This window comes from Rosa rugosa, chromosome 5 (assembly GCF_958449725.1).
Source record: "Rosa rugosa chromosome 5, drRosRugo1.1, whole genome shotgun sequence".
NCBI lineage: Eukaryota > Viridiplantae > Streptophyta > Magnoliopsida > Rosales > Rosaceae > Rosa > Rosa rugosa.
Genome location: NC_084824.1, coordinates 19,844,455 through 19,914,658, shown reverse-complemented (window position 1 = coordinate 19,914,658; position 70,204 = coordinate 19,844,455). Strand labels below are relative to the sequence as shown.

Sequence of the window (70,204 nt, the reverse complement as noted above, 5' to 3'; positions counted from 1 at the left end):
ATGTGGTTGTCCTACTGCGCAGGAAATCCTTGCAGCTCCTCCTTTCTCTTTTCAGGTTCCCATTAGTCCTTCTTTTATTTTCAAGGAATGGTTACTGGAACAGGCATCCAGTCTCTCTTCTGAAACTTTTTCTAAGCTGTTAATGATCCTATGGGGGCTTTGGAAGGATAGAAATGATAAATTGTGGAATGATAATGCTAAACAAGCACCAGTAATTGTTGCTTGTACTATGGCTTGGTATGAAGAGTTTCTTCAAGCTAATAGAAGCATGACACCGGTAACCTACAAGAGGACGAAAGCTAATGCATCCTGGTCCCCTCCCATGGTTGGTATGTTGTGTTTGAATGTTGATGGTGCTTATGTTCCTTCATTACAGCATGGAGGCATTGGAGGTGTTCTACGTAATGAGAAGGGTGAGTTTATTGCTGGCTTTGCTTATAGGGTGCCTAATGTGTCTTCTGCTTATCATACTAAGTTGTTTGCTATTAAATCTGGGTTGGAGATCATCCAGGCACTTGGTATAACAAATGTTGCTTTAATGAGTGATTGTTTAGAGGCTGTAAAGGCTGTGACAGCAGACGACTAAGATTTTTCTCCTTTGGGAATTATTGTTGAAGAAATTAGAGGTTTGTTGGGTGAATTGCATTCTATAGGTGTTCATCATACTTATAGAACTGCTAACCATGTTGCTCATAGATTAGCAGGTTTTGGTTTTGATTCTGACATTCATATGGACTGGTTTTTTCAAGCTCCAGAGTCTGTTCTGGATGCCCTACAGTACGATTGTAATCGTATAAATTATTAATACAATTTCATCTTTACTTCAAAAAAATATATCTTTAATATGTTCGAAATTAGGTTTTAAATTCCAATATTGACTAAAATATATCAAATTCATAAATGTCAGATTCTTGACAAAATTGAAGTTTCGAAACAATTAATAATTGAAATTTCTAACAACAAGTTGACCTACAAATTATATCCCTCATTCAAATACCTTACACCTATATCCAGTCCAGGTAAAGGTTTATAGCTTTACAAAATTTAATGAATCAATATAGACTATGATTTTGTAATATGAAGTTATTTAATTGATATAATTTACTACATGAATGCTTTTGTTTACTATATTGATGGCTTGGCTAAGGGTAATCCTGGGCCTGCAGCTTGTGGTGGTGTGTTTAGAGATAGTGATGGTCATTACATTGGTGGTTTCTGTCGTGGGCTAGGTAACCAAACTGCCTTATTAATTGGAGTTATTCTTGGGATTGACTATGCTTTTAAGTTTGGTTGGCGCTATATTTGGCTTGAGAGTGATTCTACTAGTGTTCTTGCATGCATTACCTCTTCTTCCTTCTGTCCACCATGGCCTCTTCGTATTGCATGGTTAAATTGCTTATCACGCATATGATCGATGTCCTTTTATTGCTCTCATGTTCTTCGTGAAGGGAATATTGTTGCAGCTAGACAGGATGGCGAACTTGGGTTTGGCTTCTTCTTCGTTGGTATGGTATAAGGTTCCACCACCTGCCCTCTCTCTTTTTCTTTGAATGGATGATTTGGGTTTTCCCTATCAGCGTGATACCTAAAAGTTGGTGGACTTACGGTTCCATTGAAGTAAGGATTTACTCTTAGAGTAGCAGATGGAATTAAGTTTTTCCATCTTTTTTTTTTTTTTATGCATTGTACTTGGGGGTACATTTTTGTCCCATGGTTTTGTAATTTTAGCTTTTTCATTAATAAAATTTTACGATAAGGGGACGGGCGTTGAGTTCTCAGAGTGTGGTAGACCCTTCTCCTTTGGGATTGAGGGTGGGCCTTGTTCCCTACATCGTCTACTTCCAAGGAACTAATATCGTCTAATCCCTTATCGGTTAAAAAAAATAATAATTCATGTTGTGGACTTGGTCTTGTCTCATCCTAGTTGTGAGGATACTGGTCTTGTCTCAAGGGTTATTCCTTCACTAGTTACAGAGGCCGATAATGCTAGCTTTCCTTCTTTGGAGGAGATTTTCATGGTAGTGAAGGATATGGACCCGAATAGTTCGACAAGTCCAGATGGTTTTAATGGACATTTTTTTGTCTCTTGTTGGGACATTGTCGGTAAGGATGTTTCTGCAGCGGTTCAATATTTTTTCAGATTTGGTATATTACCAGCTTCTTTTAACTCTAGCCTGATCAACAGCATGAGTTTGTGCCTGGGCGCTAGATTTCAGATTGTATTTTAGCTACTTCTAAGTGCTTCAATCTCCTTGATAATAAATGTTATGGCGGGAATGTGGCTATATATAAAGGCAGACGTCACAAAAGCTTTTGACACTATCTCTTGGGATTTTCTTCTCCGTGTTCTACAAGCTTTTGACTTTGATCCACTTTTCATCAATTGGGTTCGTGCACTTCTTCATTCTGCAAAGCTCTCATTATTAGTGAATGGTAGATCAGTTGGATAGTTGATTCATCCCTTGTTCTCACTTTCCTTCGCTCTCCTCATATGGTACCTTGGCAACTCCAAGTAGAACGGGGGAATTGTCTTCATTGGATTTCTCAAATGCACTTTCGTTCTTCACATATTTATAGAGAAGGAAATCAGGTGGCTGATGCTTTAGCGAATCTTGGTGCTTCATTGTCTGATTTGATTTGGTGGGATTCGATACCACACTCTGCTACTTCTTTTTGTGTTAAAGACCATTTAGGTCTTCCTAATTTTTGATTCAGCTAGCTTATAGTTTTATTGTTCTTGAAGAGGCAAGTCTCTTCAATTTTCGAGGGACCTTGCCGGTTGTGATGTACTCTTTTTTCTTTTCATTTCAATAAATTATCCTCGTTTTGTCGAGGTTTGCCAAAAATAGAAATAAAAAATAAAAAACTCAATTTTGTTTTTCTTTTTGTCTCTGGTCACCAGGCTGGTTGAAGAGACAGCTAAATTGGTTTCCTTATTGAAATGCTGAAGCTGTATTGTCCATTGCTCAATGTGGAGGCCTAACATCTAATTATGGAATGGAAAGAACTTCAATACATCTGTTTTATTTCGATCGGTTTTTACATTGTTCTTCTAAGAACCAGGTTTATGCTGATGAATGGTTCAGAATTTTTCTTTATATGGTTCAGCAAAAAGAAATGCAACTTGCTATTTGGTACTCTACTTTTAAAATTCAAGCCTGTTAATGACCAACCTTGGGTCATAATGGGATATGTATTTGCATTCTCTCCTTTCAAGAGAAATTGGGAGGCATTACAAAGTATCATGTGAAACAGGAGATCACAGAACAGGAAACAAATCCTAAAAGAATTAAGAACATGTTTTGGGTATCTTCTAATATCAGCATTGACCCCCCTTTTGATTTTTACTTTTTGGGTGGAATACTGATTTGATATTAGTTGCAAATTGGTTTATCAAATCAATAAAACAAAAAAATTTGGCTAACATTTGTTTTTTCTCTAGATATACTCATGTACTAGTTTCCATTTCTTCAATGAACAGGAGAAGATCTGTAATATGCTGGTACTGTGGCAGGAAAGAACATCTGTCTAACTCCTTCGCCCTTTATAATGGGGAATATGATGCCTGATGCACTCTGAAAATAGAAAACCAGAAAGATTTGTATAAGCATCCAGTTATGTGTACATGGAAATGTGTAATTGATAAAAATGTTGATAAGAAAGTAGTGAAAAATATTTTCGTTGCCATATATACCAAGATCAATCGAAACCCGATCCACATGCGTTTAGGTGAAGGGAACGGAAGCAATAAGCGGCTGACACCATAGATATATAGCAACAGCAAAGAAATGGAGAAACAAGTGCAGTGGCTGAGGGTTTAGACCAGAGAGAAGAGATACTGGTCCATATGAACAGATACCTCCAAAGCTCAAATAGCCAAAACATGCTTCACGCATTTCCTGTCTTGCTGGATCCGGTGATGCACAAAACACCTTGTACAAAGCACCTGCCAATGTGTTTATGGTAGATGACACAGGCTGCAAAACCAAGCACACTATCAGCAAAGAAGAAACCAAAAACAATGTCACATTGTAACAAACAAAGGCATAAAAAAGATATTTTAGTTACCTTGCGCAGTGTGTAGAATGATTCAAGGTAATTGCACAAAGCAGGTGCATCATTGAGATCACATAGCGGTCTAAGAAGATCGCGGAGAAGAACAATGTCAGAAAGAGCAACAGTCATTCCTCCTCCTGTTAAAGGATGCCTCATGTTGAATGCATCCCCTAATAAAATTGCACCAGGAGTAGGGACAGGATTAGCAGCCATGCTTTTGTTTTGCATTGTTCTGATGTTTCCCTTCTCTACTGCGGCCATAAAAGCATTGTGCAGCTGTGGGGGAATCTGAAATACAAGTAGTCCTCAGATTAGTTCTGTTCAAGTGGGTATGTGTATCAACTATCAAGTGTAAACTACTCAAGTCAAGAAAGTTATTGAAAGATACCTGAGGAGCCACCACGGTTTTCAAGTAGTTTGCCATTTCACCACTAGCTACTGAAGGTACTTTTGTTCCAGGTACATCCACCAAACAACGAACCTCGTTGCTACTGATAGGATAAAAGAGGATGGGTGAAGGGTCTCCCAGAATCACATGTCCATGATTTGCGTGTGGAAGGTCACAGTTTTCCAAGATTAAACCAACAAAACAAGAGGGACTTTCAATCTGCAACAGTAACAATTAACGCTGTTGGTCTCACGAAAGAACAGACACTCCTGTACATGATAAATTTGAGTTCAAAATTGTTGATTTTTCCCAAGGTTGGTACCCCATTGTTACCTTTGGTGCACTGAGAGACTTGCGCAGATTTGAAAAGCAGCCATCACACACGATTGTTAGAGGAGCATATGTTCTCATCTCCTCTCCAGCCTTGTTCTTGTAAATCACCCCTTTGACAATGCCCTTTTCCTCGATTAGTGTTGTCACTGATCCTTGTTCCAATTTTACACTGCAATGGAAATTCCATGGCACATGACTACAAGAGTAAACTATTGAAACTTGAAACAGGTTCCGCAAAAGTAATCACATACAACAATCACTAAGAATAAAAGGCTTGTAATATAGTTAGAGGGAATGAGGGTTACTTTGAAAGAGTCATGGCTTTTTCACGCATTCTTTGGATGAAACGCCCATTGTGGAAACTTCTTCCAGCCACATCTGAACTGTATTTCTCCAAGGGATAAGTCAGTTTGGTATCCTTGCCATCTTTGTAAAGAGCATAACCAAACACCTTCTGAGCATCAATTGACTCATTTGCACACTCTGCAGCCACAAATAGATATTGATTAAAACCGAATGTCTCACCACTTCATACTAAACATACAATAAAAAAGGAGTTCTAAATTGGCTAGGACAGATTGCTCACCGTCGAGACCCAACTCAATCAACTTGAGATAACCCCCAGGCTGCAACAGCTCACCAACAATTCTGTCTGGCTCAGTCAAGTCTCTTTCGATGACATGTACACGACGACCTTCCTGTAACAAGACGCACACATATGCTCAACTCAAAATCCCAAATTAATGATGGATGGAGCTAATAGCTCAACCGCTACAGCAACACCTGAAATCTGAATTTGTCCACTTCAGTCAATGCATATGTGATTCACACATTCTACGTACTCCTTAAACCTTCTCAAATATTACTTACAATCAGGTCCAAAATCTTAAGTTCTTAACAAAAGCTAAAAACTCTGGTTCTGTCTTACTTTTGATTGTCAAGAATGAAAGTTCAAGTACATTTGGACTACACTAAAATTATTACCCAGCAGACACAAATCCAAAGGTGCATAAGTATCCCATATCATATATTGAAAGAAGCCTCATCTGTACCCAAAAAAAGAAAGAAGCCTCATCTATTGAGAATCAATTATAAACTGACCTTGGCAAGAGTGTAAGCAAGAGCTGCACCGGCAACTCCGGCACCGACAATGACGACATCGGTACTTTTCATCTCCATATCCGGCTGAATAGCACTGTTCCCAAACCCATCATTACTTTTTACACCTCCATTTAAAGCCTTGCATGGTTTCTTTCCACCCAAAGTAGTGCTGATGATCATGAAGAAAACAGAGCCCAGCAATGAAACCAAGACCCCACCTAGAACATACTCGTAAGACACCATCTTCAACAAAAAATGATGACGTTTGAAGAATGAAATGCAGTTTGCTTGGTCTGTAAGTTGCTTTGTGATTTCAGTTTTCAGGTTTTGGGATGTGAAGGACTTATGGTTGTGGAGAGGTATGGAACTTGAATGGGTTTATATAGATAGAGAAACCCAACTTCCACGATGCTGTCGATCACTCCCAATTAAGTCCAAGCCATCCCAGTAGTCAGTCTATGTCTCTATGATATTGCCCTTGGGATTAAACTATGATTGGGGTTTCGTTGTAATCTTATAATATGGTTAATTGACTACGTACGTACGTATACGCATTTGTATGAAAGCTCAACAAGAAGACGACGAAAATATATAAAATAAAATGTAGCTGCTTGCTTGGAAATGGAAACCAGATGTACGTACCAATGGTTTCTTTGACTAGATTTGGTCTCAATTGGAGAGCTGAACTAATAGTGAGTAGTGACCACTGACAGTGCAATTCCTTGACTAAATCGCATGTTTTTTATATTGAACCTTTGAACACATTAATCATCTCGGTATGAATTGAAATTAAAAAATATATCAAAATGTTTTATTAAATTTGTTTTGAAGTATTCATGCTCTCTTTAACTGTAAGCATGCAAAAATGATGTGGGCTTTATCTCCTTTCAGTAGTATAATTTCTACTTGGAAGGAAAATTCTGTCATGGAATTCTTTGACCATGCCAGCTGGGTACTTGTACAAGAGGAGCTTGATCTGTTTGCTTTTATTATGTGGAGAATTTGGCATGATAGAAATAAATGGGTCTTTGAGAATAAAAGATTTGATGCGCTCTATTCGTACAAAATGGCAAAGAGTAGTCATGATGAGTATAGAGCAGTGATGATATCCAAAGGTAGGGGAGCAAAAGAGAAACAAAAACGCTGGAAACCTCCTTCACAAGGGTTTGTTAAGGTGAATACTGATGGTGCATTTGTACCCAATAACAGAGTGGGTGGTGCCGGGGTTGTTATTAGAAACAATAGAGGGGAAATCGCGGTGGCAAGAACCATTCCTCTCTTTGGTGTCACTACTCCTAGACATGCAGAGATTTTGGCAATCTCATGTCGGTTACAATTGGCGTTGGAGCAAGGGTATAGTGCTTTGGAACTTGAATCGGATGCTCAGGCAATAATACAAGCAATTCAAACATATGAGGAGAATCTTGCAATTGACGGGCACCTAGTGGAAAGTGATCAAACTACTGATGTGGCGTTTTAGTACAATCTTTTGTGGCTATATCCCAAGGGAATGTAATAGAGTTGCCAATGAACTTGCAAGTTATGCTATTAGGCAGCGTAACACTTGTACTTGGTCTGATCAGTTGCCATTATGGCTGCTGGAATGTAACCAGGCTGATATAAGGGCCTAGTTTTAGAATTAAGGATGGCTGTTCCGTCCCCAATCACAAGCCTGCAGCTTTCATGTTTAATTATTATATAGCAGCATTGCTTCATTTGCATGTCTTGATTTAGAGTTTGTGGCTGAAATTTTTATGTCTGCATATGATGAAAACCCTCCAATGGAGCTCCAGCCATCATTAAGCCACGAAAAAGGTTTTCTTGGCCAGTTTGCCCATCAGATGTTCCCTCACTAGCATGTTCATTCTTCTTCGGGTGGAGTACATATGCAAGGCATGCCTTACTATCTGAAATTTCTAGGAATTAGCCCATTTTTCCAGCCACATATATACCTTATCTTTCGGGTGAAGAATGAAGGATTCGCTGTGGAGTTTATCATCATGAATTTTTTTGAGAGAAAATAGATAATTTCATTAACTTATCCATGGCCAGAAGGCACATACATCACAAGTTGCCTCATACCAACAGTTCTAGCTGGCATGAGCTGCCAAGCAAATGACATGGGACCCTCACTGTAGACAAATGCGCTCACTTATTACAGTACCTAGCTAAATGCCCAAACCCCAAAACTATCTAAGCTTCTTGTTATAACAACCCTATAATCGCCTAGAGACCTCAATTGGTGTACAATTAGAGAAGCTAACTTACATAGCACTAGACTCTAGAAAGCAAATACTAGGCACAGAAGAGGACCGGGAAAAAAAGCGATTCCGGGTTTTGTGGAGCACTAGGGGTTTTTTTCGTGATTATTGTTTATCATCATGAATGATTTAGGTTTTGCTGGGTTTAATTGAAAATAAGGGTATTATTGGAAACTATGGGGGCAGGAGTGAAACCCTTTGATCCTCTTTTTTATAAAAAAAAAAAAAAAGGGTATTATTGGAAACTTGCTGGGTGTAGTTAGAGATTCTATGATTTAGCTGGGTGTAAAAAATTTGCTGGGTATACTTAGATATTTGCTAGGTACATTTAGAAAAACCCCCAAAAAAAGTGAAATTAAATAAGATTGTTTTTTTTTTTTTTTTTTTTGAAAAAATGCTGGGGCAGCTACCCTCAAGTTTTGATTAATGAAACCATAGAATACTAAAGGGGGACATAGAGCCTAGATCCCATATTACAATAAGCATCACGGGAATGTCCCGAAATAATATAAGGAGTCTCCACTAAATCTACGTATTCTAACTTGCACAAATTAGCAAAGAGTACTCTACTAGCTACTTCATTTGCTTTAACAGAGCTATGACATAATGAAAAGATAACTCTTACATGAAGAAGCATAATTACAAATAGCACAACTTTCATACTATGTTGCCGCACGGAACCAAATCCGGCGACACTGTGTTTCATCTTGTCACCAGAAGGTTGAATCCATTTTAAAATGGATAGCTGCCTCATTAGGCTAGACAAGGTACACTGAGTGTGCAGACCGGGACAAAGCCCACATAGCCCTACAATACATTGATAGGGGATTCTTGAAAACAAAAAACAATCTAGAAGTAGAAAAACATAAAAATAAATAAAATTTAGCCCAAAATCTGAATCAAAGCGTTCCATAAAAAATGACAGAGAGACCTAGCCCACTTGCCCATCCTCGTAGCCAACCAATCCTCCCACCCTCACTAGCCAGCAAAATCCCCGTTGACACCATCTTAGAGCAAAACTAGTACTCAGATTAACAAAAACCCAACCCCACCTTCCAACCTGTGCGGTTGAACCCGATCTTCCCACCACCACCATCAAGCCAACCCATCCTCGCAGCGAACCAATCCTCCCACCCTCACTAGCAAGCAAAATTCCCCTTGACACCATGTTAGAGCAAAAATATTACTCAGATTAACAAAAACCCAACCCCACAGAAGTGGAGAATCAACGATCTAGAAAAGGGCCCGTACAGTGCCCTGGGGACGTGTCGTCAGACTGGGTGAGAATTTGCGGCGAGGTGCTCAAGCATCTAGGATTTGGTCGCGAGGTAAAAAAAAATCTAATAAGACTGTTTCGTGGAATGTAATAAGTAAATTTTTCAAAATCATTTAATAAATAAAGCTAATGAACTTCTTACCAAACTTCATTAGTCCTATACTCGCTTTTTATATTTTACCACTTTTAGATCTTCATTCTTAACTCTTCTTATCTTGTAGTAAAGTCTGTATTTTTATCAACAGGGCCAATCTTTTATATTCAAGGACTCTAGCCTAACTTTTTCTGATCTACTTTGTGAAAGGGTGGACGAGGTCACTCAGAGTCTTCCTCAACCTTGTGTCGGTTCTTCTAACTGGTTCATTGATCAATGTGGCTAACAAAGGCAACTTATGGTGATGGTCTAGATCCTATCACCTAATTCAATGTATTAATGCTATTTGGAAAGAAAATTTATAGGAAATAATTTAATTAAATGAAGAAAAATATCGGTCAAAGAATCTGTAGATCAACATATCCCTTAAATTGATACATAATTAATGGCTGCTATTAACACGCAATATTTTTTGTTACCTAATTAAATTTATTAATATCATTGATTCACTCCTTAAAATATAAAACGAAAACTATATAATAAGGTAAGTTATTATATTACGTGTTGCAAGATTTGGCAAGTTATATTACGTGGAATTGAAAATAAAAATTTGTATTTGCTTACATGGCATGAGACCTAGAATTGAGGCCACAAATCTTAGGCCTCAATGAGGTCCCTATCATTGCCCTTATCCTTAATTATCAACCCATTTTAAAGTGTTTGATTAACCAAAACGCGTTAAAAGATGGACCCAAAAACATAAACAGTGGCTGAAGAGATAAACAGTGCTTGAAGAGAATCATTTACTTAGAAATCATCAGATTGTCGCCACAAAACAAAGCAAACTAATCACAAAGAGAGAAAATGAACTCATGGGAAAGAAAAAAAGAAAGTTGACGGCCTAAGAATTGTCGAAGACCTGAGCTGGAAGAAGAAAATTATCGACGATGAAGACTGAAAACGGAGTAGAGTTGAGTACTGTGTCGGCGACGTACTCTGGACGAGTCGATTATGATGTGGAGTGTGACCTAATCCTTGAAAGTGGTCATGGTCGGGTCGTATTTTCCAGCAATATTGGTGGCAGGAGTGCTGATTGGACCCTTGTTGGTCTTAAGAGCTCCGATTGGAGTGTATTTAGCGACGACGTGTCAAGAACACCGCCGCTGATCATGTCTTCAACATGTTTTCCATTGTCCACAAAAAAATAGAGACATTGAGTTTGTTATCTTCACTGACAGATTATCCCCATAATTTTAGTTGGGAGGTAATCTGATGCATAGCGGAATTGAAAATTAGTGACAGAGTTAAAGTTCTGAAGGCGCAAAATGCGTCCATTCATATCGTGCTCTAGGTAGAACAATAGTTTTCTGGTGAGTAAATCAATTAGCCAATGCTTGCCAAATCTCAAGTGGGTTTTTCACCGTAAGGCACTCATCTTTTAGGCTCTTGTCAAGATGATGACGCAAGAAAATCATAGCCTTGGAGTGATCTTGCACATATGACTTTTTGTCAACTTTGATGGCATTTCCAAAGTTTTTAGCCATAAGGTGAATTTCAGCATCAAATAGTTCTTGCCAGAAATTTTAAGAGGATCAAAGTCCAATTTTGTTAGATGCGTCATCTTTCTACAAAGAGAAAAGACGAGATATATCAAGATCCATAATTATTAGAACAGTATGTTATATGAAAAATGATAGAAACATTCATATACGAAACAAAGGTTTCGAAGAGTTCATAAATATGAACAATGGATCCCATAGGGAACACACGAGAAAAACATTTGTGTGATGTCTATAGAACTATAGGTTCTAAGACTACTCGGTCAGAGGCTCGAATCTTGAGCAATGGAACATGTAGTTCTCATTGTCGTATATGAAATATAAATCTCAACAATTACTCATATATAAGATACATAAAATATATGTAAATGATCGCATAAAAATAATTGATGTTCATCTAGGAGAGAAAGAAGAAAAACTCATAGATCATTAGTCTTGGTCATGAGCAACTATGTTGCACCATAAGGCTTGCGGATCATCATGGAGTTCAAAGAAGAAGAAGGAGAAAAATAAGAGCAAATTCGTGCTGATAACGTGTTATAAACTAGAGAATAAGAGAGAGATAGAATATAGGAGGAGGTAGAAGTGTGTGTTTCATTCTCATTAGACCCCTTTATATAGGAGTAGTGTTTACATCATAAGGACATAACTAATGAGTATTTACAGTGGACAACCACATATATATAATATTTACAACATTATCTACAATCTAAACAAAAGAAAGAAACCAAAGAAAAAAGGGAGGTTCTATTCATACCTCCTAAATTGGTATTTGGACCTCCCCTTCTAAAATTTGCACAAAACTTTCAATCTTGCACTTTTTTTGTATCCACACAATTTTTTCGAATACAAATCTACTAGTAATATCTTTTTTTTCGACACTTACAACTCAGTTCATAGCCATGACTTAACACCATTCACCTTGTAAGCTTGGATACTCTTATGAACCTCCTTCTATTTCTTAATAAATCGTGCAATTTACAATACAACAGGAGGACTATTATCAGAATCAATTTCCCTGAACTCAATCAAGCTAGCAATATAGTCTATTGTAACAAAACAAAAACAAAAAACCATAAAAAGAGACCAAGATAACAATTGACGTCAACTCTATGAAGTGAAGCAACTAAGCTAAACTAGAAAGAAACAAAAAGTTCTCTCTCTAGGGTTTTCTATCCCAAATCTTCTCTTCAGTCGTCATTCGTTCCTCGTCCGGCGGCCTGCCTCGTTGGCGCTGGCCTCTGGCCTGGTCGGCGAGTAGAGGGTGCAGCCGGACGGGACATCTGCTCCTTTGGTGCAATGGGTCCTTGATGGACAACACCGGGATTTCCCTAAATACATCAAGTCGGATTGGAGGAGGCCGAGTGGTTGTCGGCGCCAGATTTCTCTCGTCTGAGATCTTAGGGTCTTGCGGGGAGTCACGGTGGAGGGTCAGAGGATGGTGGATGGGGCTGGGCGTCCTTGATTGGATGCGCGAATTCCTTTTCTGGCGGCTGGATCGAATCAGATGGGGATCTTCCTCTGATTTGTGTGCAGATCGGAGTAAAGGGTCTTGGCGGACGGGATTTGGAGGTGACAGATCGGTGAGCTCTTCTTGCCGTGTTGGATCTGAGCACGATCTGTTGGACGGCGCTCAGGTGACAGTGGACAGTGGCAGGTGTGATAACGGTGGTGTGGTAACGGCGGTGATTCAGGCGGGAGGATGGTGTTGGGCTCCTTGCAGCTTTCTTCATGGGCTTGGTGATTGGGCCTGGGCCTTTACCCTAGGCTCTTTTTGTTTTAAGCTTAATTGCTTTTATTTTTGTATTTTAATTTTAGGTGTTTTCATGTTGTTAATAAGTTGCTACCCTTTTTGGGTAGAACGAGGTGGGTTTTATCCCGGTTTGCACACCTTGAGTGCCGTGTCTGGCCTAGGACGGAAGCGAGTTTCTTGCATGGTCAAATGGTCGCAGCCTCCTAGTGGCAGGATGAAACTAAGTGTCACCGACATTAGTTTTCGGTGGCAACATAGTGGGAAAGCTTATTTTATTTGGGTATTATGGCTCCGCGTGAGCATTATCTTTCCGGTATGTCGCCAAAATTGTAAAGCAATTGGAGTAGCCATTCGTGCACTATTTGCTAATTGGTGCGTGTTAGAATACACAGGATTAGTGGAGGCTCCTGATATTATTTTGGGGTGTTCTCTTCAGACTTATTGTCAAATGGGGTTTAGGCACTATGTCCCCCCCCTTGTATTCTATGGTTTCATTAATGGTTATGGCGCAAGGGCAGCCGTTTTGGCCCTACCTCAAAAAAAAAAAAAAAAAAAAAAAAAGAATAGGCAATAGAAATTGCTTTTCAATCAATATTTTCTCGATTCTTCTTCTCAATATTTTTTGTCCTTCATTCCATTTTTGCAATCTTTAACATTCTACCTTAATCAAAGTTACCCAATAATCCTCATGTATGGCTGTAAGAGAATGGGGGAGGGAGAAGGAGGAAGAAGAGAAGTGCAGATTTTATTTAATTTTTTTTATCTTTCATTTTGTTCATTTTTTTAGAAGGGCAAAGTTGGATTTAAAAACTTCCAAAAATTGTTGGAGGTCCAAATACCATTTTAGGAGGTATGAATAAAACTTCTCAAGAAAAAATAATAAAGAGATTTTGTTTTGTCAAGTCTAATGTCTAAACTTCAAATACGAAGATGGAGTGTGAATTGTTATCTGAGGAGTGTGGATTTCACTCCCCTTGATATATGTATGTGCAAATTTATTGATTGGATTCTACTAATCGAATTAATGTGTATTGCTTTGCTTTTGTTGAGAAATTTTTAAGAATTGGCATTCAATATGATATGTTGTTGGGCAACAATCGATAGTAATCTAAGTATGTATAGAATGCAAAAAAAAAAAAAAAAAATATTGATTGAAGAAAAAATATTTGTTGCTTAAATCTAAGCATGAGGGTAATATAAAGAAGAAAAGAAAAAAATAAAATAATTTAGAGGCATCATATTTTGGAAGAATAAGATAGTATTTTTCTTAAGAATTACATAGCATGATGTGATAAATAAGTGATGTGTGTATGTGACATAACATGACACCTAAAATTGATGCCTCAATAATAATTCTTCTTTTGACTTTTTACCTTTTATTATTTAACGACATCTTCTTCCGTCATGTTTTTCAAGAAGTTAATTTTTTTGTTGAGGTCATCATCTCTGTTGGACACAACAAATTAATCTAATCTCCAAATCTTGACCAAACAACTCACTCTCCATGCTCTTTCGTTTGTAATCTTTTCATTCGATTAAACTAAACAGAGAGAGAGAGAGAGAGAGAGAGAGAGAGAGAGGGAAGAATGTTCCAAATACAAAATTCAAATCTTTCTGAACTATCAATTGAAAAAACGTTTCTTAGTTTTCTTGACGGTGAAACACTGAAACCTCCAAAGCAGTCCTTGATTAGCAAATCGTCCCCAAGCGGATGTGACCCAATTTTTGTCTCTTCCATTGGGCTCGTACAAACCGTAACACAACGTCACAGCCCCATTTTTGGCAGGCGCCTTCATTTTTTTAATCCCAAAGTTAACAGAGACTGACCAAAGAAAAAGTTCGAAGAAGAAATCACCCACCTTCTCGACTCCTTCCAACACAGCTCTATATAAACCCATCCAAGTTCCCCACCTGTCCATAACCACAAGTCCTTCACTTCCCAAACAAATCCCAGAAACTAAAACACAGAACTACACAGAACTAAATTCCCATTCTTCATTCCTTTTCACTTTTCTTAAAGATGGTGTCTTATGAGTATATTCTGGGTGTGTTGTTAGCTTCTTTGCTGGGCTCTGTTTTTTTCATGATCATCAGTACTACTCTTGGTGGAAACAAAAAGTTCAAGGCTTTAAATGGAGGAGTTAAGAGCAATGGGTTTGGAAACAGGGAGTTTCAGCCGGAAATGGAGGAGGAGAAAAGTACTGACGTAGTCATTGTCGGTGCCGGAGTTGCCGGTGCAGCTCTTGCTTACACTCTTGCCAAGGTCAGATTATACTTGATTAGTTGATTCTCAATAGATGAGGCTTTTCTTTGGTACAGATGAGGCTTCTTTCAATATATGATATGGGGGAAAGTTGCACACTTTTTTATGTTGGGTAATAATTTGAGTTGTGTAGTCCAAAATGTACTTGAAGTTTCATACATTTGAGAAGGCTTAAGGTGTATTTTAGCTCTTGCTAAGATTTTGTCAGTTGTAAGACAGAACCAAAGTATTTTGGCTCTTGACATCGTCAGTTGCAAGACAGAACCAAAGTATTTTAGCTCTTGCTAAGATTTTGTACCTGATTGTAAGTAACATTTGAGAAGGCTTAAGGTGTAGAATGTGTGAATTACATAGGCATCGACTAAAGTGGCCACATTCAGATTTCAGATGTTGCTGTAGTGGCTGAGCTATTAGCTCCGTCTTTAATTTGGGATTTTGAGTTGAGCATATGTTTGCTTCTTGTTACAGGAAGGTCGTCGTGTGCATGTCATCGAAAGAGACTTGACCGAGCCAGACAGAATTGTTGGTGAGCTGTTGCAGCCTGGGGGTTATCTCAAGTTGATTGAGTTGGGTCTCGAGGGTGAGCAATCTCTCCTAGCTAATTTAGAACTCCTTTGTTTATTTATTGAATGTTTAGTACTAAGTCACTGAACATATTTGTGGCTGCAGACTGTGCAATTGAGTCAATTGATGCTCAGAAGGTGTTTGGTTATGCTCTTTACAAAGAAGGCAAGGATACAAAACTGACTTATCCCTTAGAGAAATACAGTTCAGATGTGGCTGGGAGAAGTTTCCACAATGGGCGTTTCATCCAAAGAATGCGTGAAAAAACCATGACTCTTTCAAAGTAATCCTCATTTCCCTCTAACTATATTATAAGTCTTTTATTCTTAGTGATTGTTGTATGTGATTACTCTGGTAGAACCTGTTTCAAGTTTCAATTGTTTACTCATGTCCCATGGAATTTCCATTGCAGTGTAAAATTGGAACAAGGATCAGTGACAACACTAATCGAGGAAAAGGGCATTGTTAAAGGGGTGATTTACAAGAACAAGGCTGGAGAGGAGATGAGAGCATATGCTCCACTAACAATCGTGTGTGATGGCTGCTTTTCAAATCTGCGCAAGTCTCTCAGTGCACCAAAGGTAACAATGGGGTACCAACCTTGGCAAAATCAACCATTTGAACTCAATTTTACCACCGGAGTGTTTATTCTTTCGTGAGGCCAATAGAGTTATTTGTTACTGTTGCAGGTTGAAAGTCCCTCATGTTTTGTTGGTTTGATCTTGGAGAACTGTGAACTTCCACATGCAAATCATGGACATGTGATTTTGGGAGACCCTTCACCCATCCTGTTTTATCCTATCAGTAGCGCCGAGGTTCGTTGTTTGGTGGATGTACCCGGAACAAAAGTACCTTCAGTAGCTAGTGGTGAAATGGCTAACTATTTGAAAACTGTGGTGGCTCCTCAGGTATCTTTCAATAACTTGTTTCAAGTATCATTCACTAATATTTGTATGTCAGTCATGATCCCAGCATTAGTGGACCTTTCCTTTTTGTTGTCTATTGGGTTTGTTATATTCTTTCTGTATCATGGTAACGTTTGGTTCAGTTGGTTATCTGATGAAACAGGGTTCTTGGATTTAACTTGTTCTTTTTACAAGATCAAAGAAATAAGAAACATGTTGCTACATAGTTATATATGGTTTTTACAAGATCAAAGTAATAAGATGTTGCGACGTAGTAATGGTTGTACTCTTTTCCATCTGCAATTGTATTGATACCTATCCTTTTATAAATAAATTGTTTTATATTGATTTCAAGCTTTGTGTGCACACATATTTCATTACGTACGAGCTAAGCCTTTAAATTCTACTGATTTCAACTTTTATGATCCTTCAACTGTTTTCAACTTTGACTTGATTAGTTTACACTTGATAGTTGATACACATACCCACCTGAACTGAACTAATCTGAGGACTACTTGTATTACAGATTCCCCCACAGCTGCACAGTGCTTTTATGGCCGCAGTAGAGAAGGGAAACATCAGAACAATGCAAAACAAAAGCATGGCTGCTAATCCTGTTCCCACTCCTGGTGCAATTTTGTTGGGGGATTCATTCAACATGAGGCATCCTTTAACAGGAGGAGGAATGACCGTGGCTCTTTCAGACATTGTTCTTCTCCGCGATCTCCTTAGACCCCTACATGATCTCAATAATGCATCTGCTTTGTGCAGTTACCTTGAATCATTCTACACATTGCGTAAGGTAAAGCTGCCATTAGGATAACTCATAACTGAAATGTCTTTTTTATGCCATTGTATGTTCCAATGTGGCATTGTTTTTGGTTTCTTCTTTGCTGATAGTGTGCTTGGTTTTCATTGCAGCCTGTGTCATCTACCATCAACACATTGGCAGGTGCTTTGTACAAGGTGTTTTGTGCATCACCGGATCCAGCAAGACAGGAAATGTGTGAAGCATGTTTTGGCTATTTGAGCCTTGGAGGTATCTGTTCATATGGACCTGTATCTCTACTCTCTGGTCTTAACCCTCGTCCACTGCACTTGTTTCTCCATTTCTTTGCTGTTGCCATCTATGGTGTCGGCCGCTTAATGCTTCCCTTCCCATCACCTAAACGCATGTGGCTTGGGATTCGATTGATCTTGGTATGGCAAGAAAAATATTTCCACTACTTTCTTGTCAACATTTTTGTTAATTACACATTCCCATGTACACATAACTGGCTGCTTATACAAGTCTTTCTGGTTTTCTATTTCAGAGTGCATCAGGCATCATATTCCCCATTATAAAGGGTGAAGGAGTTAGACAGATGTTCTTTCCTGCCACAGTGCCAGCATATTACAGATCTCCTCCTGTCCATTGAAGAAATGGCAAGTGCACTTAGAGAAGAATATTGTTACGAAGATTTTATATATAATTGATATGATAATCCAATTTGTATCAAAATAGCAGCATTTGTTCCACCCAGAAAGTAAAGATCAAGATGGGGGTCAATGCTAAAATTAGGAAGAGGAAATTATTCTTTATGAATTGTTGTTCTGCCTCGGTAACAAGTGAAAACCCATGAACTGAAACTTGTACAAAGCTTAATTAGTGGTAAATTACCCACATGATTTTTTGGATACTGGCTTATTTTCTTTCAAGTGCATGCGGCTGCGAGTAAACTCATTTGACATTTTATAATGGTAGTCATTATTCATACTTCGAGAATGTAATTTGGTTAAGGCATATATATAAAACATTATTGTATCCGGCAGTAATGCTTCCATTTCATTTTGATATGCAACTTCAAAAGCATGTCTGCCTTCCTTTTCATTTTTAGCAGGAGGTTATGGCAAGCAGATCTAATTTGACTTTATGAGCGCGGAAGCATGTCTGCCTCTGAGGTGGATTACATGCTCTAGTTCTTCGCTTTCTTCACTCTCCAAGTTTGGTTTCTTGGTATTTGAGAGTGACACTATCATATGATGGAGTGTATCCACTTCTGCTTATGTAGGTATATTCAACTCATATTTGCCGGTCAGCTGTAACAGAGGCCTTGATATACTTGAATTGGGATTTGGTTTTATGTTCACCAAATGGTCTAAGAATTTCTAATCTTGTGTTAAAACAGTTGACTCAGCCTTCTGGTCAAAGGACCAATCAATTATAGTAATTTCTATTAGAATAGGAATGAACTACTGTTACATATACCAGTTGAGGTTGTTAACAATATTTGTGCTATTCCTTTTCCTCTTGGGAATACTAATGATGAATTCATTCAGGGCCGCATGCTTTGGAAATGGATTTTTTTTTTTTTTTTTTTTTTTTTAAGTTTGCTACTAATTTAGTGGCAAAAGATTTGGTGAAGTGGATATTATCCAGAACAACAACCATGTTGACATCCGATTCGATCATACAGAAGCTCATTCTGTAGTGGAGTGGATCTTTACTTCCAATATTAAAAAATTTCAATAGTTCTCGGAGAAAAACTACACCGAGTTCGTATGAAAACCTTGAAACCAATCATATTGTATATTAAAGGGGAAACTTGAAATTCTTGTAAAAGCATGTAACATGTAATCTTTGCAAAACATATTCATTCAATTACCTTAAGCATAAAAGGATGAGGTTGTGATTCCAGTAAATAGATTAAATGGGCAGTGGAGAAACTCATCAATACACACCGTTTAACATCCACTAACATGTCTTGCAATTTCATTTAAATTGAACATATGAGCACAGGGACTCCTAGGCACACGGCGGAAACCAGTACAGGAGTAGAACCTGCACATTGTTCCAGAGTAATTAATTAAAAGCTTGCATCAAGTCTCTACTTGGATCATGGTCTATAGAACCATAAGAATTACTCTCATGGTATGGCTAGATAACAAAAAGAGGCCTGTGTCCATGGACATTTGGGGACTACCCTGTGTCTATCCCAGTGCTGACATGGCGGAAAACTCCTTAGCTCTGAAATATGGATGAAAAAGAAAAGAGAGACTTCGGTAAAAGAAAACAGAGGATAAATTCAAGGAGACAGAGGAAATAGATAGATAGATATATGCACCAAGATAACTCACAGAGGAACTTATTGCTTTATTTGGAACCATCACCCGAAGCAAGTTGGCCAGAGCCTGACTTCAGTTTTTTCGACTTATGATCAGCTGACTTGCTGGAACCAGCACAATTATAGCTCCCTTTAGCAAACATCTCTTCAAATTTGTTATTGTCTCTCACCCTAGTAAGGATGCTGAAATGAGTTAAACATTCTCAAAATATCATGGAATGCTAATGATCATAGCACTAGCAAGCAATTTTCTGAAAAGCATAAGCTTTGAACATGAAGGAGATAATCATGAAACCAAAATATTTCGAAAGGCTCTATACTGCTCTGCAGTTCAGAAGGACACACACATAAACACAAGCTGAACTCATATCTTACTAAAGAAAAGCAGCTACATTCACTTAAATTTTCGCAGAAAGAAGATGAAGACTTATTGAACAAACTTCTAATAAAAGTTACGATTTAAGCTCTGACTTATTGAACAGACTTCTAATAAAAGTTGCAAGTTAACCTTAGGTTCTTCCACATACAACACGTCTCTCAAGTCGGGACTATATAGCACATTCCATACTGCAAAATTTACATATGCTGAACTAATGGAGATTGGAAAACTAAATATACGAGTTAATTCAGTATCTTCGTTACAATAAAAGTATAGGCCAAATTAGTGGACAAAACCCTACCACAAGTAAAAACTAAACCAGAAAAGAAAAAAAGACTTGCAATAGAAACTGTAGCTAATTTATGCATAAACCTCTCAAGTATCATTTACTATGTACCTTATTACCTCCTCTCCATTTGAAACATCATGGAGTGAAACAAAGCAAGGGCAGTATGCAATTGCACGAAATCGAGACTGAGTTTGAATTATCCCAGTTCGTGAGACAGTCTTTGTTTCTTGATTATAACGAACCACCACCCGGTCCTTGTATGTCATTAGGATTTCCCCATCATTGAAGAACACAATGGGTTCATATGCATTCTGCAGGACATGGCCAACCCATGGATACAAGTTTTCAATGACAAGAATTTTTGTCCAAGACTCTTGGACACCATAATCCTTCATAACCCACATGTCAAATTCACTATTATGAGCACCAAGCACACATAACAAGAGACAACCTTTTAATACTCCCAACTTCAGATTATTATAATGTTGGGATAACTTCAAATGACCTTTGAATGGTGGGGCAAGTGGTCGAAATTGTTCTGCCTCAAAGTTGAAAGACTGTATAAACTGAGAACCATCAAAAGAGAAGGGAACCCAATGAAGAGCTCCATGCAGAAAAGAATTGAACGGTACCATGGAAAAACTGCCACTAGGAGCCTTTCCAATGCTTCTCCAAACTCCTGTACCAATGGTGTATATCTCAGACTGGCCATTGGAGTATGTTTGCAAGACCTTGTACTCATTGGTCCTGGCATTAAAACCAAGTCCAACAAATATGAACAAGCAGGTCATACTCTTATCAGGAGAAGGAATGCTAATATACTCACCCAAAATTGGATTGCATACATACAAGCCATCATCAAGCCCCTTAGCCAAACAAACTAATCCATTGCATGAATTTATCAACCTAACTTCAGAAGCATCGGAAACTGGCAGGATATTTTGGGGAGCAAACCTCATTCTTTCAACTCGCAAACGAGAGCCAGCACATTTTTCTATCTGGATTAATCCAAGTCTCCTTTGTCCTTTTGCACGGGGATTGGTCCTGATCAAAATGCCGATGGGTGATCTTAGACAGTGTACATTAGCAAATTGAGGGTCACAAATTATGTGAAGCCAGTCTTTGCAGACGCCCCTACAATTGTAAAGGGCCTTGATGGAAAGCCTAGATAGAATGTCCATTACTAAAGCTTGTGGAAGTTCCTGTATATTGAAAGCACCTTTGGGTTTCCAGTTTCCTCTTTTCCTGGGATTCATAGGATTTCCAATCTTTTCTCTAGGCATTTTCCTCTCTGGGTTTATGAATTTCAGACCAAATTCCTTACAGACTTACAGCTAGTGGGTCGTTGCAATCATAATCTCTTATTCCTGTCAGCCGATATTCAATAGTGAATCCTACAGTTCCGATTACAAAGTTCAATTGAAAATGATAATCTATGAAGAGAATAACTTGCAAAGTAAAGTCTTCAATAACCAATTACTATGAGTTTATCACAAGGAAAGAAAACTTACCAGCAACAACTTTTCTTTTACTACGTCGGACTTGGATCACACTTTAATCTTAACTCAACTGCAAACAATTCGACGGAACCTGATTTGGGTGGGAGGAAAAGTCAAGCTGAACAACAGTTCTTGATTTGGGTTGGGTGCAGGTGCACAGAGATATAGCCAAGGGCTTTATATAGAAGAAACAAAATGCCAGACGGTGGAGACCGTAGAGTACCTTATTCTTTTCTTTGTTTTTTGTGAAGTTTTTTTTTTTTTTTTTTTTTTTTTTTTCAAAAAGGGGGAGTGTCAACTAGTTCAATAGATGTGCATGGAAAAGCAAGAATTCTAAGGCTCTGTTTGAGATTGCTTCGCTTTTAAAAAAAAAAATCAGTTTTTGTTTAAAATTTTAGATGTTATTGTGTTTGGTAAATAAATAAAAAACAGCTTTAATTGAAAGTTATAGAACACTGGCAGCAGATTTTAGAAGCAGCTTAGAGGTTGCTTTTAGAAGCTGTTGTAGATCAAAACACGCTTTGTAGTTGTTTTATGTACTGACAGCACTTGTAAAAATATTATTTACCAAACACGAAACTGTTTTAATTCATAGCTGATTAGTCTCACAACACAGCAACGGTAGTTTTTTTTTTTAAAGTCACAGCAATCCTAAACAAGCCCTAAGCTCAGAAACCCTATAGATTTTTCCTACATTTTACACAGAGTAACAAATAGAGCCCAAAAACCTAAAAATAACCAAAACAACCTTACATCTAAAGCTACATAGAACTGCTACCGGGAGACCAGTTGTCAAGGCCAGAGTGGCGGAGCCAGAAATTTAGAGTTACTAAGCCACAAAAATAAAATAATAATATCATAACATAAAAAATCTTGGAAAATAACAAGAAATTTGTGATTGAGGTATTGTTGCAACTATGATTTTCTATTTTAAAGAGTTTTCCAAATCACCATAAAGTAATAATGAGTGACGGAGCTAGAACTTCATTCTAGGTGAGGACCTTTAGAAATTGAAAAGAAAAAATTTAAAGCTCAAATTATATATCCAAATTTTAATGAAATCCGATAAAAAAATTTGATAGAAATATTATACTCTAGAAATAAGATTAATTTAAGATAAGAATATTGTTAAAATTATGTCAAGTTTATAATAGCAAGCGACATGAAAAAAATAGTAATACTAATAATAATTAATTCTGCAAGCTAGAATTAAACTTTGAAAAAAAAAATAAGGGAAAATTTCACAAACAGTACACCAAGTAAAGACTAATAATTCTTATACATAAAGTTTCAAACCAAACATTTCAGTACACGAAATCTGAAACTCGACCCACTATCAGTGCACGACGTCAATTTTTGACACCAAAATGTCCATTATGCCCTCAGTTCTTTTTTTTTTTAATAATTTTTTTTTCTGTTTTTTTTTCCTTCGTTTTTATCTCTTTCTTCTTCCTTCTTCCGGCTCCACGAAACCCACCTCTGTTTTCATGTGAGAAGAAGCCGGAAGAAGGAAGAAGAAAGAGATAAAAACGAAGGAAAAAAAAAAAAGAACAGAAAAAAAAAATTATTAAAAAAAAAAGAACTGAGGGCATAATGGACATTTTGGTGTCAAAAATTGACATCGTGTACTGATAGTGGGTCGAGTTTCAGATTTCGTGTACCGAAATGTTTGGTTTGGAACTTTATGTATAAGAATTATTAGTGACCTTTACTTGGTGTACTGTTTGCGAAATTTACCCAAATAATAATAATAATAATAATGAAGTTGGCAAGAATCGAACCCTAGACCTGAAAGGTAAGAAAAAAGTGTCAGACCACTACACTATGCTAGCTAGTTCTAATGCTTGATAGTACTCTAATCAATTATACGGTGAAAAGCTCATTGGGTCAAGGGACCCAATGTGCCCCTTTGTGGCTCTGCCACTGGTCATGGCTGCTGACCACCAAGCTAAGAATAGCGTCGACAAAAGCTTCACTTTTGGAGGCCAAAGGTTTGTCCACCATCATTCTCCATACCCGAACAGTCTACACAAGAAGGATAAAGGTACCAAAAGACATAAAAACTGCTATCGTGGTGGTGGAGACCACCAAAGAACACAACACCACTGGTCTGGCTACATCCACAAACATCGATAGAGTACCGGTACAACAACAATTTTCAGGTGTAGAGTTAGGTGTATAGACCCAGGTCGAGACTACAATAAACGAGTGTGAGGGTAGCATTGTGGAAAAAGAAAAAATGGGATGGAAAATGAGAGGGGGAGCTGTATGAGGATGAGAGAAATAAAAGTAAATTTGGGCATTTGGAGAGAAATTGAGCTAAGCAAAGAAAAAGATAATGAAAATGAGACATAAAGCCTCAGATCTGAGACAAAGCTCAGAACTCACCACAGAGGGTGGAGAAGGCGTTGTTGACTCTAAAAAAGGCTTGTGACTTAAGTTTGACATTTATTTACTGTTGATAATTATGACAGGACCCGGCCCAAAATTCACTATGAAATCCGAGATGGCCCTGCGGACCCACTTTCCAAGAAAATTCTACCGAAAATTCGGCAGAATATTATCTAAAAGTGAACAACCCAAACTTGTAAAAGAAATAAAATCTAATCTACACTTCTAAACACGTTCACCCTTATCTCCTAGAGCCAACCTGCTCCCCGCAACAACTAACTCCACCACAAGAACAACACACATCAATACAAATCCAAACTGACGATCAATACTACAATATCCAATATTTCAAGTCTACAACAACAATTATAATCTCCATGAAATTCTAAAGTCGGTTCATAAGCCCATATATTACAAACATCTAATAATTAACATCTCATGGTTATCAGAGCGTTCTAAAGGAAATTAAAAGAAATTACATCAAGTAGGTTAACGGGTAACCTACGAATGAAAGATGGCAGCAGTGGTGCTAAGCCTCAACTCCTAAAGTAGAACAGCAACTTTGTGAACTAGGCATTGAAAACAAAGGGCCTAGGCGAAAGCATGCAAAAACATTAGCGTGAGTGGACAAAAAAAACTATTTGTAATAATCGAAATGAAAGAGAACTTTATACTTTCCCATGTAGTTTCCTATAAAAACCTCCATGAATGCAACGTCTATGAAATACTCTTCTTTAAAACTAAAAATCTTGAAAAAAAAGAACCAGGCTCTCTGGTTAAGCATAAAAGTAAAGGATAAGAAATGTCACCATACAATAAAGCGAGCCTCCTAAGCTCGGGTTGGAGCCTCCCAGGCTCTAGTAATAGCCTCCCAAGCTAAAGGCTCAATTGCAACCACAAAGTATCGTGAGAAGGAGCAATAAGCTAGCTAGCAATAAAATATAACAACCCAAGTATGGTGCAGAAAGCAATTTTGAAAACCAAGATAAAATACTTCCCCAAAAATCTCGCGTAAAAATAAATAATGTCGAACCAAAGCATGAGTACGATTCCCAACCGCACTCGAAACTATTAATAAAGATCATTCTCGAAAAATATGGCAACAAGCGCAAATACTAAATTTTATAAGATTTCTCAATTTTCTAATATAATTAAACGAGATTAACGAAAGTCCATAATTTAAATTCATAATCATGTTTTGGAAATTCCTCAGAAAACTCAACGTCATATAATATCCAACGCATTTAAAATTCTGAAAAATCATAGTAGAAAATCAATCCAAGTAGTAGTTCACAATTCATTTCCAAAACCAAACACATGCCCAAGAATTAAAATAATATTTACAAAAAATAATTGCATGCATATCAAATTTTAAAACAAAAGTCCACTCACAGTATCCGGCTAAGCATGCCGTCAATCAAAACTCTCCTCACGTGGAATCTCCCCACGTCCTGTACAAAGCAGCACTTATGAACAACCAAACCAAAAACCCAAATTTAAGTTTACATTAATTATAAACCGAACCCTAATCGTCGACCCCGAACCTAAAAACTCATATCCTTCTTGGATTCAAGCCAAACTTCACCACTAACATCGTTTCATCGATTTAAATGTTCTAGGGCAAAATCGAGAGAAATTCAACAGTTGGATTTCCGTAAATCGACAATCGAAACTTTGAACTTCGAAACTTTCCGATCGATACCAAACTTCCTCCGATTTCTACCCAAATCATATCCACAAGTTCTACATGCTAAACTCAACCCAACTAGCTAAAGTAGAAGGCCGAAAGCGGCCCCACGCGCCCCTAAAAGAGGCGGCACGTGGGCTCCACATGCCACCAAGTCAACCCCCGATTCGGGTATCAAGACTTATGTCAAAATCTTTCTCTCAACAACCCTAACCACTTTCCTAACTACAATAAAGTCAAATTTGAAACCAAAAGTCCGGAATTTACCTCGAAAGGGAAAAGGGGGCCGAAATCTTCAAAGCTTCGATTCTCCTTGTTCGATTCAAATTGGTCCAAGTTATTTGGAGGGTTTGCTAAGCGCCCCAAGAGCTTCAAAACCCATGTGGTATCACTGGAATTGGTGGCCGGAAAAGTGATTTCTAATCGAGTCAAGAATTCGGGTCTGTCGAGATGTTTCTTGGCTCGAAACTCCTTCCACGCTCCAATTTGGTTGAAGCCACCACCACAGAGATGAAGAGGAGGTTGACACAGTTCAGATGGCACTGGTGGTATGCCGTCAGGTGGCCAGACGGCAAAGATATCGCGGGGTTAAGCTTCCAGGTCGAGAATTTAGGGTTTCTACTTTGGGCCGAGGGTGAAAAATGACTTACCATTTTCTATAGGTCCGCTTTTATACCCCCTTCTCAAAATAGTAACTTTACTTTTCAAGCTCTAACTTTCACATACGAACTCCGATTTGGGAGTGCCACGTGTCCACAGATTCAGTTTATCGTCCTCTATGACTCTCAAGAAAAAATTTCTTTAAATTGTTATCCTATAAAAAAATCAACCAGAAATCGAGGAAAGTAAAATTTAAAGTAAATGACTTGAATACAGTAAGGGGGTGTGACTAGATATTGGGCATGTCAAATTATTTATATATTGACAGACAATATATATTTTGGTTCGAAGAATGTTTTAAAATTTTATGATGCCGCTGCCAATTAATAGTGATGAGATTGGTGTGGGTAAATCAATGTTTCAGATGAAACTGTCCATTAAAATTACATGTTTGATCATGTGAATTTTCGGAATAACAGTGGACAATAACAAGTTCGATATCCTGCCTTTACTATTGCATCAACAGATTACATCCTTTACCACCATATTTTTATTGAGGTTTTGCTTCTAAATTGCTACTTAGTTTCACCTAAAATAATTTCACTATAGGGTGAGCCTCTAATGATGAATTTAAAATGAGGACTAAATTAATAATGACTTTAAAATCAACGGTTGGATGAGTGGTCTCAATTTCACTTGAAATATTAATTCTACAATACACATATTATCCAACTGTTGAGGATAAACGCTAAAACTAGGAAGATGAATTTTTCTTTTATGATTTGTTGTTCTGTCATGGTAACAAGTTAGAACGCATGAACTTAAATCTTGTACAAAGCTAGATCAGTGGTAAATTATCGACATGATTTTTCGGGTCATTGGCTTATCTATTTTCAGTGCACACGAGTAAACCAATTTGACATTTTATGATTGTAGAAAGTAATTTTGTTAAAGCAGAGAAGGTAGATTGACTCTTTTGAAATTGACTTTTCTTATCACCAATGGAAGTCATTTTTCCTTCAGCGGAGGAGGTAGATTGACTCTACTAAAAGCAAGCCTAACTGGTTTACCTAATGCATGTTCTTTCCGGTTTCAAATGTCATTCTAAAGTCACTTTTAGACTTGACACAGAGTGCAGGAAATTTTTCTGGGGCAAGGATGTTTATGACCCCCCAAAAGCTTGACCGGCCATTTGGTTTGATGATGTTGCCTTGAGGCGAGTTGGGGATAAAAGCCTCACTTACCAACAAAATTGATTGGTCAGATTAGTTCGAGCAAAGTACCTAAGAAAGTACGGTTTCCACACTGCTAAGAGAACTTCCTCCGCCTTATGGCTTGGAAAGGATATTCATCATCAAATCATCAAAACGTTCGACAAATTGTTGGGAATGGTGATTCCGTTTCTTTTTGGTGTTTTAAATGAGCCTATCCGTTTCATTTGGCTAATTTTCTTAGTGCTGAATTTCTGATAGATATCTTATTGATTGGACTCTCAAATTAAGTGCCATTTTATACTGTTACATATACCAGTTGAAGTACGTTGTTCCTCTTAGGAATACTAATGATGAATTCATTTAAGGGCTGCATGCTGTGGATTGGATGTTATTCTTTCAAGTTTGCTACTAATTTACAGGCAAAAGATTTGGTGAAGTGGATATTATCCAGAACGACAACCATGTAGACATCCAATTCGTTCATACAAAAGCTCATTCTGTGGTGAAGGCTAGGGGATATTATCTTTACTTCCAATATTAAACATTTCAAATCGTATTGTCTATTAAAGGGGAAAGTTGAAATTCTTGTAAAAGCATGTAATATGAAATCTTTGCAAAGCATCTTCATTCAATTACCTTAAGCATAAAAACATGGTATTGTGATTCCAGTTCATAGATTAAATGGGCTATGGAGATATTCATCAATACACACCGTTTAACATCCACTAACATGTCCTGCAATTTCACATAAATTGGACATATGAACACATGGAATCCTAGGCTCACAGAGGGAAACCAGTACAGGAGTAGAACCTGCAGATTGTTCCAGATCAGTAATTAATTAAAAGGTTGCAACAAGTCTCCACTTGGATCATGGTCTATAGAACCATAAGAATTACTCTCATGGTATGGCTAGATAACAAAAAGAGGCCTCTGTCCATTGACATTCGGGGGATACCCTTTGTCTATCTCATTGCTGACACGGCAGAAAACTCCTTAATTAGCTCTGAAATATGGATGAAAAAGATAAGAGAGACTTTGGTAAAGGAAACAGAGGATAAATTCAAGAAGACAAAATAAATAAATAAAAAGGCACAAGGAAACAGATAAAATATATGCACCAAGATAACTCACAGAGGAACTTATTGCTTTATATGGAAGACCATCTCCCAAAGGAGGTTGGCCAGACCCTGACTTCAGTCTTTTCGACTTATGATTAGCGGACTTGCCGGAACCAGCTCAATTATAGCTCTTCAATTATGTTATTGTCTCTCACCCCAGTAAGGATGCTGAAATGAGTTAAACACTTCAAAATATCATGGAATTGCCAATGATAATAGCATTACCAAGCAATTTTCTAAAAAGCATAGGCTTTGAACATGAAGGAGGTAATCATCAAACCATTATATTTTGAAAGGCTGTATAGTGCTCTGCAGTTCAGCAGGGCAAACACAAACACAAGCTGAACTCATATTTTACTAAAGAAAGCTGCTAAATTCTCTTAAAAGAAGAAGAATAAGCTTCTAATAAAAGTTGAGATTTAAGCTTTGACTTATTGAACAAACTTCTAATATAAGTTGTGGTTTAAGCTTGGGTTCATACAACACGGCTCTCCAAGTTGTGACTATATAGCATATTCCATAATGCAGAATTTACATATGCTGAACTAATGAAGATTGGCAACACTAAATGTCCGAGTTATTTCTGTATCTTTGTTAGAATAAAAAAGTATAGGCCAAATTAGCCGACAGAAGACTACCATAAGTAAAGGTTATACAGAAAAAAAAAAAAAAAAAAGGCTTGCAACAGAAATTGTAGCTAATCTATGCATAAACCACTCAAGTATCATTTACTATGTACCTTATCACCTCCTCTCCATTTGAAACATGATGGAGTGAAACAAAGCAAGGGCAGTATGCAATTGCACGAAATCGAGACTGAGTTTGAATTATCCCAGTTCGTGAGACAGTCTTTGTTTCTTGATTATAACGAACCAGGAACCACCACCCGGTCCTTGTATGTCATTAGGATTTCCCCATCATTGAAGAACACAATGGGTTCATATGCATTATGCAGGCCATGGCGAACCCATGGATACAAGTTTTCAATGACAAGAATAAAACTCTTGGACACCATAATCTTTCATAACCCACATGTCAAATTCACTATTATAAGCACCAAACACACATAGGAAGAGACAACCTTTTAACACTCGCCTATAATTTCACTCTTTTTTCATATAGAGGATAATATTGATTTAGGCTGTTAGGAAAATATAAATGTACCGTCACGTAAATGGAAATTCATGATCCAAAAAAAAAAAAAATCCAAAATCTAGATCTATAAATTTGTTTGCTCTGTTAAACGACAGCGCATCGAGGAATTCAACATTATCATTACCCGCAGCGCTCTCTTTCTCAGTTTCTCTCTCTCATTCACGTTCTGAGAGAATCAGAGAAGCGATGCCCCAAGGTAGTAGCATCAGAGCCATCTGGATCCTCAACAGCCTCGACGCCGTCGTCTTCTCCAGGTCTTCCTCTCTTCCCCTTATTCCCACACACCTCAATTCCTCTCTTCCTCTCTTCTCCGCTTCAATTTCGACTCCATTTGGTGCCCTAGCCTATACTTGTTACTCTTTAGCTTTAATTCTGATCGATTTGTGAGAAATTTCAATTGGTTGTTTGTGAGGATCTGATTGTGTTTGTGATGAGTCGTTACTGACTTAGCTGAGTTGGTTTGTGCTTCGCAGGAGGTTTCCGGTGGTGGAGAAGCGGTGGCGGGGAGCTTGCAAGGAGAGCTCTACTGATGGCGGTCTCAATGACACTGTGTTTCCTTTACTTCCTAGTGATTCCGAGTTAGCTGCTGCATTTGTGGACAGAAAGAGAAGGTCAGATGAGCTTTTCTCTTCTGTTTCTCTATTTTTGATTTTCTGGATGTACCAACTGTATGAGAATGTATTTGTGAAGATTGTATAGCTTCGTTTGTTTTTGAATTGCATTATATGTACATCCCTTCAACTCTGCAAGCGAGAACCGTGCCGTAATCTTGATTGGCCTAACTGATTGAATCATGAGGAATGTACAAATTAAACAAACAAGTTAATTGTGAGGTTTACATGTAGAATGTATGTTTAGTTGTACAAATTATTGAAAGTGTATTGCTTCGCTGATTTTTTAATTGCATTATCTATCATCCCCCAACTGTGCAAGTGAGAGCTATGCCTTACTACGTACCAACTTAACTTACTGAATCATAAGGAATGTGCTAAAATAGCTAAACTTTTGTTCAAACAAGTTAATTTTGAGGTTTGCATATATGCTCCCTCATCTCACATTCGCTCACAGACTTTGTAGTTTTGGGGTTATGGTTTATCATGATAACAAGTGACTTTGTCTTTTAACTTTTGTCCCCCTTTTGGTTTTCCTTTTATTGAAAAATCCGGTCCCCCTCCCCCAAATGATTTTGGTAACTTTGTCTGTTTATTGCCAGTTTTTACTAACCTTTCTATTATGTGCAGAGAGGGCTCTATTCGTGGGTGTGGAATACGTGTAAGTCAGTCAGCTAAAGGTTCAGATTCTTGGGTTGATGATCCAATTACCCGTCATATAATTGGAATTTACATAAGCAAAGAAAAGGAAGGGGATGGCAATAATGATAAGAATAATTTGCTGTGGCCTTTAGTCTTGCACACAAAGGGCCATTTTTGCATCCTGATATTGCCTTTAGTAGAGCCGAGGCATTTGAAGGCATATGCAAGATTATGTAATAGATCTGATTGTGGCAATGCTGTTGGTGTGGAGGACAGTATATCTTCCATTCTGCTCGATCTTCCATCCATCACAGGGTATGGTAAGTTACTTGCAGTGTTTTTCTAGAAGAATATCATGCTATAAAAATTTTGAAGTATTTTCCATATATTTCTCCCTCTTGTTTCAAAACTCCTTTTTACTTTGTTTCTCATTCCCTACAACATCAAGCTGATGTTGGAAACAATTTGCAAACTTTTCAGCTTAGTAGTGTTGTGAAGCCACCATTAAATTTATTGAGATTAGTATAGCCCTGATGTTTGTGTAAATGATAAGCTCTTGTTAGTATGCTTGTGTTTGCTTTGAATTTGTGGGATGAAGTGTTTTACTTTTTACTCTCTTTGACTAAATGTCATTTCCTCAATATATAGGAGGGAATCGACTTGATTGTTTGTAAAATGGGCTTTCACTGTATCAAATGGCATGTATGAGTTTCTCCAAAGACATTAAGAAGTTTTTCTCTTCTCTTAGGGCATTTATGGCGGCACATGCAATTGGTGACATAATAACTGGCGACGTGGTGGAACCTGAGGTAGTTGTCAATGCATCTCCATCTGTTGGAGGTTTATTGGATTCGCTAACTGGCAGCATAGGAATATCGAGCATTTCCTCAAGGGCAAAACCTATTGCTGCACCAGTTGCATCCTCAGGCCCTACTAGCAGTGCTGTGACTGGAACTGTGACATCAGATGCTAACAGGACTGGTTCTAGGCCTTTAGATAAAGATGCACTTCGAACTTTCATAAGCAGTTCAATGCCCTTTGGTTCGTACTTTTTATTATGGTATTTCTCATCTTGTTTTCTTTATTATCATTATCACTGTTGCAAATTAGTGGATCAGCTTGCATAAACCTTTTTCTAGCTAGCCTCTCATGTGCTTGTATATTGTACATGCAGGAACGCTGTTGGATTTGAGCTTCCCCAATATCATTTCTATTAAGGCTAATGGTTTTTCGTCATCAGATCTTCCTCCTTCAGACCTGAAGCAACCGGCATGGAAGCCTTACCTATACAAAGGAAGGCAGAGAATTCTATTTTCTATTCATGAGACTGTCCATGCTGCTATGTACGACCGAGATGAGATTCCAGATAGTATATCAATTTCTGGACAAATAAATTGCCGAGCAGAGTTAGAAGGATTGCCTGATGTGTCCTTCCCCTTGATAGGACTGAACTCAGATAAGATTGAAGTTTTATCATTTCATCCTTGTGCTCAAGTTCCACAACAAGGTGTTGATAAGCAGGCTGTGATGTTTTCACCACCATTAGGTAATTTTGCTTTAATGCGTTACCAAGCAGTCTGTGGTATTGGACCACCCATAAAGGGATTTTACCAATTGTCTATGGTATCTGAGGATAAAGGTGATTTTTTATTCAAATTACGGTTAATGGATGGTTACAAGTCTCCTCTCACAATGGAGTTTTGTACTGTGACTATGCCTTTTCCAAGGAGACGGGTTGTATCTTTTGATGGGACTCCCTCGGTCGGAATAGTTTCAACTACAGAGCATTCTGTTGAATGGAAGATTATAATGGGTGGGCGGGGTCTTAGTGGGAAAAGTATCGAGGCAACTTTTCCTGGTAAAGTCCAGTTTGCACCATGGAAACCCCAAATATTAACTCCGTCTAGTTTGGCCTTTGGAAGCATAACTGATGAAGATAGTGATATTGAGACGGATGGTAATAATAATAGTATGGTCAATGTAGAGGAGTTCTTAATGGAGAAAATGAGCAAGGATCTTCATCCTGCCGATCTGGAGGAGCCATTTTGCTGGCATGGATACAACTATGCCAAGGTATTTTCTTTTTCTTTTTGCTTTCTCAAATTTAATGGGACATGTTATGAACTCAAAATCACATCAGCCCATAATTGGTTTAAAAGGGTTTGTGTACAAAGTGTTTACAAATTCATTGAAGAGCTAGCTTTAGCAGAGGCACGGTCTGACTCATGTTTACAGGTGTCCTTCAAAATTGTTGGAGCTTCATTGTCTGGAATGTCAATTGATCCGAAATCTGTAAGTTGTGACTCCTTTATTTCTGCTCTCACATCATTACAGCAACCCAGAGATAAGGAAGAATAGGAGGGTTCTTCTTGCATTTGGTTTTCCATCATTTTGTTTCTTAAATGCATCATATAATCTGAAACTCCCTACTTTTTAACTGATATTTACCAACTAAAAACTGTCCTCGTTTTCAATTTTGGTACATGCTCCCTAGTGTATATCAGAATTATCCAATTTGTCAAATTCTATATCTCAATGTGCACAGCTCACATCATCATTTCTGTTTCTGTTTTTATTTTATCTTCTGAACAACAGTTAAACTGCATTGCATTTGATTGTTTGCTGGCGCGCTAATTTTTTGTGCCACATGCAGGTAAGCATTTATCCAGCTGTGAAAGCACCAGTGGAGTCCTCTACTCAGGTAGGTTTTCCTTCTAGAGTTCTTTTATCCAAGCTTGATGTACTTTTTTGGCTTGTTGAAGAGAAAGTTTGCACCGTAGTCGTATTGACATGCACATCAGTTGTCATTTTTCTGAAATCAATGTTCATGTTATTTACTGTGTTGCATCTTTTTGTATGAATTTGCATTTGCCTATCAGATATAGTACTTACAAAATTTGTTATTTGTAATTATGGTAGGGCTAAATACTTATGTATCTTGTTCGACCAAAGAGAGTTCAAATCCTTTAAGTAATTTCATTATGTAGAATGAAATTGAGTATATGTACTTGGAGATCAATTTATTCATCCGTCTTGGTGAATAGGTTACATCTGGGGATTACATCTTGTGGAATACATTGGGTAGATGCCCATCTGCTGTAGCAGCTACAAAAGTATAGGGGAAGGATATTGATGGCAGCTCAGAAATGTCAAATGTGAATTTGCGATCAGGGGAAGGCATTTATTTGTCTGACATACGGACTACATCCTTATTATCTCCTGTTAAAAGTCTGATGCATGCTAGGAGGTACAGATTCTTTGCTATTTATGAGCCGGCCTCAGTTTGAAGATGGGAGATCATTTTATGCTGTAATTTGTCATGAAACGGCTATCAGACATTTAAGTTATTCGGGGGAGATCATCCATGTAACTCCATTTAGGATTGTAAATGAGAGGAAAATCTCCTAGGATTTGATGGAAATTTGCTGATCGCTTGCTTCTCTCGATTGACTTTGCTAGCGTTGCTTTGAAAGCTCTGTTGCAAAAAAATTTATTCCTTTAAATTTGGCCTTTGAAACCCATGATTACAGATTCAAATGGCATTTTGACATTGTGAGAAGGTGGTAGATATGTTCAAATCTTCTTGTGTGAATTTAATATATAAGGCCCTTTTAGGGAGGGATTCATTCTTGGTTATTTTAAGGGATCGCTTATTAGACCAAGTTTTCAGTCACATTGGCATCTCCACCGTTCAGTTTTAGGTCTTCATAACTAGATCAATTCTGCAAATTTTCATGATTGCTTGGGTATTTATAATTTTGATTTATAATTATAAACACGAACAGTTTAAGTTGGATAGATTTAGTTGTCTATTGATTTAATCTAGTTCAATACTTTAACGATTATCAATTTGGCTGAAAATTTGCATAAGTGGTCTACACATTGGGACCTAAAAACTGAGTGATCGAAATGTCGATATGTAATTGGAAAGTGAGTCCCACAAGAAATTCCTTAAAATAGCCAAAACAAAGGATCCTTGGTGAAAAGGACCTATATACTCAATATATTCAAGAATTGCTTCGTCGGTTAGGGTAAGACACAATTACATGTGGAACATTTACAACATGGACGTCCTACTCTTGGTTGTGTGTTTTATCATAATTTACAATTCAAAGCAGCATCATTCTTTGAGCGGGGAGCAGCCACTTCCACACCTCTCTGACCATATCCGAAATGCCAAGCCAAGGTGTGTGTTGTGTGGAATAGTTGAATCTGTCAACATTTCTTCCTCCGGCTTGGAAGCTCTCTTTCTTTCGTTTGTCACAAGTCACTGTCTCTTCTATTCTTCCAGAAAGCTTCTCGAAGACTGGTAGAGATCGTATGGCGCCCAAAGATGATCGACAGTACATGTTCTCCTAGAATCCAACCGCAACCATGGCTTACCCTTTCCGCTCCAATGAAGAAGACTATTGGGACCTGGGTGGAGGCGCCTACACTTTCCTTCAAAGTTGTCACCACCAAGCCCATGTTGGTTCCACCTGTGATCCACAGCCTTGATGTTCCCAGCCAAAACCAGCAAAAATGGCGGCAAAGACCCCAAATGGTATAGCCTCTTTCTCTTTTGCAGGGCCATCCACTCCTCTACTTTCTGTGTATACCCTCCTTTTCTCCATTTATCCACATCCACCACCATCACTCCTGTGTTGAAATAACATGGGTTTCTTCCTCGGAACGTCTTTGACAAATCCGGGTCGGACCATAATGCATCTGTGAAGTATTGTGTGAAATTTGCTTGACAATATTCTGGGGCAGCCACCACCTTGTCTTCCATGTCCACCCCCCACAGCTTCGCAATGTCGTCGACCACAACGAGGTCTGAATCCAAGTAAATAACACGTCTAATATCACTTGGAAGAAGATCAGCGAGGTAAATTCTCGCATAATTTATAGGTTGATCCAATGCTCGTCTTATGGACCTTGATATCTTCCCACGAACTCTGTTTGAATCAAAGGGGTAAGTCTTGAAGTCCAAGTAAGGAAACGTGGAGTTGATTCTCGAAAATAGCTCCGGCTCAACAAGGGCAGATAGAAAGTGGAACTTGAGGTTTTCAGGGCAGGTAGAATGTTGCAACAAAGAGAAGACAGCAGCCATCGTGCCCCGGATGTAATTGGCGTCGAGGGTCATGGCCACATGGATATCGTCAGTGTTATTTCCCGAGCTGCATTGGTCACCGTTCCGAAAGGCCGGGGCTTCCCGAAAGACGGGGACGTCCGGGGAGGGACGACGGACAGAGCCGAGGCGAATGCCAACGTTGGGGTAGAGGAGGATGCACATGAGGCCGAGGAGTAGAAGGTGAGGAGATAAAGCTCCCCACAAGGCCATCCTACCAAGGCGTTTGATCTGTTCTTGGTCGGGGTTTCTAGAGGCCTAGGGGCAAAGGACATAGAAGCCATTGGGATGCATTAGAAATGGGGGTTGTGCATGGGAGGGGAGATTGGGAGGTTAGGTGAGAGGGGAAGAATGGTTAAATATTTGTGAGGAAGAGAAAAAAGGTCGGGACTATGTTGGACTAAGGAGGACTTGAGACCTCTTTTCTGAACCAAAAATAGACTAAAAGATTAAGGAAGAAGATATGTGTTTAATCTTTCTCCGAGTATTTTGTGTTACCGAAAACTAAGGTGTTTTTCTGGTTAGGGTATTTGTTGGCCTCCCCAACCTCTACACTAAGAAAACAAGAAATAAGGTAAATTTCCTCTCTACCAACTACCTACCAACTGTAAGTGGTTTTTCTTTATACATTCTGAGTTGCGATATTACATCACACAGCACAATGAGTTTCACGTTTTCCAATGGAAAAAGAAAACAATCGAACCTAATTAGCCTCCCCTAACACAACCTAGATTTAATACATCATGATGAAAAGCATTTGTAGTGGTTAGAGGAAGAGATCTACTCCAAACAACAACAATAGTATGATGGCCAAGATTTGCAATTAAAACAGAAGTTGACTTCTCTCCTGCTCGAAGAAAATGTCAGAAAATTTTGAAGCAAGATGATGAATGTCCTTGAGAAACATTCTTATCCTCCAAAGCGGGTGACTTATATTATTGATGCAATCAATTAAGATTTTTCATCTTCAATGACGCAGTTGGAAAGTAACCTTAGGTTTACAAGCAATAAACCTAAAACAAGGATTCTGGAGTTCACAATAGATAAATGAGAAAACTCTCAATTTGATTGATAATATGATAAAAGATAGGTTCTGCAGCCGTTTAAGGTTGCTTATATATGAGAAAAAAAAACTCTAGGGCGACTAACAATGAAACCCTAAAGCCCACAGGTAAAAACAAAACAAATCCAAAACGAACTAGGAAACCGAAAATTCTGAAAAATAGTAAATTGCAGTTTTGAGGCCCTAAACGATCCCGAAAGCCTGAAAAAGCTCACATGTCATGGGAAAGAGAAGAGTTTTGTTCCTAGCGCCGTTCCCTTTCCAAAAAGGTATAGCAATCACGATTCAGACACCGAATGCCAAATTTGCAGCAAACCGGGTTTTCCTTTGGATTGATCGAGCTGTTCTTCGATTCTTCTTGCCAGCCGTTACATCAGTCTCCTCCACCTCCGAAGAACTTGACCCCGAGTTCTCTTCAAGATAAAGAACCTCATCTCCACAAAACTCATGCAGATAAGCAACATTAAAGGTGTTAGAAATGCCCATTCAATCTGGAAGTGCAACAACATAAGCATTGTCGTTGATCTTCTTCAACACCTTAAAAGGACCATATTTTCTTGGCTTCAGCTTGTTGTAGGTACCGACAGGAAACCTCTCCTTCCGCAGAAACACCATCACGTCATCGCCCTCTTGGAACACTTTAACTCTTCGATGCTTGTCAGCTGCAGCTTTATACTTAGCATTAGTTCCTTCCAACTTGGCCTTAACTTCTTCTCTAACAGCTTACACATCTCTAGCCATGCCCTCAGTAGCAACACTAACACCAGAAACCTTAGGAAGCTTCACCAAATCAACCACATATCGAGGAACAGTAGTATAAACTAATGAGAATGGTGACTTCCCTGTTGCACTATGCACAACACTATTATAAGCAAACTCCACCTGTGGCAAAGCATAATCCCACTATTTGGGACGATCTCCGCAAACACTCCTGACCATGTTACCCAAAGTTATGTTAGTAACCTCTGTCTGCCCATCAGTTTGAGGATGAGCTGTGCTGCTACGATTCAAAGCTGTGTCAAACATCCTCCACAAAGTAATCCAGAAGTGACTAAGAAACTTCGTGTCTCTATCAGAAGTAATGGACTTGGGCACTCCATGCAAACGAACCACCTCCCTGAAAAACAGTTTGGCTATATTGGAAGCATCAACAGTCTTCCTACAAGCTATAAAGTGCGCCATCTTGGAGAACCTGTCAACTACCACAAACACAGAATCCACACCCCTTTGGGTTCGGGGTAACCCCAACACAAAATCCATAGCAAGATCCTGCCAAATATTATCAGGAACAGGTAAAGGTAAATAAAGACCAGTATTTTGGGACTGACCCTTAGAAACCTGGCAGGTGTAGCACTTCCTTACAATAGCTCCTACATCCTTCTTCAACTGTGGCCAGAAATACCGTTCCTCAAGGCTAGCAATAGTTTTGTCTCAGCCCAAGTGTCCACTCAAACCCCCTCCATGTAGATCTCTGATAAGTTTCTCCCTCAACGATGAGCTAGGAATACATAGCCAATTGCCCTTAAATAAATAACCATCATTCACATAGAAATCTGCAACTGCATGCTACTGCACTTGGCCCAAATCTCCTTAAAATCAACATCTTCCTCATATAATTATTTCAAGAGATCAAAACTCAGAATCTCCTGAGCTAAAGTGACCAGCAAGGAAGCCCTCATACTCAAAGCATCTGCCACCCTATTAAGAGTACTAGATTTATGCTGAATCACAAAAGGAAATTTCTATAGAAAACTCACCCACCTTGCATGCATCTTGTTCACAGTTTTCTGACTGTTAAGGTACTTCAAGGCCTGATGATCAGTGAACAATACAAACTCTCTCTGAATTAGGTAGTGCTCCCATTGCTTCAATGCCCGGAACACTGCGTAAAATTCCTGATCATAAGTACTCCACTTTTGACGAGCTTCACTCAACTTTTCACTAAAGAATGCTACTGGCCTCTTCTCTTGTGATAACACAGCACCTACTCCCACGCCACTAGCATCACATTCAACCTCAAACACCTTGTCGAAATTGGGAAGAGCAAGAACCGGTGCAGTACAAAGTTTCTCCTTGATTAAAGCAAAGCTCTTTTCTTGTTCTTCTCCCCACTGGAATTTGCCTTTCTTCAAACATTCAGTAATAGGAGCAGTAATGGTACTGAAATTTCTTACAAATCTCCTATAGAAAGTAGCCAAACCATGGAAGCTCCGCACCTTAGAAACTATTTTTGGAGCTGGCCATTCTCTTATAGCTCGTACCTTCTCTTCATCAACCTGAATGCCTTCTTCTCCAACCACAAAACCCATAAACTACAGCTTGCTGGTACAGAAAGTACACTTTTTCAAGTTGATGAACAATTTATTTTCCTGTAAAGCTCCCAAAACCTGCCTCAAATGTACCAGATGTTCTTCTTTGGTCCTGCTATATATCAATATATCATCAAAATACACCACGACAAAAGAACCAATAAAAGGACGAAGAACCTGGTTCATAAGCCTCATAAAAGTGCTAGGTGCATTAGACAACCCGAATGGCATCACCATCCACTCATATAGCCCATCCTTGCTCTTAAAGGTTGTCTTCCACTCATCCACTGGCTTGATTCGAATCTGGTGGTAACCACTTCGAAGATCTATCTTTGTAAACACCTTGGAACCCTCCAGCTCATCAAGCATGTCCTCCAAACGAGGAATAGGAAACCTGTACTTCACAGTTATCTTATTTATGGCTCTGCTATCAACACACATTCTCCATTGATTGCCCTTCTTAGGAACAAGGAGGACTGGAACTGCACAAGGACTCATACTTTCATGAATGAACCATTTCGTCAGCAAGTCTTCAATCTGCTCCCTCAAAAGCTCATTCTTCTTAGGACTCATGCAGTAATGGGGAAGATTTGGCAAACTAGCTCCAGGAACCAAATCAATCTGATGCTGAATGCCCCTCATAGGTGGTAACTCGTTGGGCAGCTCATCCAAAATTAACTCCTCCAACTCTCCCAACATATTCTGCACTTCCTTAGGGATCACCATATCTTCCTTTTCTGCAGTCAACAACCCTTTAATCACCACTGGACAAATAACTTCTTCAAATCCGAAACATGAATAAACAATTAATACAAATAACGTTCTGAATTTTTTTCTCAGAAACAAACACACCACTCGCCACTCAACACAAAAAACTCGAAAACCTCGAGTTAATTATTACAATTCACTCTTACAAAGTAAAATTGTAAAGCTCTAAATGAGCATAACAAACCTCACAATATAATGTTGTAATTCACATAACACTACTCTAAGCAGCCCGATCACCGTCCTGGTTCTCCTGACCTGCAGGGTTATCCGCTACACCGTTTGAATAGTGTACCGGGATTGCAACAACACAAAACCCGGTAAGCTTTTGACAGCCCGTATGAGTAAAAAGAAAGAACTGTTGATTTATTAAATTTCAGTTCAAGTAAAATTCAACAGTATTACGTCTGCAAAGAGACATCAAACCACTCATGTAAAACCACAAGGAATACATTTTCACAATCCTCAAATCACAATACACCACACTGGTCCTGCAAAAACCCAACCCACATAACACCACTTTGGTCCATCCCAACAGCACGTTAGAGCTCTAACCACATCGCTACCAGTCACCTTGGCCTAGGTGCAAGTAATGCGACATACTTCGGTTAATAATAAACCGTCGCGCTTTGGACATCCCCGTCCTCAGCACCATATACTTCGGTTAATAATAAACCGTCGCGCTTTGGACATCCCCGTCCTCAGCACACAACTTCGGTTAATAATAAACCGTCGCACCTTGGACATCCCCGTCCTCAGCACACAAACACTCCGGTTATTCTTAACCGTCGAACTTCGGACACCTCATCCTCAGAACCCTACATTCTCTAACTCTATACATCCTCCAATGTAAATCATGAATATTAACAAGAACTCATCAATCATGTTCATCACATATAAATATGGTAAGTCACATGTCAATTCATAATAATTTAATCATCCCAATTCCACACTCTTCAATGTCACACCATTCACATATAATCACGTAAATATATATATACGTAATTATCCGCTCAGGGATAATCACTAATACCAACTATAGTTCACATGCAATAAAACTGAGAAATTCATTTGTATAGTAAAAATCATTTTACTTACCCATGGACCGTAGTTGATCAAGTCCATATGATTTTAAAACAAATATTTATTCCATAAATATTTTCACGCAATTACGACAAAATAAGGTAATTAAATTTATTCGGTTCGTAATATGAACCACGTGAGGTTTACTCACCTCTAAATTCCCGCTGCGTCTTCTTAACAGCTCAAAATACAATTTCACGAATCGTCCGCCAAAACAAACCGTCGATCACCTAATCAGACATGACCTTAACTTAGCCAATAACTCAAAGACAAAATCAAACGACAATCCAACGGTCGGATCGAAATTAAATGATGATCCAACGGTCGGATCGAAATTAAATGATGATCCAACGGTCGGATCCTCACAGATCGCCTTTAGGATCATCCTCCAAAAATCATTACGAAGATCCAACGGACGGATTCTCACGAATCGCCTCCCTAATCGCTGTTTAGCAATTATACGAAGATCCAACGGTCGGATCTTCGCCCATGACCACACAAAGCCACTGGGACAGTCATAAGATCAACATATCAAAACTACAAGTCCATCGGACGGTCCGATCTTCACATATCACAAATCGAACGATCGAAATCGATCGAAATTGTAAAATTCATAACTTAATCATATGATATCCAAAAATTGTGTATAATATATCAAAATGATCGTATTGAAATATAGAATCTGAAAATGTACAGAAACCATATTTTTGATCCCCGGAGGTGGCCGGAAATGGCCGCCGGAGTTAGTGGCAGAGCCGCCGCCGACCACCGCCAATGGTGTCGGGGCCGGGCTGCCCTTCTTCATCTCATCATGCCTAATGATTTTCCTAACTAGCATGTAAGCTGAAAATGACCGGAAGGAATAGAAATTACCTCAAACCAGTCGGTTGGCCGGAAAAAAACCCAGAAACCGGCGAGCTCCTAGTTCGACGTAAAAACTGCAACTTCAGGCCTCGATACCTTCTGGAAAGTTGTTCAGATCCTCACTCTGAGTTCACCAGTTCAAGAAACACTCAAAACAACGTCCTGTAGCGCGAGATATATCGATCGAAGCTTCGGTTTTCGATTTGATCGGGTCTGGCTTCCAGCCGCCACCACGAGTAGCGCCGCCGTGCAAGGCCACTTCTGGGAGCTTCAGGACGTTGAGGCGAGCTCGAGGATGAAGTTTGGGGGGAATTGGTGGCCGGAAACACGAGGCGGATGAGTTGGTTCGTTTTCGGGTGCAACCGGATCGAGCTGGTTTGCCGGACTTTGAGGCTGTGCCGGAGGGAATGACGACGTCCAGCAGGTAAAGCGACCCAAGGCGAAGCCAAGGGGAGTGGTCCGACGTCTAGAGATGGTCGATGAAGGGAGAACAAGGCTGGAGAAATTTGCTCTGTTTCGGTGGCTTCGGAAGAGAGAGAGAGAGAAAAGATATGTTTTTCTTTTTTTTGGAGAGAAAATGAAGTGCTTAAGCCGGAGCTTCATTCTAGCTAAGAACGTGGTCAAAAAGCCGTATCAATTATGCTTAATCATGAAAGTTAAAGCATTGAAATCATGAAAGGTAAAGCGCTGCCATCATGTAAAGTAAAGCAATGCCATAATTATGTTTTTACTTTGATTAAAGAAAACAACCGGGTATTACAATCTACCCCCCTTAAAGGAATTTCGTCCCGAAATTCAAGCACCCAATTCCACAAAGAGCTGTGGATACTTCACTCTCATGTCAGACTCTAACTCCCATGATGCATCACCCTCGTCATGATGACTCCACAGCACCTTCACAAGATTAACCTCCTTCCTACGAAGCTTCTTCGTAGACCTATCTAAGATACGAACAGGTTCAACCACAAAGGTTACGTCCGTGTTTACCTCAATCGTACCATGATCAATTACATGGGACTCATCTCGGACGTACTTCCTGAGCATAGACACATGAAAGACATTGTGTACACCAGACATGCTAACAGGTAAGGCAAGACGATATGCCACTTTCCCAACCCTTTCTAGAATCTCAAAGGGTCCAACATACCTTGGTGCGAGTTTTCCCTTCTTGCCAAATCTCACTACGCCTTTCATAGGTGAGACCTTCAAGAACACGTAATCACCCGTCTCGAACTCAACTGGTCTCCTCTTCAAGTCTGCATAACTCTTCTGTCTACTTTGTGCTATTTGGATCCTATCCCGAATAGTAGTGATCTTCTCTGTAGTCTCCAGAACAAGTGCAGAACCAAAGAGTCCCTTCTCCCCTACTTCTGTCCAACAGATAGGAGTTCTACATGGCCTACCATAAAGAGCCTCATACGGGGCCATGCCGATGCTGGCGTGATAACTGTTGTTGTAGGCAAACTCTATCAATAATAGGTGATCCGCCCAACTTCCCTTAAAGTCCATCACACAAGCTCTAAGCATATCCTCCATCACCTGATTCACTCTCTCAGTTTGCCCATCTGTCTGTGGATGAAATGCGGTGCTCATAGCTAAAGCTGTGCCCAATGCCTTATGGAATCTACGCCAAAAGTCTGAAGTGAAACGAGCATCCCGATCAGAAACAATTGTAACAGGCACACCATGCAGCCTTACTATCTCATTCACATACAACTTACACAACGCATCCCCTGAGTAAGTTTTTGCCACAGGAAGGAAATGTGCAGACTTCGTCAATCGGTCCACAATCACCCAAATTGAGTCATAACCTTGCCTGGACCTAGGCAATCCAGTCACAAAGTCCATGGAGATATCTTCCCATTTCCACACAGGAATCGGTAATGGTTGTAGCATCCCTGCAGGCCTCTGATGTTCTGCCTTCACTCGCTGACATGTAAGACACTTTGACACATGTTCCGCCACATCCCTCTTCATTCCATACCACCAAAATTGTCTTCGTAGGTCCATATACATTTTTGTACCCCCTGGATGTATTGTGTATCGAGATCTATGAGCTTCCCGTATGACCTCCTCCTTGAGGTTATCAACACTTGGAACATACAATCTTCCTCGAAATCTCAACCCCCCATCTGCTCTAGTAGCCCACTCAGAAGGGCCCTCCACATTAGGATTAGCAGTCATCTCCGCAATCCTCGCCTGGGCAAACTCATCAAGTGCCTGACCCTGAATGATCCTGAAAATCAAGGTAGACTGTAAGGTCATACTACCGAGAAAGATTTCATGTCCACCTCTTGTGGGCATAAGATCAAATTCGGATGCAGCTTCCAACATGAGCCACTCCTGTACCATAAGCGATGCCATGATTACTCGGGGCTTCCTACTCAAAGCATCTGCCACTACGTTGGCCTTTCCAGGATGATACTCCAAAGTGAAATCATAGTCTTTGATGAGCTCCATCCATCTCCTCTGCCTCATGTTCAACTCCTTTTGGGAGAATAGATATTTCAGACTCTTATGATCAGAAAAGAGTTCGAACTTCTCACCATACAGATAGTGTCTCCAAATCTTCAAGGCAAACACCACTGCAGCTAGCTCTAGATCATGAGTGGGGTAATTCCGCTCATGAACCTTCAGTTGTCTAGAGCCATAAGCAACAACACCACCATTCTGCATCAACACACACCCCAAACCCTGATGAGATGCATCACTGTAAATAACTAAACCACCACCGCTAGTAGGAATAGTCAACACTGGTGCTGTAGTCAACCTGGTCTTCAGCTCGTTGAAAGCCTTCTCACATTCATCCGTCCATAAGAACTGAGCGTCCTTCCTTGTCAATTTGGTCAAAGCTGAAGCAATACCAGAAAACCCCTCAATGAATCGCCTGTAATACCCTGCCAATCCAAGGAAGCTACGGATTTCCGTAACGGTGGTAGGGCGACTCCAACTCATCACCGCTTCCACCTTCGAAGGATCTACCGAAACTCCATCCTTCGAAACTACATGACCAAGGAACTTGACTTCCTTCTGCCAAAAGTCGCACTTCTCAAACTTGGCAAACAATTTCTTCTCTCTCAGCGTCTGTAGTACAATCCGCAAATGCTCCTCATGCTCATTAGACGACCTTGAATAAATCAAGATGTCGTCCACGAACACTACAACAAATTGATCCAAATAAGGACTGAACGTACGGTTCATTAAGTCCATGAATGCTGCTGGTGCATTAGTTAGGCCAAAAGGCATGACAAGGAACTCAAAATGTCCATACCTGGTCCTAAACGCCGTTTTCGGAATATCCTCATCCTTCACCCTTAACTGGTGATATCCAGATCTCAAATCAATCTTTGAGAACACAGTAGCCTCTCTAAGCTGATCGAACAAGTCATCAATCCTAGGTAAAGGGTACCTGTTCTTGATGGTCACCTTGTTCAGCTGTCGATAATCCACACATAATCGAAGTGAATTATCCTTCTTCTTCACAAACAGCACTGGTGCACCCCAAGGAGATACACTAGCCTGTATGAACCCCTGAGCCAGTAATCCATCAATCTGAACTTTCAACTCCTGAAGTTCAGCTGGAGCCATCCGATAGGGTGCTTTCGATACAGGAGCAGTACCTGGTATCACATCAATGGAGAAGTCCATTACCCTTTTTGGAGGCAACCCTGGTATCTCCTTAAACACATCAGCATATTCTGAAACTACAGGAATCCCTGTAATCTCAGAAATACTACTCCCTGACTCAATATGAGCCAAAATCCCTGCCCTCATGGCAACGTCGGACCTCAGACAACGGTAATGAAACACCGGTTGTCCAGGAATACGGAAGGACACAATCATCCTAAAGCAATCAATCAATGCATAGTTCGGGCTCAACCAATCCATACCCAAAATCACATCATATGTGTGATCCGGAATCACAATCAATGATGCAGAGAACTCTCTACCACCTATCCCAATAGGGCAATCATCACAAAACATATCCAGCTCAAGAGACACACCCAGAGGTGATGTAACACATAATGATCTAGTAAGGGGCATGACAATCAATCCCAACACATCCACTACTGAACTAGATATGAAAGAGTGGGAGGCTCCCGTATCAAACAATACTCTAGCAAGATAGTTATAAACAGATAAGGTACCTTCCACCCCAGTGCCTCTCTGACCGATTGCAAAGACTCTAGCTGGTACTGGAGGTAAGAGCCTTTGCTGATTACCCCGTCCTCCAACATGGGGTCGAGTACAGTCCTTGGCAAAGTGTCCAGTCTGTCCGCAACGAAAGCATCCCTTAGCCCTGGGTTTAGTGCAAGCCCTAGAGAGATGACCCAACTCATCGCAGTTATAACATCTCACAGGCGCTGCAGCTGCAACTTGTCTGACAGGTACGGACCGAATAGGAGGAAGAGGAGCTGCTGCTACTCTAGCTGGGGCCTGATGGTGGAACTGAGTCTTTTGTCTCTTCCAGGATCCACCCCTAAAGTCTCTGGATCCACTGTTACCTGCCACTGCCTTTCCCTTTCCCTGAAAATCCCTCTCAGCTGTTTCCTTCTCCTTATGAATCAAGTTCTGCTGCTCAATGATCAGAGCCTTTGCTAGAATTTCCTTCATGACCTTCAGTTCCAAAATGGCCACATCACGCTCAATGGAAGCATTCAACCCCCGCTGAAACTTCTTGGCCAAATCCTCAGCATCCATTGATTTCACAAACCTATATAGCCTAGAGAACTCTGCCTCATACTCTGTCACCGTCATCTTCCCTTGTGTTAGTGAGAGGAACTCCCGTTCCAATTTTTCTCTCACTGAAGCTGGAAAGTACTTCTCTCGGAATAGTCTCACAAAACCATCCCAAGTCAGGGTGGTCACATCAATGGTCTTTTGCATACAATTCCACCACACCCTAGCCTCACCCTTTAGCATGAAAGTGGCTAACTTCCTCTTTTCGATCTCATTACAGTCCATCATCTCAAAATAATTCTCCATATCCTCGACCCATTGATCAGCCACCATGTAATCCATGCTTCCATGAAACTTGGCTGCTCCCAGATGATTAATGTCTCTAGCCAATCTCAACAGACGACCAGGGTCAGCCATTTCACCCATGGGCGGAGTAGGTTGCACACCGATAGAAGACTCTACATCATCATCATAAAGCTCCTCTATGGGACGGAACCTGTTTCTATCACCAGTTCTACCTTCTCTTACACCCCCACCACGACGTCTAGGCCCACCCCTCGGAATTTCCATTACCTAGGAAGCATAGTATGTTTGGTTAATACATGTATAACACTCAACATAGTATAAGTCAATACTAGTCCATATTAACCAAGTCGATACTACAAGAAAAGTATTCACGTTCCTAAGACGACTTAGCGGCCTAAACAACTCCTAACACTCACACATACCCAATGACTTTGCCAATACCGGAGAGCACATGATGGGGATCCGCTGCAGACGGGCCATCACTCGGTAAGTATTGACATATCACCAAATATGTACCTTACGCTCTGATACCAAACTGTCACGCCCCGAATTTTGAATAACCAATTCAAATCCGAAACATGAATAAACAATTAATACAAATAACGTTCTGAATTTTTTTCTCAGAAACAAACACACCACTCGCCACTCAACACAAAAAACTCGAAAACCTCGAGTTAATTATTACAATTCACTCTTACAAAGTAAAATTGTAAAGCTCTAAATGAGCATAACAAACCTCACAATATAATGTTGTAATTCACATAACACTACTCTAAGCAGCCCGATCACCGTCCTGGTTCTCCTGACCTGCAGGGTTATCCGCTACACCGTTTGAATAGTGTACCGGGATTGCAACAACACAAAACCCGGTAAGCTTTTGACAGCCCGTATGAGTAAAAAGAAAGAACTGTTGATTTATTAAATTTCAGTTCAAGTAAAATTCAACAGTATTACGTCTGCAAAGAGACATCAAACCACTCATGTAAAACCACAAGGAATACATTTTCACAATCCTCAAATCACAATACACCACACTGGTCCTGCAAAAACCCAACCCACATAACACCACTTTGGTCCATCCCAACAGCACGTTAGAGCTCTAACCACATCGCTACCAGTCACCTTGGCCTAGGTGCAAGTAATGCGACATACTTCGGTTAATAATAAACCGTCGCGCTTTGGACATCCCCGTCCTCAGCACCATATACTTCGGTTAATAATAAACCGTCGCGCTTTGGACATCCCCGTCCTCAGCACACAACTTCGGTTAATAATAAACCGTCGCACCTTGGACATCCCCGTCCTCAGCACACAAACACTCCGGTTATTCTTAACCGTCGAACTTCGGACACCTCATCCTCAGAACCCTACATTCTCTAACTCTATACATCCTCCAATGTAAATCATGAATATTAACAAGAACTCATCAATCATGTTCATCACATATAAATATGGTAAGTCACATGTCAATTCATAATAATTTAATCATCCCAATTCCACACTCTTCAATGTCACACCATTCACATATAATCACGTAAATATATATGTGAGCCCCAGAAAAATTTGTCGAGTTAAGTTGAGATCGTTGGAAATTAATTTACGATCTCGGTAATGATTAAAGTGCTTGAGAATATTTTTGGAAATTTTCACAATGTGAAATCCTTAATTTAAGGATTGGATAATAAAGTACACATCACGACGAGTTCGTGGGAATTTTCGGGGAATTTTTCGGTTACCCGAGCTATTTATATCAATTTTCCAAAGTTGTGGGATTTTAGAAAAATGATTTAAAGAAATAGGATTTTCTGCGGTGCAATCGTGGCCGTCCAAAGCTTCCACCGCTTCATCACAGCCCTTAAAATCAATTAAATTTGAGGTATAAATACCCCAAGATCAGATTAAGGCTCTAGATTGCTCTAGAGCAACCAGCAAGCTCGAGCTCTCTCGGCCCGAGAGAGAAACCCGACAACCTGCAAGGCAGCTCGGCGACAACTCCGGCGTCAGGCCACCGATCAATGACGCAAGGCCACCAATTTCTTCCTCTCATCGTCGCCGTCACGCCTGTCGCTTCAGATCATCCATGCGCTCGACGAGGAAGAAGAACCGACGTGAGAAAGTCCGACGGCTCCGGCGAGCTTCTGCAAATTCCGGCCATCGATTGGGCTGTATGGGGTATGAAAATCGCTCATCTCGTTATGCTTTCCACTTCTGTGTAATTATTTTTCCAATTTGATCAAGTTTTGACAAATCGATTTCTGGGTTGGTTTCGGGTTCGACGTTGTCACCGACGCCGGTGACTTTTCCGGCTCTTCTTGGTTCGTTTCTAGCTCGAGTGCTTCCGTAGACGAGGGTTGACCACGATCGAAACTGGAATTCAGAAACTTGTTGGGTTATGAGCATCAGAACCTCAGTTCATCATCAGTAGAGTTTCGAAGGGAATTTCGTTAACTCACAATCCAAGCTGGAGGTTAACTTTGCAAACCAAACTTATTGAAGGTAAAATTCAAGTCCTGCTCTTTTGGTACTCTTGACAGATTGGGTGAACTGTGGTGCTGTGGTTGAAATCGAAGTCTCCTTGAACGGTTTGAGCATAGTTTCAATGTTATAAATTCTGGTGGTTGTGATAATGCTCACTGTGAATCGAAATGTTGTTAGTTTTAGTGCGTGCCAGTTATCTGTGTTGTAAGAACTTGTAATTTGGTTTGGTCGTGATTGTTAGTTGGCCAGATGAAAGGGAAGGAAAAGTTTAATATATTGGTTATACATTGATTGGGTGCCCTTAGTATTTTGGGCACACCCTAATCGAGAATGGAATAAGGTTAGGTATCCACAGTAGTTCGAACGAATTACGAGAATGGAATAAGGTTAGGTATCCACAGTAGTTCGAACGAATTACTATGCTACGAATAGAATGAGAAAGGGTATGTTAAAAGCATGGAAATTAGTCAATACTTCAATTTGAAGTGATATGTTCAATAATTGGGATAATTATCTAGTTTGTGGTGATTGGTCAATGTTGGTCAAACTATGGTCAATCCTAGTCGAACCAGGAAATGTTAGTCGAACGATTAGTTAAGTCATCGAGATTTTAATTACGTGTTCGACGAATTATTAACGATCATTATGTCGGATTTGGGACTCCAGTTACCCGAGGAACGGAAGGTTCGTGACTCTGGAACTGCGTGAAAGATAAGCATCAGAATCCAGGTAGGGATTCGGGACTCTCCTCGGTTAGTAGTTTTCTTATCTATTGTTTTTAAAACGATGCATGTTAAGTGGTATGGTTTGGTTATGTTCAAATGCAATGCATACTAACCAAACCATGTGAGAGATGTGATGGCTTGAGAGCGAAGGGTGGCTCTGACTTCCTTGGGTTCGATCCCCAAAACCTCCGGAGGGTTAGTTACACCAGTCGGACGGTGAGCGATCGCAATGACGACCCGATCCGTGTGTGTAGCTAGGTAGCGGACGCTCTCGCTACGCTTACCTGGTGATAAATTAAATTGAGGTAAGGTCGTGTAGTGGGTCTATGGGACCGGCCATCAGGTAATACTTGGATTTGGCGCCATATTTATTAAAGCATCATGCATCAGTTTTTAAGTTATAAAATCTTATAAAGTTTGTCGTTCCTTGGAATCTTTGGTTTAAGCATGTTTTCATACTGGGATCCAAAAAATATATTTGCTGGTTTCAAACCTAGTCGTGGTAGAGTTCCTGTAGAGCAGCGAGGACGAAAGCTCACCCCTACAACAGTGTGGATGCAGGTACTGTGCACTGGTGATGAGACAATGGCGGACGGAGCTGGGTGTGCGGAACAAGTTTGGTAAACCGCCTTCTGGGCTTTATTCTGCTTCCTATTTCTCGAACTTTGTGTCCTGGAATTCTTGGGTCAAACGTAGTTAAATTCCTAGTCCTTAAATCTTGTGCCTCCTAAGTGAGCATTCATTTCAAGTCTGGACGAACAAAATGATTTTTGGGCAACTCAAAGATTTTCACCTCAAAAATATTTGTAGCTTTCGCTGTGTTTTTACGAAAAGTTTTCAAACAAAATGCCTAGCGGTTCTCTAGAATGTAAATCGAGCGTTCGGTTTATGTTTTAGAGTCTCGCGGCACTGTGACGTGCTTAAGCTGGTGAGGTGCAGCTTGGGGCGTTACAGAAAGTGGTATCAGAGCAATGCTTCCGAGTTTTTGATTTCAACAATTAAAAACCTCTGATACTCGAAAAAGTTTTGTCGGCTCGGGGAAAATCTTCAAATCCTTTTGAAAAGTCGACTCGAGGAATGGTTGTTCAAAAACGTGTTTCTGAACCTTTGACGTGAAACGTTGTTAGAATTTCTACCTAACGTTTGAAAAGGTTTGACTTCGGTTTTTAAGACCGAGTTCCGAAAAACGTTTGAGAAAGTTTCCGGAAAAAGGATTTCGAAAAACGGTTCACGAGCGGGTTTTAAAGGTGTTTCCAAAAAGAGGTTTAGAAAAAGGGGTGCTAAAAGCGAAGGTGCTTTGAAAGGCGATTTGGTAAAAAAGGGATTTGCTTCCCGTTACTGTTCAAAAGTTTTGGATTTTGGTGTTTACTATTTACGTGTTTAAACCCGTACCGACTTTGAAATGTGTTTTGTCGGAAATATGCTTTTTGCTGAAAAAGGCAAGTTTTAGTAGAAATCGTTGTTTAACTTCATCGTGGGTTTTTACGTTTGAGGTTTTTGAATAAAACCTGGCACTGATTTAAACAGTTTGTCAAAGTTCGTCTAGAGTCTTGATTTCCGGTTACGTGGGCGATTTTAGGGATTTCTTTACCATGAAATTCCGGTTCACTCCATGGGTGTGAGAGTTTACTTGAAAGGACTGTTGCTAGTGTGTGTTCATATAATTACAACTTTTCACACGGTTTAGGGCCCGACTGGCCACCGGATCCCCCTAATGTATACCGAGGTTGAAAGTTGTTAATTTATGAATACAACTTGCGACAAATAAATGACCCTAGAATTATTCTCTGAAACTTCAACTTGTTGTTAGTCGGAACTATTGTTTGTTTTTCCTTTGAATCCCTTAATCCGAAAATCGTTGTCCCTTATTCGAAAGGTTGACTTATGTTCCGACTTGTCTTTGTAATTGCACTTGTGTTTGCCATTGCTTTGTTCAGTGAATCCGGTCAGTTGAAGTTGTGCTTGTTGCTATTGATGTTGGACTTGGTAATTGATTCTTCTTTGGATGTCCTGTCGAGTCTAGTTTACTTGATTTCTTTCGCAGACTCGATTATTGTAATTTGTCTCATCATCTTTTCAAGTCCAACTGTTATATGTTCATATGCTGTGTTGAATTGGTTTATGGATTCACTTCCAAATTGTGCATAATCACGTGAATCCTGTTCATTGAAATATTGTTGGTAGGACTCGATGTTGCATCTGTCTTGTAATCTTTATCGAGTCCAGTTACTGTTCATCTTTCTATTTGTTCTTTGAATTTGAACAAGTATTGCCACCCAAAGCTCCTCCACAGTGCACAGACTGCGGCAAAGATTATGTGGGCCCAGTATGAGGTAAAAGTAAAAAGGAAAAGGTACGTGAACGACAAACTTTGGGTCCCTATAAGCATAGTGGATGTTTGGACAACTGTCTTGTGAATTTCTTTTCTTTTAGTTGTCTGAGTGATGTTGATTGTTGCTCTCATGTTAGACTTGAAATGTCATTTGACAACTCTCGAGGAATTTGAATCATTATTCCTAAAAGATCCTGTCGAACGCAACTCGTTGACGCTTCTCGTGCCTCAGAGGTATGAGTCAAGGAAAAGTGGGTCTTCAGCTACTTAATCTACTGAACAGCGGAATGAAATTCCTCGCTGGGATATGTCGACTTCGAACTTAGGTAAGAGGGATTTAATTGTGCTTTAGTACTCGCCATTTGACGTTGCCTGTGGAATTTTGGGATTGTAAAATTTGAAAGCATGGGTTCGGCGAGTGGTACTATATAAGGCGTTGCTTTGGGGTAGCCGAGGAAGCTATGCGATTAGAAAATTTATAGGTTTGACTAAGGTCACCCTATGTTATACTTTAAAGTGTGTAGACCTCCTCGGGAATGCTTTAGCAAGTTAATGCGTATTCAGCATGAGCCGGAAGCGTATCATCAGGGAAGAAGGAGAAGAGGCGTGTGTCACTGTGCGACCTCTATGGCGACTTCTTGAATTATGTTCCTTCGACTCACTTGTATGTGCGGCAGAAACTCCGTGTCAATTATGGCTATAGTTGACTCGAGTTTTTGGACGTCGAGATTGGCGTACGAGGAAACAAGGCTACTTTGTTCCGTGGACCAAATGGTTCGACTCAAGGTATCGACAAATTTGGTCGATATCGACGTGTGTTAACTATTGTGTGGTTGAGTTCGTTCGGAGCTCCACCATTTGCCGAAGTCAACAATGGAAGGTCATGAAGTAAGACGTCTTTCAAGGAAGGGCAGACGACTCTCTAGGATTCTGGCCATTTACAACAACACGTGTTACCGGTAAGGATCCTAGAAGGACTGCGAGTATTTCTTCCTTGTAAATAGTTACGTTGACTTTTATTTTCTTCCTTTGGTTGATTTTGTTTCTCAATTCTCTGACGTTCTGGTTGTGGTTGTAATCATGCTAGTTCAACATTTAGACTTCTCCATTTGAGTTGTTTCCAAGGTTTAGAAAATCTTGTGTTTGAAAAGGTTTTTCGGGTTCAAAAGTATTTCGAGTTATTTTCAGAATTGTTTGCAATTCCAATAAATTTCACCCAAATGTGATAAATTTTAACCCTCCAAATCAGTCTCAAAGCTGAGATTTTTAACCTCAGAGTTCTGCTGATTTTCCCGTTTCAACAACTTTGGAATCAATTTCTAATGACTTCCAGAGCTCCGAAATTTTGAAATTTTAACACAACAATGTTTGGCATCTTTACCAATGATCTGGAAAATTTCATTTCTTTTCGACTGGACATGAAGTCGTGGCAATTTTTCCAAATCTGCTTTACGAGAAAGGAAAACTTGGAAACTCTTCTGCAAGTTGTTTTGGTAAAAAATTTAACTTCCTTTCTCTTCCCTTCTTGGAAGTTTACAGTTGTGGTATTGGAAATCATTTGGAATTTCCTAGAAGTCAAATTCCTTTTCTTAGGAAATTTGTAAAACGAAGTTTTGAGCATTATTTTCGGTTGCTTATCCATATAAGTCAAGTTCAACGTAAACTGTAGTAAGGGAGGATATTCTCTACACTACTAGACGATTGGCAACCGAAAGGCAAGAAAGAGGCGTGCAAGGAACGAAAGGCGGAAAGCTTACATTACCATCAACGAAAACGCAACTTGCGACTTCAGCGACATGGGTTGACATGGTCTGAACGACGGGTGATCTGGAAAAGTGTTTTGACGTCAAGTACGTTATGAGTGTTGTTCATGGTTGTTTAACCATCAGCTCCTCTAATTTTGGTGATGCTTTCGAGATCAACGCTGTGCTATGTGTGGAAGCGGGTGAGCCTTCAGTCTTCAAGAGGTAAACCTTTAACGGTGATCCTCAAATTTCGTCGGATAGTGATAGGAACACTTGTTGAAGCTCATTTTCAAGACTGATCATCAGTTCGTCGAACTAGTGTCCAAAGATCCGTTGGCACGTGATTGTTGCAAGTAGGGCAACATGATTCGATGTTGGTAACACGACGCATATCGTACGCGTGGTTGGAAGGAGTGCTTCACTTTTGAGTTCGTGGAATGGATGCGTTAGCCGAGACGGCGGTCATAAACGAATACGTAACGAACTCGGGTGCACTACGAGAAAATTCGTCAAGTGTCGTCACGTGGAAATTCGTGGAATAACTTTTGGAAATTGGCTGTTAGGTTCCGTTGTGCTTTTCTTGTATAGCTTGACTAGAAAAGACGGATACTCAGCCAGCTTCGTGTGTGGTTGTCCTTTTGAGGACAGATATGTCTTCCACGATGAATTGCGAATTCCATGTTAGTGACGACCAGTGAATTGTTAACAGAGAGTGTTTTCCATTGGACGTTAATGGTCGCCAGAAACTATGAGTCGCGGCGACTATGTCGACTTGCTCTCATAGTTGACATAGGTCCCTCGTGAGGAACATAATTTTACTTACGGGTAGGTGTATTTGACTACGAGTACTTAAGTATGTCTTTTGACAAAACTGCAGTTCCCGGAATGTTGTACTTGTAATGAGCGGGAATTAGATGAAAACGTGAGTTGGCTATGAGCTGCCAGCTGTGGCAGTATTGTGTTGGGGTAACAAGGTTAGTAGTTACCCAGTCTTATTTGGTATAAACATGATTTGTTTTGGAAATGACGAGTATGGTATTGCTATGAGGAGAGTAATGAAATTGCGAATTACTCAGTCTAGTTGTTATAAGAAAAGTCTTGTGGTTACAGAAGAATGTAATTAATCGGAGCGAAGTGTATCCTGTGGATGATAATTGAGGAACACTTGGTTAAGAAAAATGTTAGCTCCGATGGTGATATATATGACTAGTAAGAGTCGAGTTGTACCACAGGAAATCATGAATGAGAATTGTTATGGGTACTGGAGTCCGACATGAGAAGTGAAGTATTATTGACCGTTTGACCAGTCAGGAAATTTCGAGGACGAAATTTATTTAAGGGGGGTGGAACTGTGAGCCCCAGAAAAATTTGTCGAGTTAAGTTGAGATCGTTGGAAATTAATTTACGATCTCGGTAATGATTAAAGTGCTTGAGAATATTTTTGGAAATTTTCACAATGTGAAATCCTTAATTTAAGGATTGGATAATAAAGTACACATCACGACGAGTTCGTGGGAATTTTCGGGGAATTTTTCGGTTATCCGAGCTATTTATATCAATTTTCCAAAGTTGTGGGATTTTAGAAAAATGATTTAAAGAAATAGGATTTTCTGCGGTGCAATCGTGGCCGTCCAAAGCTTCCACCGCTTCATCACAGCCCTTAAAATCAATTAAATTTGAGGTATAAATACCCCAAGATCAGATTAAGGCTCTAGATTGCTCTAGAGCAACCAGCAAGCTCGAGCTCTCTCGGCCCGAGAGAGAAACCCGACAACCTGCAAGGCAGCTCGGCGACAACTCCGGCGTCAGGCCACCGATCAATGACGCAAGGCCACCAATTTCTTCCTCTCATCGTCGCCGTCACGCCTGTCGCTTCAGATCATCCATGCGCTCGACGAGGAAGAAGAACCGACGTGAGAAAGTCCGACGGCTCCGGCGAGCTTCTGCAAATTCCGGCCATCGATTGGGCTGTATGGGGTATGAAAATCGCTCATCTCGTTATGCTTTCCACTTCTGTGTAATTATTTTTCCAATTTGATCAAGTTTTGACAAATCGATTTCTGGGTTGGTTTCGGGTTCGACGTTGTCACCGACGCCGGTGACTTTTCCGGCTCTTCTTGGTTCGTTTCTAGCTCGAGTGCTTCCGTAGACGAGGGTTGACCACGATCGAAACTGGAATTCAGAAACTTGTTGGGTTATGAGCATCAGAACCTCAGTTCATCATCAGTAGAGTTTCGAAGGGAATTTCGTTAACTCACAATCCAAGCTGGAGGTTAACTTTGCAAACCAAACTTATTGAAGGTAAAATTCAAGTCCTGCTCTTTTGGTACTCTTGACAGATTGGGTGAACTGTGGTGCTGTGGTTGAAATCGAAGTCTCCTTGAACGGTTTGAGCATAGTTTCAATGTTATAAATTCTGGTGGTTGTGATAATGCTCACTGTGAATCGAAATGTTGTTAGTTTTAGTGCGTGCCAGTTATCTGTGTTGTAAGAACTTGTAATTTGGTTTGGTCGTGATTGTTAGTTGGCCAGATGAAAGGGAAGGAAAAGTTTAATATATTGGTTATACATTGATTGGGTGCCCTTAGTATTTTGGGCACACCCTAATCGAGAATGGAATAAGGTTAGGTATCCACAGTAGTTCGAACGAATTACTATGCTACGAATAGAATGAGAAAGGCAGAGTGCCGCGAGACTCAAATCATGTAAAGCTTTTCAAGATTTAAATTACCGAGTCTACAAAAATAAAAATCAACAAATCAGAGAATGAATTCAAAGAAATTGAATCAACAAACCACTAAATGGAAAATAGGAATGGTCAACTTTAGGATAAACTATCATTGGACAAACTATCATACACATGGAGAGATACAGCTTCTATTTCATATACAAAGGGCTTTCAACCTTGCCACGATAAGTATTAATTGTGTGTGTTAAAATGTAGAGCCATTAAGGCATTATTTATTTTTAACAAGACTGCAGAGTATTAGATATGTTGCTTATTCTACTTGGCTCACAGAATACATAGCACACTAATCTTCATGAGTAGTAATTATCATGGCAAGAGCACTTGATGAATCTAACAACACTAGAACAACAAAACAGAACCGCCCAACTAAACCTCACAATAACAAAGGTCCAAAGCTAGAAGACAATGAACCATCAATATGCACCAAAAACTTAAAATCAAAATAAATCTTAGGACTTTTCCTAAGAACTTCAGTCTGGGGCAATTGCAAATTACAAGATGCATGTTCAATCTCTTATGCAAGTATTTCTAACCAGTTTCCTAAACAATTCTTTGGACCAAAACCTAGACGCACCAATTCCCAACCATTCAGGACATGTTCCAAATGAATGTAAAGAAGATAATTATTAAGAGATATCCCACATGGAATTATCAAAATTCGGCCACCACAAGACAAATGGTACATAGAGGATCAAAATGAAATGCACAACCCATCAGAAAACAAACATTGATCAGAGTAGTAAGCCTAATTGAGTAGACCCTGGTACTTCGACTAGCAAAACCAACCAACTGGTAGACAATTATAATTCCCTTGAGTCACTTCTTCACACTAGAAACTCTTATACGAAATAAGTATCGAAACCAATCCTATCTAATAATGCAACAAAGCTAAATACTACTGATGCAAATAGAACTAAAATCGAGCACAGAAAAAGGCCAATTCCATGAAATGTAAAACCCACCTTCCTTATGAACGACTCCCCAAGCCTTTCCATGCCTACCATCCTGCCAAAATTAAAAAACCAGCATAAACCCTAAACCCTTAAACAATCAAGAAAACGCAAAACAAAATCCACTCTCACATTACACACAAGCAATCAAATTCAAAACCAGAAGATTCAAACCAATCTCAAATCTATATCATTTCTCAAAACCCAGCAATAAACAAACCTTGTAAAGATTGATTTTGGTGATCTGATACAAGACGCCGGGCCAGTCAGGTTATTGCCTCTAACATCACTGAGCATAAAAGGAAACTTCAATACCAACAGAAACACAAAAAGAACACAAAGAAACCAAAACTGGTTGAAATACAGAAGGAAAATACTTACAAGTACCACAGACCAGTTAATTGACACATATCAGGGGACAGTGCTCCAGTCAAAGAGTTGCCTCGCAATCCACTGTAAACTCAAATTCCAACCAAGAGAATCAGAAATATAGAGGACTTTTACCAAATACAGTAAAGTAGCTACAAAACAAAGGTTTGTAAATAATCTACTGAATCAAAAACACACATGAAAGCAAGAACAAATGCAATACACAGAAATTCATGGAATAATTGTTTCAAGTACTCACAGAGATATAACAGTTACAGACCATCAGTTACAGTTCATGATTTGACAAAAACAATGAAGCAAATGAAAGTAGACAAGTGAGAAATGAGAACCCAGAAGAGAGAGAGAGAGAGAGAGAGATTATTAATACCTAGTAGTGGGGCATCGGAAGGGGAGGTTGAAGCGACAAAAAGAGGAAGTCCGATTAACTGAGAAACTGAGAGAGCCATAATAAGGCCGGAAGCTAAGAGATGAAAGTTGGCTCATCTCTATTTCGGTATCAATCACACTATCCCTTTTGCTTCGAATGGATTCGATTCACTACCAACCTTTGTCTTTCTTTTCAGTATTCACATGAGCGCCTCCGCCGTCGACTAGAGCTCTAATTCTGATCTTCGGACCCTCCACTTTGAGCCCGATGACCTCCCTCTTGGTCCTCTTACTGCAACAAAAAAATAATCGCATCAGAAATCAAAATCCCCAAAATTCAGGAAATCAAAAACTTAGGTCAAAATCGAAAAGAAGAGAAATTGGATACCCATTGGTGCTGGAAAGTGAAGGCTCGATTTAAGCCAAGGGAGTTTGGCTGCCGGTGACGACGTCATCTTTGACGCCGGAGAGGCTCCTCTCAGATTAGTTTGATGTGGAAACTGATTTGGTTGTTGGAGAGATGGATTTGGGGTATAGGTGTAGAAGATAAGAGGGAGAGAGGAGCGAGGTCTACTGATTTGGTTTTGGATCCGATGAATTTGGTGTCGGTGTAGACTGTAGAACAAAGGTCTTGGATCCGATGGACTTCAAGTGTAGGTTTTGGTTTTGGGGAGACACTGTCGGGAGAGTGAGGTGAGGAGATTCGGGTTTTGGTTTTAGGTCTATGTCGAGAGAGAGAGTGAGGAGGTTTGAGTTCTTCGTTATTTTCTTTTCTGAAAGTGTTTCATGCCCGGCCTACATTAATTTGGACAACGACTCACACAACAGAATTTTATAAAAATGTGGTATGTATGCGGCCATTTGAAATTTGGGATTTGTCTCCTATCAATTTAACTTCCCTCTTTGGAAGTTGAAGAAAAATGGTGGTGGGAAATCTCTCTCCTTTCTATCAAACATATTGATTAGACGACAGTTTTATTATTTTTCATCGTATGATCAATACATGGTATGGGGAAAATTCAGGGTTTGAGATGCGATTTGGCACCACTTACATGGTGGAAAACTTGCCGCTCAAATTTTTTAGGGTCATACAACGGTTCTGTCATTAAACGTCTTCTGAACTAATTCATAATTGCATATCAGACGACGAATTTTATAAAAACGACGTCTAAAAAAATAAAAATCAATCAGACGGCGGAAAACTGTAATGCGTCGTCTGAAAGGTGTCGTCTGATTGGATTTTTGTAGTAGTGTAATCAAGGTTTTAATACTTCCCTTACTTGACAACTATTCGTACGCTTGCGTGAGTTTATGATTCAAGTCAAGGATTTAATACAAAGTGCTTCCGAGTTGTAATCAAGATCTGTCTTGAAATCACAGAAGCAGAGATTATGCCATCTCACTTCTAAGTCAGGAAGCAAGGAGTCACAGGCGTTGCCAAAGCGTTCTTCGAGTGAGACCCACAGCCTTCTAGGGTCTTCTTCATTCAGATACTCGTATTGGAGCGAATCATCCATATGATGAGTCATTAGGATGATGGCTTTCGTTTTATTCGCCTCCATGGCTGCTTTATTAGCTTCCAAAGATTGAGCTTGCTCAACAGTTAGCACGTGCTGACTAGGCTCAAGAATCATTTCTAGAATTCCTTGGGCCTTGAGATGCTGGCGGACATCACGAACCCACTTGTGATATCCATAGCGTAATCACTCCCAAGAAATTAGGAATTTCTTAGCGTAATTGCTCCCAAGAAATTTAATTCCAAGAGATCATAGATTTGATCGAAACAATGATGTAAGTGGTCGATCATAAATTCTCTACAAACTCTAAGTTTGGAGATCTCAACAAACTCTAAGTTTGGAGATCCCCACAGTTCGGCTTAAGTCTTCCCACAAAAGAAAAGTGGGAGGTAGAAGAAGAGAAGTTGAAAGTCCCCGATAAAAGAAAAGAAAGTAAATTACTTGAAAGTGAGAATTTTTATAAAAATTTACCTCGAAATAGGGTCACCGAAATATGGTCGGAAAAAGTCGCCTGAGGTTGCTGGTGGCCGGTAGCTGGTCGATGGTGACCGGACGCTGGCTGGAAGCTTGGTTGGGGCTGCTGGCTGCTTGTGCAGGGGCTGCAAGGCAGTAGGTGTGTGTAGGGGCACAAGGCTACAGGGGTGCGCCAAGGGCGCTTAGCAGGGTGGCTGTGCGCTGGGCTTGCGTAGCGAGGCTAACAGGCTTATGCAGGCGGGCCGAGGCTTGTGCAGGTTGTGGTCAGAAGCAAGCCTAGCTGGTTAAGAGGTTGCTGCAAGCTGTGTCTGATGCGAGGTTAGTGGCTTCTGAATGAATCGAGGCTAACAAAGGCTTTAAGCGAGGCTAACAAGCGGGAAGAAGCGTTAACAAGGCTAACACAGGCACAAGGGCGCTCTGATGCTGGCAGAAGGTCAAAACGAGGCTATCCAAGCAAGGTTAACCTAGCCAGTTCAGTAATTTGCAAGATTTTTGGCGGCCAGTCCAATAGTTTTCCGGCAGGTTCTGGTGGTTCTGTCGCCGGTTCTGGACTCCTGGGGTCGAGGGCTTTAAGGTATGGGACGGAGGCAGAAAAGGTTTCAAGGTTTTGTATTTAGGGTTTTGGCTTCTTGAATTAGGGTTAGGGTTTCGTACTGATAACGTGTTTTAGGAAATCAGAAATTATGAGAGAATGATCTGTGCCTTCATTGATAATAGGGGCCTCTTCATATAGAGGATTACAAGCAGAGAATATAAGTCTTACATGGAAACTAAATCATACAATGAATAGGATATCTCTGAGGATATCTGTAAGACTAACCCACCCTATCAGAATTTGGACAAGTCACTAGAATTCAGGCCAAACACATAAATTAGATGTCCTTAAACATTAAGGAACTTTTAACAATTTCTATCTTCTCAATTTAGCTAATTCTCAAAATATCCTTTTATAGTCTTTTGCATTTTCCTTGTGTCTTAACCAAATTGAACTTCATCCTTAATTTATTGCAATACATGCACCAGATTTGCTATATTATTTTTCATTTTGTTGCAAGCAGTTATTCAAAATTATCACTACTCGAAATGTCTCATTCGAAGAAACATTTGGTATAGCATAATTGTCATCTGGATATTGATTATCTTCGATAAACAACCTAATCAAATTAGACTATGTTATATAATTCAAATAGGAATAATATAAAACTCTCTCTAAAGTAATAAATATTCATTTATCAATAAATGAAAAAATAATTTATCGTTACTATAATAACCCCTCTAAAATAGTCCCAACATTATTCATTTATAGAGCTTTTACTATACTTGGGCCCAATTCTAATTTCAAACTACTTTGGACACCTAAAACGTTCTAGGAACCCCAACTAAATTGGGCCCCCAAACTAATTTGGACATCCAAAACAAATTGGGCACCCAATAAGGTTTAGACCTCCCAAATAATCTAGGCACCTAAGCGGCGATGTCTCCATCGCCGGTGCCTGTGAGCAACGCTGCACCAGCAATACGGTGCTTCAAGAACTTCGTCATCCTATCTCGAAGCGCACAGTAGCTCACTGGTCCTAGAAATCGAAGCCGGACTGCCGCATTGCCAATAGTGCTTATTGACGCCACCTTTGCAGATCCAATCGCAAATCCACACGCCACCTTGTTTTAGGGATAGGAACAAGCTCGTTCCTTCGCCTCCTCCAACAACTTGCTAGAGTCGATCTTATTCAGTCCTGCACGCCCATCTTTAGAATTCTTTAGACGTCCTCTGTGTGGTCGTATCCTACCTAATCAACAGACGAGCCCATCCCTGCCAGCATGCTCTGAAAGGCCGTACCGCCCACAGACAGTTCCCAAAGTCGGCCTCTAGCTTTACTCGAGGTTTTACTAAACGGGAGAGCAAATCTGTAGTGTTCCATTCACATCAAATGTCGTTTGTTTCTAGACGCAAAGTAGTAGCATCCTTTAGAGATCGGTGCATAAGTTCCACCTGTGAAGGCCAATCTTCGACGTCATTAGGGCAACACCATCTTCCCCTCTCGAGGCAGAGAAAATGCACCGATTATTGGTGCGATTGGCGCTAGGGTTGCAGATTCTGATGGTTTAATCTACAAATCTCAAGGTCATGACAATGGTTCTATTGTTGGTAATTATCTTGAGAAGACTGAAGATTTTCCTTCAGTTTTTGCTAGTTTCCCTATAAATGTTTCAAAGCAGTGTTTTATTGTACAATGACAATTTGTTGGTGTAGTACACTTCTAAGTTGTTCTACCTTCACTCTAGGTTTGTCACATGCAGTTCCCGGAATTATAGAGGATGTCATTCGGACGATTGTAATCGTTAACTGATTCAATGAACTTATTTTCTATATAATTTTTTTTTTTAAAAAAACAACATAACCCCTAATGAATCTTTCTTTACCCTTTGAAAATTAAATTTTTGAATAATTCTTTCCAATTGAGGCCAAATCTTCTTATACCAAATGGCAAAAAAAAAAATGGACATCAATATATATGGAGGGTCTAATATTTTAGTTAGCTTAGGGCTTCAGAAGTCTCAGGACTGGTTTTGAGTTATTGACTAATGATAAGTTTGTTAAGTAGTAAGCAAGAAATTGAAAAAAAAAAACATGTTCGGTGTCGATAAAGTGGGCAGATGAGAAAGTCAGGTTCAAAAACGTGGTGCAATATTTGAAGCCAAGTGGAGTATTTAGAAGAAATCATGCACATTTCTCAAAAAAGCTAGTTTTTAGAGACGAGTTCTAATCACAGGTTTTGATAAAGTAATTTGGGATTCAAATACAAAACTAATTGGCAATAAATGAAGTGACCTAAATCCTTATAAACTTATATGCAAGGTCCCTAATTTTCACTCTCAACACGCCTCCGCACGTGTGACAAATTTTCAAATCATACACGTGGACAACTTATATATGAGATTCCTCATACTCTCAACACACCCATGCACGTGTGTCGAATTTTCATACCATATACGTGGACAACTTATTAGGTGATGTGAAGCCCGTGTGGGCGTGAGGCATGCACACGTGGCATAACCCATTTTGATACCATGATAAAGTAACTTAGGGTTCACATCCAAAACCAATCGGCAATGGATGGAGTGACCCAAATCCTTATAAACTCATATGCAATGTCCCTATTTTTTCATGTGGGATTCATACTCTCAAAATATTTTTATAACAAAAATAAAGAGAAAAATTCAGTCACCGTCCCCAAACTATGCTGCCAAGGCCAATTTGATACCCGAACTCTCAAAAGTATCAATGTGATACCCAAAGACCTATTTTGACATCAACGTGATACTTCCGTCTAAAATTTGTAACGGTTCCGTCTGTTTGCTGACGTGGCAAGGGTAAAATTGTCTTTCTCAACTAATTAATTATAAATAAATAAATAAAAATTTAAAAAAAAAAAAAAAAAAAAAAAAAAGAGATCGAGCTCTGTCTCTCTTCCTTTGCCAATCTGATCCTCTCTCCTTTCTATCACAATTGGTTATTTTTCTGGGAATGGATTTGTGGGTTTACAAAAAGCTGCTGAAATGGAGAATTTTTTTTTTAATCGAAAGCGTTTGTGGCTTATGAAGAACAGTCGAAGCAGCGGGGATCGCCGCCGGTGTCGGCGACAAGGAGGAGGCTCTGATGTCCGACGCAACCAACTGGGAAACCGGTTCGCAACTCCATCTCCACCTCCGTCGTCGTCCCCACCAAGCTCAACCACCTCTTCTCCTCCTTATCCTCCTCCACCACTCCCACCAGTAAGCCCCGCCATAACTGCAGCTTCCCAACCCCAAACGGCTCAATTATACAGCTCATGTTCAAGTTGACTTCTGTAACTTGAAAAGAAAAGATTTGTTTCAAGCACAACATCCACAACATCTATTTCAAAGACAGAGGTAGCTACTACACTTGCAAGTTGCAACACAGAAAAGAAGAAGAGAAGAATCTCTATCTGCAATCAATCAAATACAAATTCCTCAGAAAAATTACACCCAAAACCTAATCGAACCAATCAACCCCCACTCTCTGTCAACTCAGCTCAGAAATCAATGAAACAGATCAAATTAAACATACCCAGAACAAAAGGAGAGGAAGTAAAGCAATTGACCTGAAAAACCGAAAGATAGATGAATTGGCCGTCGCTGTGTGACTGAGCAGCCAAGGACGCAAACAGGGACTTGAGATCTTCTTCAAGCTGAATATGAGTGAAAACTCTGCAATCAGTTCGAGATCAAAGTTAATTTGTATGTGTGATTGGTTAAGGGGCTCTTGGGGCTGCATGGATATAGTTCGAGAGAGAGAGAGAGGAACCTGGAGACGGAAGCAAAGCGAGGATTACTCGAACGAAATTGAAACTTCACCTTCGCGGTATCGACGGAGAGAAGGCTGATGGGCTGTCGAAGATCGACGATCAGAGTTGCAGAGTCAGAAGAGTATTACTGTAAGACTGCAAATCAGTTCCAGATCCATCTGTTTATGCGTCGTTTAGGGTTGGGAAGCTGCAGCTATGGCGGGGCTGAGCATAATGGGTGAAGTTTTGCCATCCCCTGGGGTTGAGCCCTATAGGTTTAACTAAATTTTGATTCAGTTAGAGCCCAACTAGGCAGCCCCTTTAGGTCCCCAAGACCACCTCTTCATGGGCATAAGAGGAGCTAGGGTAGTAGTAAAGTAGGCTTAAGCATTATCGACTCTCCTGATGATGATGATGTCAAGTTTTCTGGGAAAGTTCCCAGATCATCAGAGAAGAAGAAGAAAAGAAGAAGAAGATGAAGAAAAAGAAAAAAAAAATGAATTAACAAAAGAAAAGGGTACATTGGTCTTTTTCTTTGTTTTTGGTCTTCATGTGCTTGCCACGTCACTTTTTTAACGAAACCGTCACAAATTTTAGACGGAAGTATCACGTTGATGTCAAAATAGGTCTTTGGGTATCACATTGATACTTTTGAGAGTTCGGGTATCAAATTGGCCTTACCAGCATAGTTTGGGGACAGTGACTGAATTTTTCTCAAAAATAAATATATTAGATATATAAAGAAGCCTCTTGCGCAACCAGTTTTTACATTATTAAATAGAATAGCTCTAAAATCCTCTCTAAGTATTAAGTTTGTCCAAGTTCGACATGATCCATCATAGGATATTTTGGAAATTTTCGAGAAATATGATTTTCGATCTATAAACTACTTGAAAGAACATCAGAAGAGATATTGATATTTTTATGATAGCATGCTGCCCTATCTAAGATCTGACAGATTATATATTGTATGAATCCTAAGTTGTCTGTGGCTCTCTGTTCAAGTAATATACTATTATAGTTGAGATTAAGATCCTGCTGATTTATTACATTGCATTATTTTTCAAGTCACGTTAGGAACATAATCCACTTATAGCGTATCAACATTGGAATGATTATGTTACAGTACAGGTAGCCAGATTAACACATTCCTTTTGCCTAATCTCATTTTCAATCCATGCAGACTTAATTAAATATATGAATTTTCTAATACTAGAGTAGCAGATCAAGATCGTCATTAAGAATTTAGGAGCTTAAGGCCACGTAAATTAACAGCACTAAAGATCTTTTAGTACATTTAACAGTTTCGGAGTTCAAGTTTGATTTTATTTTATTTTTTTTAGGGAAAATTTTGCAAACAGTACACCAAGTAAAGGACACTAATAATTTCCATACATAATGTTTCAAACCAATCGTTTTGGTACACAGACTCTCGAGCCCGACCCACTTTGTAGACATGCCGTCACTGACGCTGTTTAGTCTTATGTCATTACTCATTTGTCAGAGGGTAATTTAGTACTCGTACCTCTTTCTGACTTTGACACTCTCCCTCTCTTTCTCCATGGCTGCGACCAGAAATTCCATGGCCGCGACCAGAAATTTTCCCAGTCCTTTACCTACTCTCTTGTTATTTTTCCTCCAAGCTCTTTTGTAACCAAACTCAATCCCAATATCATAGGAATTACTCCATAATTGTAAGTGAGCTCCATTACAAAGTTCGTTTCTTCCTGCCCGAATCCGAGGAAAGCATTCGAGTACTTCTCTTCCGGAATATCCCTCTGCCGCAACAGCTTCATCCCAAGAGCCTCAGTGTAAAACTTGATGGTGCGCTCGAGATCGCCGACGCGGTACACGGCGTGGAGGAGGCGGCGCTTGTCCTTTTTGGGCAATTCCAGAAGCTCCGAAGCAACAAATATCCTCATCAATTTCTTCTTCTATCGTCCGATGCATCAGAGTGAATGGGAGCCGTTGGATCCGCCCACGATTCTTCCTTCCCTCACCTTCACCTTCATCATCGCCGCTCGCCGTTGCCCGCCTCCGCATCGCCAGCGGTCGTAATTGAAACCTTGAATTCTCCAACAACAATATCAAATCAAATTTCGAATTTCTTGATCCAATTGGATTTCTGCAATTGAAGGTGAAGGACTGGGTTCAATGCTTAGATCACACGCAATAGAACTTACTTTGAATTTCTTGGATAGCTGGCCATGCTTGAAGCCAAAGCTTTGCCTTTGATACAGAACACGATGAACAAGAGGGAAAGAAGATTAGCAGGGTTTTGTTACTAGTATATTTATTTTATTTTTTAACAGAGTTAAGCCTCCTCTGCTTCACTCTCGTACTCCATATCTTCCTCACTCACCATAGCCATCAATTCAACTGTCACAGCAACGAAAACCCTAGATTGGAGTTAGAGATCTTGAACAGATGAACCCAATAGAGAGAAGATGTGGGAGGTGAGGATGAGAGATTAAAGATTAAAAATTTTGGTTTCGGCCGAGAAGCTTGAGAATTGAAGGGTGTTGATTGATGGTAATGGTTGGAATTGCATAATTGCAGAGGTGATCGAGATTGGGAGGGGGGAAGACAGATGGGTGCCTATAGTGAGAGAGAGAGAGAGCGGTGGGTGCCCAGAGGAAGAGAGAAAAAGCCGGGTGCTCAGAGTAAAAACTCGAAGAGACCAAATTACCCCTTAAATTAGGCTAGGTGGCACTGAAACTAACGGCGTCATTGACGTCGTGTTTAGATAGTGGGTCGGGTTTCAGGTTTCATGTACCAAAATGCTCGGTTTGAAACTTTATGTATGAAAATTATTAGTGGCTTTTACTTGGTGTACTGTTTGCAAAATTTTCCCTTTTTTTTAACTAAAGCGATATAAAAAATAGTTATTATAGTAGGTATTCTAATATATAAAAATTGAGAACTGTTCAAGTAAATTCAGAATATGTGTCTGGCCAATACTCTAGGTTACTTGATCTAGTTGTAATAGGGTTCTGAATTAGAGATATTCTCGGAGATATTCATAAATATCCGATTAATTGTACGATTATCTTTCCTTATACAACTCTGATTCTATGCCTTGTAATCCTCTATATAAAGACACCCCTATTATCAATGAAAGCACGACTCAATTCTCTCCCAATTTTGGTTTTCCTTAAACAAGAACTAAGTTTTTTTTTTTTTTTTTTTTTTCTGAAGTGAGGTAGCAAGCCACCTCGGTTACGTTAGGGAGTTAGTAACACACCCACTCTAGACATGAGGGTTCCATACTAGGCAGCTTGACCAACCTCACCATACCAAGTGATTAATTGAGAACTAAGATTGAACTCATTGAAGTATGAAATACCCAACAATAAAAAATCAAATTTATAGATATATATAAAAATAGATATATCTATAAATGAACTTCAATATTAACTAAAAAAGAATTAAAGATGTTAGAGTTGACAATAGGAATGCTTCTAATTCTCCTATTATGTTTATAAATTTTTACTGATAGTGGCTACCAAAATGAGAGCAGTATGAACCGTGAAAAGGAATTGTGAGAAAGCAATATAAGTATTGTGTTGCTGGGCTAAGCGGTGGAGTGATGTATCCTAGATAGCGAGAGTTCATCCTTTTTTTTCTTTTGTGGGACACTTTTTGCCAATGAATAATACGTCGGCAAAAATATTTTCACTTTTATTTGATTTTTTATAAGTGTTCGACTCTTTTATTTTTAGGCTGGTGCTATTCACACACCCTTTTTATCTATTCACACACCTCTTTCGAATTTTCTATTACTTTAATTCAATCTTTTTTTGTAAATTACCCTAACTATCCTTTCTTGTAAATCTGTTTCTTTTTCAATTTTCTTTTTTCTATTTGGCAATTCAATCATGAATCAAACATAATTATACAATAAATCATTTTTTTTTACCTATAAATGAAGAAAAAATAATACGTTTATTAAGTGGAATGACATGTATTATTAGAGAAAGAATATGCTTCTCATGTAATCACTTTCATCCAACTGAATCCAAATTGTAAAGTTTGTCCTTATACTTTGCAAAGTACCAAACTCAATGCTTGTTGGTTTATGATTCTTAATCCAGGTGCATCATCCCAAAAAAAAAAAAAAAAAAAAATAGAATCGACGTTCTATCCACTTCAGCCACATGCTTCCACACTGTAGCTGATGATGTGCACAAAATTTGGAGATGCTCTACATAATATTGAATGCAATGAGTTGCAATCTTCGTGTAGGGACAAAATTATGTTCTACTAGCATGATATAGTAGAACAAATCATGTTTATAATCATAAGGCCATCATTATTAGGTTATTGTAAAGATCTATAATTGCTCAATGGATTCAAATACACCAAATAATTTCAGTTAGAATCTTACCAGGAATAATAGATTTAAAAGGGCTCGAATGATCACTGAACTCATATATATTTTTTTCATGTAAAATTTTCTCAAAATATGGATCTAAAGTTTCTTATTCTACCATGATTAAACTTCAAAGCATCATATTAGATAGATAGAATGACTATACTAGAGAAGTTTTTGATGAAAAAGAAAAGAGGAAATGGAAAAGAGTTGCGGGAAAATAAGGGTTTAGGATTTGAAGATGATTGACTTGCCAAATAAAAAATAAAAAAAAGAAACATAATTATAAGGAAGGGTAATTAGGGTAATTTTTAAAAGAAAATTGAATTAAAGTAATAGAAAAATAAATGGGGTGTGTGAATAGAGAAAAATGG

General features: G+C 39.4%; 7 protein-coding genes, 2 long non-coding RNA genes and 1 pseudogene across 12 annotated transcripts; 5 read left to right on the top strand and 5 right to left on the bottom strand.

The window, feature by feature from the left end:
- Positions 1–3,151: 3,151 nt before the first annotated feature.
- LOC133710192 (squalene monooxygenase SE1-like) lies at positions 3,152–6,314 on the bottom strand (annotated as a pseudogene).
- A 429-nt stretch (positions 6,315–6,743) lies between these two features.
- Positions 6,744–7,358, top strand: LOC133711323 (uncharacterized). Its single transcript, XM_062137459.1, has one exon. The coding sequence runs from the start codon at positions 6,744–6,746 to the stop codon at positions 7,356–7,358; it is 615 nt and encodes a 204-aa protein (XP_061993443.1).
- A 7,294-nt stretch (positions 7,359–14,652) lies between these two features.
- LOC133710559 (squalene monooxygenase SE1-like) lies at positions 14,653–18,319 on the top strand. The gene is made up of 8 exons (XM_062136661.1): positions 14,653–15,084; positions 15,553–15,664; positions 15,754–15,931; positions 16,061–16,229; positions 16,338–16,556; positions 17,080–17,355; positions 17,475–17,753; positions 17,867–18,319. The coding sequence occupies exons 1-8, from the start codon at positions 14,842–14,844 to the stop codon at positions 17,969–17,971; spliced, it is 1,581 nt and encodes a 526-aa protein (XP_061992645.1). The 5' UTR covers positions 14,653–14,841; the 3' UTR covers positions 17,972–18,319.
- An 846-nt stretch (positions 18,320–19,165) lies between these two features.
- Positions 19,166–22,025, bottom strand: LOC133709632 (F-box protein At3g07870-like). 4 transcript variants are annotated; one of them, XR_009846330.1, is made up of 4 exons: positions 21,837–22,025; positions 20,442–21,719; positions 19,671–19,828; positions 19,166–19,560 (listed from the first exon to the last, which is right to left on the bottom strand). XR_009846330.1 is itself a non-coding variant. In XM_062135438.1 (4 exons), the coding sequence occupies exons 2-3, from the start codon at positions 21,606–21,608 to the stop codon at positions 19,687–19,689; spliced, it is 1,317 nt and encodes a 438-aa protein (XP_061991422.1). In that variant the 5' UTR covers positions 21,609–21,692; positions 21,837–22,023; the 3' UTR covers positions 19,166–19,560; positions 19,671–19,686. The 4 variants fall into 4 exon arrangements, 3 of the variants coding, with proteins under 3 accessions (XP_061991422.1, XP_061991423.1, XP_061991421.1); XM_062135438.1 differs by having other exon boundaries at positions 20,434–21,692; positions 21,837–22,023; XM_062135439.1 differs by having other exon boundaries at positions 20,434–21,369; positions 21,837–22,023.
- An 8,057-nt stretch (positions 22,026–30,082) lies between these two features.
- LOC133710073 (AP-5 complex subunit mu) lies at positions 30,083–34,887 on the top strand. The gene is made up of 8 exons (XM_062136050.1): positions 30,083–30,246; positions 30,466–30,603; positions 31,234–31,560; positions 31,994–32,286; positions 32,420–33,318; positions 33,481–33,537; positions 33,899–33,946; positions 34,290–34,887. The coding sequence occupies exons 1-8, from the start codon at positions 30,179–30,181 to the stop codon at positions 34,362–34,364; spliced, it is 1,905 nt and encodes a 634-aa protein (XP_061992034.1). The 5' UTR covers positions 30,083–30,178; the 3' UTR covers positions 34,365–34,887.
- A 315-nt stretch (positions 34,888–35,202) lies between these two features.
- On the bottom strand, positions 35,203–36,692 carry LOC133710268 (probable galacturonosyltransferase-like 4). Its single transcript, XM_062136296.1, has one exon. The coding sequence runs from the start codon at positions 36,566–36,568 to the stop codon at positions 35,525–35,527; it is 1,044 nt and encodes a 347-aa protein (XP_061992280.1). The 5' UTR covers positions 36,569–36,692; the 3' UTR covers positions 35,203–35,524.
- Positions 36,693–46,278: 9,586 nt separating this feature from the next.
- Positions 46,279–59,987, bottom strand: LOC133711321 (uncharacterized). The gene is made up of 7 exons (XM_062137458.1): positions 59,549–59,987; positions 59,162–59,452; positions 58,786–58,857; positions 58,625–58,693; positions 58,417–58,459; positions 46,444–47,692; positions 46,279–46,283 (listed from the first exon to the last, which is right to left on the bottom strand). Exons 2-7 carry the CDS (start codon positions 59,275–59,277, stop codon positions 46,279–46,281), a joined length of 1,554 nt encoding a protein of 517 aa, XP_061993442.1. The 5' UTR covers positions 59,278–59,452; positions 59,549–59,987.
- LOC133712845 (uncharacterized) lies at positions 48,920–50,177 on the top strand. Its single transcript, XR_009847628.1, has 2 exons — positions 48,920–49,597; positions 49,753–50,177. It is a non-coding gene; the product is annotated as an uncharacterized LOC133712845 (long non-coding RNA).
- On the top strand, positions 56,281–58,220 carry LOC133712111 (uncharacterized). The gene is made up of 2 exons (XR_009847159.1): positions 56,281–56,682; positions 56,838–58,220. It is a non-coding gene; the product is annotated as an uncharacterized LOC133712111 (long non-coding RNA).
- Positions 59,988–67,074: 7,087 nt separating the features above from the next.
- Positions 67,075–67,380, bottom strand: LOC133711320 (lactoylglutathione lyase GLX1-like). Its single transcript, XM_062137457.1, has one exon. The coding sequence runs from the start codon at positions 67,378–67,380 to the stop codon at positions 67,075–67,077; it is 306 nt and encodes a 101-aa protein (XP_061993441.1).
- Between the last annotated feature and the right edge of the window lie 2,824 nt (positions 67,381–70,204).

Bases quoted from the DNA above. Each gene is read 5' to 3' on its own strand.
- LOC133711323 (XM_062137459.1), top strand. From the start codon at position 6,744: ATGATGTGGGCTTTATCTCCTTTCAGTAGTATAATTTCTACTTGGAAG.
- LOC133710559 (XM_062136661.1), top strand. From the start codon at position 14,842: ATGGTGTCTTATGAGTATATTCTGGGTGTGTTGTTAGCTTCTTTGCTG. The intron at 15,085-15,552 runs GTCAGATTATAC...TTCTTGTTACAG, and splicing joins TTGCTTACACTCTTGCCAAG to GAAGGTCGTCGTGTGCATGT. The intron at 17,356-17,474 runs GTAAAGCTGCCA...TTTTCATTGCAG, and splicing joins CATTCTACACATTGCGTAAG to CCTGTGTCATCTACCATCAA.
- LOC133709632 (XM_062135438.1), bottom strand. From the start codon at position 21,608: ATGCCTAGAGAAAAGATTGGAAATCCTATGAATCCCAGGAAAAGAGGA. The intron at 19,829-20,433 runs GTACATAGTAAA...CATCCTTACTAG, and splicing joins AATGGAGAGGAGGTAATAAG to GGTGAGAGACAATAACAAAT.
- LOC133710073 (XM_062136050.1), top strand. From the start codon at position 30,179: ATGCCCCAAGGTAGTAGCATCAGAGCCATCTGGATCCTCAACAGCCTC. The intron at 30,247-30,465 runs GTCTTCCTCTCT...TGTGCTTCGCAG, and splicing joins GACGCCGTCGTCTTCTCCAG to GAGGTTTCCGGTGGTGGAGA. The intron at 33,538-33,898 runs GTAAGTTGTGAC...TGCCACATGCAG, and splicing joins TGTCAATTGATCCGAAATCT to GTAAGCATTTATCCAGCTGT.
- LOC133710268 (XM_062136296.1), bottom strand. From the start codon at position 36,568: ATGGCCTTGTGGGGAGCTTTATCTCCTCACCTTCTACTCCTCGGCCTC.
- LOC133711321 (XM_062137458.1), bottom strand. From the start codon at position 59,277: ATGAGCCAACTTTCATCTCTTAGCTTCCGGCCTTATTATGGCTCTCTC. The intron at 58,460-58,624 runs GTTTGTTTATTG...TAATTTTGGCAG, and splicing joins CCAAAATCAATCTTTACAAG to GATGGTAGGCATGGAAAGGC. The intron at 47,693-58,416 runs GTGGGTTTTACA...TATGCTTCCTAG, and splicing joins GGGAGTCGTTCATAAGGAAG to GTAATGGAAATTCCGAGGGG.
- LOC133711320 (XM_062137457.1), bottom strand. From the start codon at position 67,380: ATGAGGATATTTGTTGCTTCGGAGCTTCTGGAATTGCCCAAAAAGGAC.